Source organism: Dermacentor andersoni, chromosome 2, assembly GCF_023375885.2.
Source record: "Dermacentor andersoni chromosome 2, qqDerAnde1_hic_scaffold, whole genome shotgun sequence".
Taxonomy (NCBI): domain Eukaryota; kingdom Metazoa; phylum Arthropoda; class Arachnida; order Ixodida; family Ixodidae; genus Dermacentor; species Dermacentor andersoni.
In genome coordinates, this window is record NC_092815.1 from 188477501 (window position 1) to 188549589 (window position 72089).

At 47.9% G+C, this 72089-nt stretch overlaps 2 pseudogenes; both read right to left on the reverse strand.

Annotated features, from left to right (window-relative positions):
• Positions 1-8488: 8488 nt before the first annotated feature.
• LOC126540817 (deoxynucleoside triphosphate triphosphohydrolase SAMHD1-like) lies at positions 8489-58576 on the reverse strand (annotated as a pseudogene).
• LOC126541071 (U2 spliceosomal RNA) lies at positions 47413-47586 on the reverse strand (annotated as a pseudogene).
• Positions 58577-72089: the final 13513 nt, after the last annotated feature.

The window sequence follows — 72089 nt, forward strand, 5'->3', positions numbered from 1 at the left end:
CGGCAGCCACTGCTTTTGTGAAGATAATTTTCTTTGTCGAAACGTTCGCTTCAGCGACATTCCTTTGTTGGAGCACTCTACTCGCGGACAGCTTTCTGTGGCAATGAAGGGAAAGCTACGGGGGCGGAGCTTCGGCACACGTGCTACCGCGCGAAGTAGTCCGCCAGCGTTTGACAGTGCTTTTGGTTGCTCGGAACTGACGCGGAATCGCCGCGGCTTCCACGTTCGACGGTTTCGCGTTTGTGCAGACGCGGAAGGGAAGAGCAGCAAAATAAGCAAACTTTTACATTCAATGTTGTGTTTTATCTTATTTAAATGTTGCTAATAATAAGGTGTTTATGTTTTTCTCTTCCCCAACTTAAACTAACGAGGACGAAAACACGGGACTCTCTTCAGGAGCGCTCTTACTTGTGCGCGCTTTGCCTCCGTAGCTTTCCCTTCATTGCCACAGAAAGTTGTCCTCGGCTATAGTAACCACTTCTAGCCTCCATTTTCCTGTGAACTTCTGTCCTGTTTGAATTCTCTAACATGCGTCTCACAATCATTATAAAATAAGAAATATCCTGTAAATATGCAACTGGTCTCATAATGAAAACTAAGCAGTGTGGTAAAAGCTGAAAATATTTAACTGCAGGGCAAAACGAAAAAATGCGCACGTAGTGCTCGTGTGCGTCTCTGCCTTTCCTTTTTTTTTTAGTTTTCTCAGATTCCTTGCGCTGATGTTAAATATTGTTGAGGAGCGATCCATACATAGACGCTCGCGAGGCTTGGCAGAGCGATGACGACGACGATGAGGACGCTTGCACGTGGGCCGGATCATACATCTTCCCTTGCCCTAGCCTTCTTCGTAAATACTCTGTACATATATAATTCGCCTACATCTCGCCTTCGTCACAATATGGCCAGCACCTTTGTCTCAGTGACTGTAAGACAGAATTCGTACTTTAGAACCTTGGAGAAGAAAACGAATTTTTGTTTTATTTTACATGAAAAGGTCCTCTGACAGACAAACGTGAAAACAGGAATACTAATTCAACTGCTTATGGTGCCCTAGGTTCAGAAATCAAGCAACATCAGTTTTCCTCCGGTTGTTATAACAGCCTAAACGTTAATTTCAGGGGTTGTAGGTATGCTTCCGCTTGCCATGGATCGCACGTGTGCGTAAAGAAGGAAGGACAAAAAAGTACACGCTCTTGCAACGGAAGGTAAGCGAAGGGAATAAATACGGGCAGCTTTGTGTATAATAGGCACTGATAGCCAAGTTTCTATGGCTATCAGACAAGATTCTATGTGGACTCCTTGGTGCACGTAAAACGAGCCCTACCTGTGGTTGATGAAACACTCCATGCCCCTAAAATGTTTCAACTGAAATGTTTGAAACACTGAAACTTGACTCCGATATTTTGATTACAGCAATGATTTAAACTAAATTTGGGCTAGTTGGTTGATCGTCGACACCGTGAACAGAGCGCGAAGGCAACAGGTCTACAAACAGACTGCGCTATTTGTTCAGTATTCCGTTATATACCAATTGGAAAATTTGTCGTAGACATACCTGACGCCTATATAGAATCTGAAACACACCAGCTTGAAGAAATCCAGTGGTTCATCGTGGCAGGTGTAGCTCCGGCAAGAACAACATCACGTAGACAAATGCGTTTGATGCAGGGATCTCACAAGCAGGCATGTGAGGATGTATGACTTGGAAACACTCCATGCTCCATTCCACAGGACTTAGCGGTTGTCGTTCAGTGCACTTCGTGAAAGAGTGCTCTAAGCGTCTAAGATCCGGTATGTCTATATATCGTACCAAAGACGTCAAGTTCGCCAAATCCCCTTACCAGTAGGTCACCTCAATTTTTCTGTCACTATCCTTCGGGCAGACGTGCTCACCCACACTTTTCCCTCCTTTAATGCTAACTGGCATCTGGCGCTGCCTCTCTTCCCGTGACCTCAGTAGCTGCTTCTCAGCTGGTGGGAGATACAGCGAGCAAAAGGCAATGGGGGGGGGGGGGGGGGGGGGAGGGGGGGAGGGTTACCCCCCTCTTCGACTATGCACGGAAGGAATAATTCCACTATTATTTCTGACTGCGCGCCCATGGCCTTTCGCATATAAACCTTCCACCACAGATGAGAACAGACAACTCTGATGACAGAAACATTCATACACAAAAGCACTGGAACAACCTCAATATTTACTTCCAGCGGCACCAGGCCGCGACGGCGCTTACTGCGAATTATTCAGGCTGTGCATTTGGTCGCCATCCCGTTGGAGAGGAGCACCGGTCAACGGACGGAGGGAGATGAAAACGCGGGACAGAGAGCGAGTGGTGCGCGAGCCGCTTACGCCAGGCGGCGCGTTGCCTGGCGACCGGACGTCCCACAACAACTTTCGTCCGCTGCTTCGGCTGGCGGTGTCGAGGGGAAGCCTCAAAGGAGGAGGTCGGTCAGACAGGTGCCATTGCTTCGCCGGACCAGGCAGCGCGAGGAGCGAGCTGCGCTGCTGCCGGCATGGGCCGAGTGTGCGACCGTGCGCGCGTGCAGCCGCCGTTGACCGAGTTCTGCCAACTGCCGCTCTTGGCACGCACCGTCGTCGCCTCTGCTGCTGCGTTTCCTGGCCGCCGGTGACGAAATCGGCCGCAGCATCCCCGCCGAGATCGGCGATGAACTCCGCTCTCACCTACTCGTGAATGGTCACGTGAAAACGGATATCTCTATACTTTCGGTTCCACGCTGTGAAAGCAGGTGCTGTCATAGCAGCAGCGCCTTTTATTTTATTCTTCACCGTTTCTTTGTGTGTTGCTGGTGGATTGTCGGCGATCGCTTCCCCCCCGGATGACACAAGTGCGATTTAGTGAGTGGACGGCACCGCCAGCGCAGGATTTCACAGAAGTGATCTCCTAGTGTGCGCCGGCAATCTGGCGTGTGCGCGCGTGTGTGTACTCTTCTATACTAGCAAGTGGATATCGTGATTGGATAGCCGCGCCCTTCTGCCGCTCAACGCGAGGTTTAAGGACGAAGACTCCTAGGTAAGTACTTCGTCTTGCGAGTCAATCGTTCGCACTCCTTGGCCTAAGGAATAATCTTTTTCTACAATTTCGCCGCGATGGTTCGTCATGCATGCATTGATCGTGCTGCGAAAGCGGCAGCTTCGCATTCCTATAACGCCAAGTCAACTTTAAGAAGCGCAATAGAATGTTTTTAACGGTTCACTGAAAATGATATGTAAGGGATTGGAATAACACGGGCACTGAGCAGACACACTGACTCTGGAGCACTTGATATTCAAGAGCACGTCTCTGGTGGCGAAGCGAGTGCGCTGAGCTCCTGCCACAGGAAAGGAACATTGATACGCACGGCCAGGAGCGTGGGTGTGTAGGCAGATTATTTAGCCCTGTGCACGGGTAGTCAGTTTACGGGCGTCGGAGCTCTAGAGTTAGCGCCGACCTGCTCTTACGTGGTGGGCAGCGACCCACATCCTGCGCTTTACCCGAGCTGCCGATGCTTGATACCAGGTTGCACCTACAGATAGGAACTGTACGCGAACATGACCTCAGCTGAGAGCGCGGAATTTAGCGCGATCTTTTTCTTAATCTTGCAAATGTTCCTTTGTTAGGAGCAGCAAACATTCTCAGATCACTGTGCTCAATGTGGGTCTGATGTATTGGCGTGCCGACAAAGCGCCTAGTATCGGCTAGGATGGGCGATATGTGGTTGTCAAAAAATGAAATAAAGCTGGTCTTTATACAAACGGTACCACCTTTGTAGTCTAGATGGTGTGCGCAACAGCAGCTGCTTAGTGCAGAATATTTGGTTTTCGAGCTTCGGCACAATATAAGTGGGAACAACAGATTTGTGCATCATATCAACAGCAAAAAGGCGATGATCGAATAGCTTGGAAGGAGATGAAAAAATGAAGCATTGCAGAATGAGTTGGTCCGTCTCTGTAGTCAAGCATGGCAACGTTAGAAGTAAGTGAACGGTCTAAGTAAAAAAAAAAAAGAATGCCTTGTGTTGTATAAAAAATTGTCTCTGTATCTATTGCTAGTGGGGACAGAGGGGGAGGGCATTCGAAGAATGACTCGAGGTGGCTAAAAGATAGGTGATGCCGCAATGGTAGGGCACCTGCCGTTGCGGGACCAGGAGGTCCATAGTTGGGAACCCGTCCTCGGAGTCCGCGGTGCGGTGACTGCAGAGCATTTGCTTGCTGAAATTCATGGATGCGCTTCAGAAACACAATATTGAATAATTTAGTTTGAGTATTAGAAGTGACGTTGCCATCTCCAATACTCATGCGCAGCTCGTAGGAGGGTTCTTTATCAATGTGAATATCTATGTGGTTATGTTAACGTGGCAGACTTCAACGATCGTTTCTTCCTTCTTTTTTTTTTTTTGTCCAACTGCTGTTAATTCTACAAAGTGTATTATAAAATAATGTAGTCGGTTTAACAAAGCAGGTTGTTTGGCCAGTTGGTTCACTGTATATAGCAAAATTAAATGAGCTCAGTAAGACTGAACAATACGAGCGCGTGTGGTGCGCTCTTTTACTTGTACTAGGTAATATAGCCAGTTTTCATGTTTTCCCTTATGAGTACTCCGATTACGCGGGGAGGGAGAAAACGAAGGGAACCTTGGTAGGTGGCCAGTTATTTTCGCGAGAACCGAGACAATGGAGGAGACCGCCGCGCGATTTATATCCCGAGGAGGCCAACGCCACTGGGCGACGACAGGGCACTTTGAGGGTCAAGCTCGGTCTCGCATGTGCTCTTTCACGCGCACTCCTCGGCCAGTCAGTGCAACCTTAGTGTCCTCAACAATGTATATATACCTAAACGCGAAAACTCTTATACCAGTCGCCTATGCCCCCGTTTCTACGGCTTGATCGCCTAATTCGCGGTGCGGCAGCGCCCTGTGCCCGATTTGCGACACTCGCTTGGCCGGTCGCACGCGTGTCCACGAAAAACAGTCAACGCCACAATGTACGCCGCTCCCTCGTACGCCGGCCCGTGAGCACACAATCGGGACTAGGCTGCCGCCAACGGCACAGGCGTGCTGGCGCCCCCAGAACAAAGGGAGACGACGGGCTCTCCGGGCAAGGCTAACAATCAGTGCCCGACTGCTTCGCGGCTACGAAGGGCCGAGATCTGCGGCAAATGAGACGGACGACACGGTCCTCGCGGTCCGTTTTCTGGCGTCAGAAGGCCGCTGGGAACGACCGACCGTGCGACCTTTATAGAGAGGCGATCCTCGAACTTTCTCGACGTCCCGAAAGAAGAAGCCATGACTCGAGTGGCTGTACTTAACGTGTCGCGTGGACTACCTGTGAGCTTTCGACCGGGCCGAATTCTGGGATGGATGCGTCACGTGAATGATTGTCGCTCTCGTTTCCTTCGTTGTTGTGTTATAGTTGTCCTTGGATCCCTGTTGTACTAGAGATCACGCAATGTTTATTGTCTTGGCGCTTGTTCAGTTATATCACGCGCACTAGCAACCGACCAATAAAAATGAATTTTGACACTTGCGCAGGCGTTAGACTCAGAGTCTGCGTTTACTGGCAGATTTGTCATTACTCGCGCCTGCTTATAATATTCCACGTTAGAGTCCAAGCCAGCTGCTCGCAGTTAACAAAAAAAAAGAGTAAGAAATTCGGCTGCACGTTACACACCTGTGACACGTGAAGGCGAAAGCCTGCTGCACACTTGGTAAAACGCCGTCTCGCATCGTCGCGTTGCTGCTCTCGCAGTTCGCTTTCTTCGGCTCGTTTTCGACGCTTAGCTGCGGCTTCGCGCGCTCATATTGCGGGGCCAGCCTAGCGCGAACGACTTCCCCCTTCGACTTTACGTTGCATCCCCTCAGCAGGTGATTGAAACGTATGCTCTTGTGTGTGTTGTATGGGTGATTTCAATGAAACTATGCACTGTTCCCTTCACTTTGCTGAGCGCTTGTAGCCTCAGTCTTAGGGAGTATGAGCCATTGCATTGTGCGCTTGCTTATGGGGGTATGACTCATTGAGAAGGTCACGTGTTTCTTTAATGCGTAAGCATTCCTTACCGAGATCCCCAGCCCTGTCACACGATAAGTGTAGTGCCTTGCATCTGCACGAAAATAGGTAATTAGCAAATTTAAAACATTTAGTCGTTCGGATTGTGTAATTGTAGTTGATTAGTAGGTTTTAAGCGATGAGAAACACTTTAAAGCAAGAAATAAAATAAAATGGGAATACTCATAGAGATACATAGGGCTCCTTAGAAAATGCATGGAGAAGCTTATAATAGGGGCGGTCCAAATGAAACTTGGGGGTTGGTCAACAAAAGGTGGGTGTGGGCCAAAGTGAAATTTGCAAGTGGGCTAACTTGAAATTTGTGGGTGGGCCAGCTTAAAATGTGGGGGTGGGCCAACTTGAAGTTTGGACATGGGCCAAAAAAAATTTGGGGTTGGGCCAACCTAGAATTTCAACGTGAGCCAACTGAAACTTCAGGGTGGGTCAAGTTGAAATGTGAGTGTGGGCCAACTGAAACTTTAGAGTGGCCCAACTTAAATTTGGGATTGGGCCAACTTAAATTTGAGGGTGGGCCAACGTGAAATTTGGAGATGGGCCAAGTTGAAATCTGGGAGTGGGCCAACTTGAAATTTGGGTGTGGGGCAACTTGAGATTTTAGGGTGGCCCGATGTCCAGTCGAACGCTGCTGAGCGTCCTTCGAGTTATGAACACATATCACGGGCAAGCGAGAGCGTTGAGACGCTTGGAGCGTTTTCATGGGGCCTTACCGAGACGCAGTCAGAACGCAAGCGATGGCTTGCGTGAACAAGGAACGCACATATAACACATGCTTGCGAGAGCGACAACGAGGGTGACATGACATCAACGCGATGCGCTCACTTTTCACACGACGCATCACTGGCTACTGCGGCAGCTGAATAAGCAAAACTAAGCAAAAGCGAAGTCAAGCCGAGTCAAACGATGCTTACGGGTTAGGAGACAATTCTCAGAATTTCTGTGGATTTTTTTGTTCCACTCGACTAGACACTGCGATTTTGTACGTTGTATGCGGGATCCTAATGAATGTATGCACTGTATGCTTCACTTTGATGAGTGCTTGTAGCCTCTGCATTACGAGGGATGATCAATCGCATTTTTTATTGCTTCTTTCATGGCCATCGAGGGTATGAGCCGCTTAATGCTTCCGCCTTAATAAACAAGCTTTAAGGGAAATTTCCAGAATGTATAAATGCTTAAAAGAGGAAGTATGGGAGCGGTACATTTCCCACAAAAAATTAATAAAGCTCAGTCGGGCGGCATACCACGCAGAGTTCTTCAATCATACCATGCTCCTAAACGCGGCTCCGGGCATGAGCTTGGCACATTTCTGGAGCGCTTTATTGACTGACACGCTACCACTGAGTGACAAGCAGCTACAACATAAAAAAATGTCCAAAATTAAGGGCCAATTCTGTTGAAAAAAAAAATACCAGTGCTGATTAGAAATATTGCATGTTTTGTTTTCCTTATGCAGTACGTGCTTTGATCTCGTTTACTTGTGTTGTGGAAAGTGGCATAATATAGTTCGGTTGTTCTCCCCAGCTGACGCGATAGTCAGCAGACTTCCGTGCTTTCCACCAATCACTGTGTGCCGCTATCGAAACGCGGTGTCATAGCGAGCTAGCGAAATGTTGTCATTTAGCTTAATTTCCACGTGTTATTCCAGACACTGAAAGTCTATGCTCCTCAGCCTGCATTTTACGACACATATTGAAATTCCTCGCACCAACAGACTTCGTAGCTACAGACGAATCGATGAATCTGTCGAAGAATTATCTATTACTCACTTTATCTATAATTAACCAATAAGTCGATATCTCACCCTCTATGGAGCAGGAAACGCGGTTACAGTGAAACGAACATAGTTTCCATACGACAATATTCGCCATTCGCCCTGTTCAGCCTGCTGCATATCCTTATGGTTTTGCCGTTCTTCTCTTGCAGTGTAAAAGCGGCTCCTAAGTGGGATGGTCATATTCTACATGTGACATGTCCACAAAGAAGAATAAAAAGTAAAAATAGACAACAAGTCCTGTCTCAAAAGAAGCACGTTTCACTTTTATGCGTCAATGCTTAGGTTCTCGATGTGCTGCAGTGGGCGTAAACCACAAGCTCAACTAAATGGAAGCAATGCTATACCTACGACGACAGCAACGCTACTTACACCACTGCCGTGGCTCCTTCGAAGCAGGCATTGTTCTTCCTGTTCAGGATTAAGGAAGTATCCGGAGTGCAGTTTCCCGGGTGTCAAATACACAAGACCGGTATCGAGGGCTCCACTCAGGCTCGTTCCCTTCTCTACGCAGGGAGACAGGTGCGTGCGAAGATGGCAAGAAAAAGTAACAAAGGAACCCTTCTCGCGTTGCCGCTATACACAGCGCGAACGTCAACGATGGCGACGGGCACGCAGCATAAATCACCGCCTGCCCGACCCAGATACGTCGGTCGTCACAGCCGCGCCTCGGGGATGGGGGCACGAACAGGGGGCGCGAATTTCTCCAGCTTGAGAGCTGGGCGAAATGAGAGCATAACGCTAACAGATCAACGGGCGCGATCGGGCAAGACACGCGAACGAAGAGAAATATGTTACTCAGCACTGGCGTGCGAAATAGCGCGATCCTATGTAATTCGGATTGCATCACAGGCGACGCACATTGTTTACCCTCGCTCGCTCTGCGGCAGCGATACACGTGAAAAGTCTGAGGAAGCGCGTCGAATCAGCTTCCCTTGCACGTCGACCGGAGGTACACCATGGCATCGCGGAAGCAGAGGCAGCTCTTGACGAAGACGTTTCCGCCCCTGTCACTTTCTGAGGGAATGCGCCTGCATACGCTGTAGTGCGCGTGCTTCTATTGCGAGGTCTCCACGGACGTGCGGCTCGTGTCCATGCGGGCTGCGAGACCTGTTTCGGGCCGGGCGGGCCGCACGGCTCGGTGCCTCGTCACTTCCAAAGACGGGATGCGGCGCTCTGTAATCTACTCGGTCGCATCCACGCAGAGACAGCGGGGTAAGCTTCAAAAGCAAAGCCCTAAACAGAGAATGGTGCAGAGTATAACCTGCATCTTCGTTCCTTGGCACGTGGAAAGAAAAGGAGGAGGTCAGTGCAGACCACAAAACTCGAACAAACAAAACAGAGCCAATGACAAGCCCCTGAAAAAACGAGCGGCCTTTATGGCGGTACACTAAAAGCAGTCCACACCGCCTATGGACATGACAAGCCCGTAGCGAACGCGCGCGGCCGTAATTGCCGCTTGTTTCCAAGCGGGTCGTCGTTCCCTCGCGCCGCGACCTAGGCATTGGAGAATTTGTGCGCGCTACTGCGCATGGTTTAGAGAAGGGAGGACAGCAAAAGAAGCTGCGTGCTGGTCCGTCGCTCGGGCAGAGCGTTGTCGAAAGGCAAGCCTGACCGTTATGCGACGCCTCCTAGAGCTCAAGTGTAGTGCGCACGCCGAGTACGAAAAACGAATCGAGGACCAGGAAAAGAAAAAAAAAAAAAGAGGGAGAAAGACTTGAGTGTGCTGTCCGAAGAAGAAACAAGTTGACGGGGTTACACCTTGTACATGGTCCGCTTGGGCAGCGGTTTCTAGGGGACCGGTCGCGTGCCGCCGAGCGAAAGAAAGGTTCCCCTCAGCTCTTCTTTCGTTTTCTTTCTTTTTTCATGGTCTTGCTTTTTTTCTCGCGTTAGTGAATGACGGTACGTTTCCCAGCTCTGAGTCAGCTTCGTCCAACGGTCGCTTATTGCAGTTGTTCGTTCCGACGGGCGCAAAGGCCATTGTCAGGGAACGCTGCTAAACCGTTATTGAAACTGTTGTGATTGTTCTGACGGTTACGTTGGCGTCCTGAAACCCGGCGCGAGCTACTGAGCAATCACGAGGTCTTCGTTCAAGGTCGGCATGACACGGTTTGCCGAACGACGTCAGCGTACGTTTTTGTACGCGTTCCGACCGTCGTTGTACTCTCGCCAGTGTTTGTACACTGCATGACCACACGCGGCGGTGCCTGTATGGGCTGCGAGTTCCTTCTCCGCATTGCAAAAGGGTGCTCCCGAACAACAATGGCCGCTCGTGATGCTGCATCAACAAAAGAGAAAACTCATTCTCCCAGTTGAGTCGTGTTTTACACGGTCGTTTGCCTCTTCTGAACTGAGCTGCAGGCGGCCAGATTCAGCGTATTGCTGTTACAAACTTCCTCAACACTACTCGGGTGGTTGTAGCATCTTTTATTGCTTTGGCATTGCAAGCATTTTGCGGAAAGTGTCTTAGTGAATGGGGTCATAGAAAGGCGGTTAGTGCTGCCTCATCTGTTTCGTATTGTAAGAGAAAAAAAGAAAGCGAGTGAAGGCAGGCATTAGAAATAAAACGCTGTTTTCTTTTCAACTTTGTAGATTTCCTTATTCCTCGTTGTCTCCTTTCAAACCTCGAGGGACGCGTCGTTGACCTTCGCTCGGTATTTTCGTGCGTCGTTGCAACTTTCACAATTTCTGCAGGTAGTACATGACCTGCTAGCGTTATTTGTGGCGGTCTTTGCGGACAGCAAAATGGAACAATTAAAAACCTTAATGCGTTCGTCCCTGATGATGCATGACGGCCAACCTTGGCTTCCAGAACAGAGTTTCAGCAATTGTGCTGGAATACATGAACCCATATTATTCGCTGTGTTCTTATTTAAACAGAGGAGTGAAACAGATTTGTCCTACCTAAAAGTTTATATACTCAGAAGAGATTCCTACATGTCTTCCTCCTTTGCAGGAGAGTTCGGCTTTTACAGCGTCTTCATGAAGCTCATAGAAAGCTTCTTTATACATATATTTGTATACTTTCCCGAGGCCGTGATTGGAACCTTCGTTCGTTCCAGGTGAAATCAGCGCTAAGACTTTACGAGCGTTTGTATTAATGAATAGGAGGGAGTTCCTTGCTCGTGGGGGATATTACACGACGGATGTCTGAACCTTCTATTTCGGAACCGCGTCCTTATTCGCGCTAGTGATGTTTTCTCCGTTATGTTTCTCCGAAGAAACGATTCTTCTTTTTTCTTTTTTTGCCTTTGCTGCAGAAATATCCGAAGCTAAGTGGGCTGTGTTAAAATACAGTTGCTATTTGCCAAGTGAAGGCACATTGCGTAATACAAATTTGCAATGGGCCTGTAACATTTTCTCTACATACTTGGGAACCAGGCCACCTATTACGGCTATGCAGAGGTGTCTTCCCATAACTGAAGTTTCATTCCTTGAGCATTGGCGAATTTCTTTCTTCGGGCCGACGATCCACACATGTCTGCGATGATGCTAGCTCCTGCCGCGCATGCGGTGGGTCAACCAAGGAAACGCTCTTGCGCAAAATAAGTTTTCTGATTATGTAGGCCGCCTTTTGTTTCGCGTGTGTGTTCTCAACTTCTCAACTCGTGCTCGGCAACTTTGCAGCGTGAACTGAGAAGGCCCGTTCTCGAAGCACGAGTCACTGGGTCTCCATGCCACCCCTGCTGCGCGCCAGGCTTCATCGCGATGCCGCCTAGGCTGTGCAAGCCGCGTGCATGCAAGTGCGTAGGCACGCGTCAAACCACCCCTGCTGTGGTGCCGCATGGCTCGCGTGGAATGTGGTTCCTCCGAGTGGAGGCAGGAAAAGCGAGGGCCGCGGCCACCGCTCCTGGCAGCGAAATTTGCTGGTGGCGAGATTTATGGAGGGACGCTCGCTCTCCTCCTATGGCCGCCGTCAAGTGGCTTCTTGCTCCTCCGTCGGCCACCTGGCGTACTGCACCGTCGCCACTTCGAGCACTCCTCCGTGTATTTATTTCACACGGTTCGTGCCGCCTTGCTCCCCTCGCCTCGGTGGAGGGATGCACGGTGGAGCCTCGTATGCTGGCGGAAGAAGAAACCGACTTCATGCGTCTAATCGACGCTGCTTGCGGTTCCTTCCACGTGTTGGTCTAACGTCCAGAAGCAACACGTGCGCTATATGAGAGACACGTGTTTCCCGGTTAACTTGGATCATCTGGGGTTCCTTAACTGGCATAACTTTATGACGACCGTTTTGGCATTCCATTCCCGTCGTAATATAGCCTGCACGGCCAGTAATGGAATCCGAAACTTCGTGCTCGGTGGCAGAACGCCACTGAGCCACCATGCGGATTCCGTGGTACGGTTATTGCCTTCGGCGCTGGAGGGTTCGGTCGACAGCAATCCTGGACAATTAACGAGCCACGTCCGCAGACGGAGAGGAGATTGATTTACCGCAACGTACTGCCCGATTCCTATGGAAGCTCACCATGGCGTCAGGCTGCTACGGGTGCCTTAGGACTCATGTGCTACTTTTTCTGAGCGCCAGCGGAAAACTGTGCACACGTCACAGTTATACGCAATGTTGGATTTGTTTCGACCGATCCCTTGCAGAACATTGTACGTTGGTATGTTCATCGTGTGACGGTGATTCCAAATTCACGTGCCCTGGGTTGAGTGCCATTCAGCAAAGGCCTACGATACTTGAGGCGTTCGGTTTTCCCCTTTCGTGCTTCTGGACGAATTTGGAGCTAGCATGTCAGCTAGCATACAATTTTAAGGAGTGTTTGTTTGGGCTTGTTGGTATCCCATATTAATTTAATAGCGCACAAAATAAACACAACGGCAACACAAAAGATGCAGACAGAGGGCTTGTTTCGTCACTGCTTTAATATTATTTTTTTTTTCATTTGTAACCACATTCGCACGTATATTATATAAATCGGTCGATTCAAAGACATTGACCTGTCAAGGAAAGTTCAAGAAGTATTAAGGGACTCCAGTTTCAGCTTATTACAAGGCAGCATACCACATGCTGCAGGAAATGGGGATGGATTGGCGTGTCAACTACTGTATGGCTTATGAAGCCCCACACGGAGGACATCACAAAGGCAATACGTGATAGACATGCAAAGAGGTAACTGGTCGATCATTGCTTGACAAAAGGACGCGTGTTCAATTTTAATAAAACGCTGGCTTGGGAGCAGCGATGGGGCCCGTGAAAATTTGTGGAATTATGGTTTATTCCAACAATTCCAACCCTGGGCCCCTTCTGGATGTTTGCGGCTGCTTCATATATAAACAGGATGCATTCGCTCTGTTGGTCTGTTTGTGCACTGACAATGCCTCCAGCGTGTAGTGGGGCAATGTGTGTTTTGTTCTTGCTTTCTGACGTTGCTGCGTAAGGCTAGTGCAAGGAAGTTGACACGTATTAATTCCATTGGCTTGCTTTTGGAACATTTTTTCACGGTTGTTCTAGTAAAGTGGTGGCGGCCGGCTTCACCTTTAGGTCATTATCTCCACTCCAGAATATTATTTAATACCTCCTTTCTACAGACGGCCACGAAGGCTCAGCAACGCAGGTCCTCTACACTAAAATAAAGGTAGACTAACCAAAACGCGTAAGATTTCATCACTTCTAATTTGTTGTTCTCACTACAGCCTTTCACGGCACCTCACCCTTAAGAACCTCCGTGTACGACCAAGCAATCTGTCCGCATTTCGTTTATCGGATTCTGCAAAATTTAAAGCTAACATATATAGCTCAAACCGTACCAAAAGAATGCCTCTTCTAAGCGGCACCTTTTAACCTGTATTGCACACAGACAAAAGGTTGGGTTCTTCTGTAGTCATGAGACTTGGGCACGCAGGCACAGCTGGCGTGACGAAGGAGAGCGCAAACCATTTCTTAGCTCGCATTCTGGAAAGAAACACACAGAGACAGACGGACGGACGGACAGATATTCTTCATAATTACACTAGAAGTCTGTCTGTCTTTATGACGATTCATTACCGACGTCCTGGTCACACGTGCGCTCCGGGGCTCCCTCGGAGGCAGTGTTCGCGGACTAGGCCATCGACTTTCACCGCCGCAACTGTAGAAACTTCTAGCTGGCCCCCTACGTAGAGGTGGTAAAAGACGACATGAGAAGTAAGAGTTAAAGATTACTGTGTAAAAGAAAAGAAAAACAACCCAAGGATGATGTACATTCCAGTGAGGTAGACGCAGAGTAGCTTGCGTTTAAAATGAAAATCTTAGTGACGGCCGGCACACCGGCTGTTTTGCAGGCTTAGAGTAACGCGGCGTTTACTTTCATCGCCGGAGCCCTACAAATTGCTAGCTGACCTTCAGCATAGAGCTGGTATAATGCTACGTGAGAAAGAGAAAGAACGTCATTACTGATTAAAACAAACCGCGCATAAATGTGGTTCCCTGTTAGAATTGGATATACACAAGGTAATTTTTATATTACAATCACCTATTTGCACACTTGGAAGCAAATTTTGGGCACGGACAATGCGTAGCATTTAAATCTTAAATCCACCACGCCGTCGCACGGCGTCTCACGCCGGCCTGCACCGCTGCGCAGAAACCGTTGCGCCACTCTCCGCTGTAAATGCGACGTTAAAAAAAGTTGAGAAAGCAGAAGCGACACGCATACGTAATTATCACCCCAATACATGTCCACAAGAACCGTACTATAAGTGACCTTGAAATGGAAGTAGCATGGAATAGTGTAGGATGATGGCAGCGGCAGCACCTTGCAGAAGCAACAAAAGGACAGGACATGCGAATTAGAAACCATAAAAACAAACATTGTCGGTGCTTCCGCCGGCTGCCCTCGAGCTGTAATGGAGTCAGTGGGATGGAACACATCCGGTCACGCAAGCGGAGTCACGTAGGGACGGCCAAAAGCGCCTAAACACTTGGTGGGCATCTCATGTCGCGGGATGGACAATACTTCAAAGTAAAGAAAGGTAGATAATATTGTGTTGAAAGTGGTGTACCTGTGAAAAAACGCGAAGACAATTGTGCTACCTGAATTTCTCAGCAATTTGTACTCTGACGACACCGCTACATAACATGACCGTGCTATGGCGGCCATCTAATTTTTACCGTCAACTAAGCGGGAGGAATTCGCTCTGAGCAAAATGATCCCACTATACGCCGTGCATTTGCTCTGTAACTCTTGCGTCTACATGTTTCCATGTCTGACTCACTCATTCAGATGATAGCTCACGATGGATTTTCACAAAAAGATATCTCAAGAAGGTTATGAAAACAAAGAAAGAAAAGGCACAAGTGGCTGGTAACAACGATACAAAAGAACGGAATAAAAAAGTTGACTCGCCATCCCGGCGCTGCCAAACTGGATGTCCAAAGCCACCACTACAACAGCTGAGGGGGATATGCAAAGCTTTATTGATGGTTTGAATGCTTGTTTTTACTTGATGTTCTTTGAAACGTATGCTGTTCTGTGTGTTTTATGGGTGATGTCAATGAATGTACGTACTGTTCACTTCACTTTGCTTAGCGCATGTACCCTCTGCCTTACGGGGGATATTAGCCATTGCATTTTTGCTTGCTTACGGCCATTGCTGATGATGATAGATACTTGTTTTGAGCTTGTTCTCTATTGAAACGTACGCTGTTCTTTAGCTTGTATGCGTGATTCCAATGAGTGCACGCACTGTTCGCTTCAGCTTGCTGAGTGCTGGTACTCTCTGCGTCGCGAGGAGGACGAGCCAATGCACTTTTTCTTGCTTAGGGGGGAACGAGCCATTGCCGCTGATGATAAATTCTGCTCATGGACGGACACCAAGAATGCCGACCACTGAGAGGCTAACAACTTTGCTGTAAAACAACAGTGGAGAGGATTATTAGCCATGTCGATTCGCGCCACGAGCACGATCTGATCAGAATATTCATGTAGTGAAACTGCATGGCTTTTATCCTCTCGCAAGGAGGTGGTGATAGTGCGTGCATGCGACTACACCCAAGTAGAACACGATTGCATCATTCTTACCATTGTTTCTGTGTGTTGCTTCCCTAATATTCTCTTCGTTGTTATCTTCTGAACACAAGTTCACATTGTAACAAACAGACTGTTCCGACTGCAGTGTCTACTGATCAACGAGTAACAAACCTTCAGCTCCTGAGAGTAAACTGAAGCGCACGACATGATTGAAGATAAGACAAGTTTGCCGTTGAATGAATTTTGACGCGTTGTAGAGGGGACTCGTCTGCTGCACCGCTTTTATGTACGGCAAAGATCACCTTCATCTGCTTTGAAAATGCAGGGTAAGTGTGTAATGTTACGGTTAGACGACAAAAAATTTACAACACACGTCCTTCGTATACATCGTTTACGCTGTTAAGCTTCTTCAAGCAAAGCTTACTCGTGTCGGCGTCGGTGTTGGTGTTGCCGTACAGAAAAAAAACTCAAAATTCCGCGAAAATAAAATTGCTTGTCGGGCTGCGGATTTCCTCCACCGACCTCCAGGTTGCGCGGCCACCACATTTACATTTCAGCCACGGTCGGTTCATTTTACGCGCCCTTTAGATGGCGGCTTTATATGCATGAAAAAGTAGACACAGCGTAAGGCGCGAGCCAATCACAGGCGTCCCCTCCCTCCAGAGGAGGGAAAGGGTGTAAACACGTGTAGCTATAGCCTCGCGCCCGCTGTTTCCCGCGAGTTCAGGCCCGGCAGTCAGATGGGGTGGCTGCGTTTGGTTCGTTCTGCCGAAGAGCAGGCTGCGTTGAAGGAACGGCAGCGGGAGCAGCCCGCGCGTCGTGTGTTCAGCCAAAGAAGGGGCGGTGTTTCATGGACGCCGCTAGGAACTTGCTCGAGAAAGGGCTCGTCGTCAACGCGCCGACCTCGCCGTGAGGGAGCGCGAAGCCGAGGTGTTAAGACAACGAAGAGCCGCGGATCCCGAGCTTCGCTTGCACCCCTCTTCACAGTATATAATGGAAGGGCTGTCAGTTTTTTTTTTTGTTTGTTTGATAAAGCTCAATTGATTATTTCGTTTTATTGGCTCTACTTTCACGGTGACCTTGCTGCCTGGCAGGCGCTCGGCACTTGCGTTTGGATGGGTGCATAATACGGCGCATTAGAAAGATTATAATTCAATCCAATTTGTTCTTGCGCTTGAATACGATAGACGCATATAAAATGATTTGCAAGAAAAACGCACAGGACAATTTGCACCGTAGGCCTAATATCAAAACAGTTACAATTAAATGTGTCGCATGGTATCATTATGCTAATGGTCTCTCTTGGTTCTACGTATCATTTTAAGTGGGTGCTATGAAATACGTCTGAGCTATTCTTTTTCCTTAATGTGACTTTCAAGTGCACATGTCATTTTGCGTACTGTAGATATCTAGGTAGACGTATTGCTCATTTGGAATATCCGCAGCCAGTTCATCTTCCTACGTGTAGCTTATTTATGTACCTGACCTAGCGCCTGAACAGAAGCTGCTTTTCTCAAATAAGCAGTAGGTTATATACAAATCCATCATATACTGATGCTAATACTAGAAGTGATTGATAAGATGTTAGGTCCGATCGCTACACTTGCGGCTGTCGGAGGCACCGTTTTTTGCTATTTATGCTATTTATGTTCATTGTGCAAGTGATTGCTGGAGTGCTACGTCCATGAGCTAGACAATAACTTAGCGAGGCTTCACCGTGGAGCGTCGGGGATAAAGTTTGACCAGTTCGAATACTTGTACGTTCACCGAAACGTACAAATACCCGCGAGTGTTTGCGCTCGGCTCCCATCTCAAGAAGAATAGTACACTGGCCGAGTTGACACTCACTCGTGTTTCAAGGGTAAAGCTATAGATGACACGGAATGACAGACGGACGCACCATCTTGACGCGTCAGATTTGGCCGTGCATCGAGCCCGTGTAGATCCGCGCTCAATAGGAAAATGCCGTGGCCGCTGAATAAGCCACCACCAGTGGTACGCATGCGTGTCCAGTGACGCATATATATCTCTATAGATGTTCTCAAACGGGACGATCTGAGGAGCCGAATGAGGCGCGGTACCATTATTTAACGATTGATCTTTCTTGGCTGCACGTCGGGTCGAGCACTGCTGTCGGTTTATCTGATTTTACTAATGATAAATTCTTGCGTGGGCTCTAGGCTGGCGTTACCGTGCGCCCTAGTTAAGTTATTAGTACATCCCTCCTGCCCCCTTGCTTAAACAAAGAAAGAAAGAAGAAAAAAAAAAGGAAAAGCCGCTGCGGGCACGGTTGTAATTATACGCTGGAGAGGCCGGCGAACAAAATTCTCGGATCGCCGCTGGAGCTGCGACAGTGCTATCCGTCTGGTGACCGCTGGAGCGACGCGATCGCGTCCAGGCATCGCTGTACCAGTTCGCCTGCACCTTGACCTCGTTTCATCCGGGCGAGAATCACTTTTCTCGCAGAAAGTCTTGGCGAGTTAGAGAGAGAGAGAGAGACCCACCAGCCTCGAACAATCACTCATTCTCGATCGCATCTTCCTCGGAGGCAGAAGAGCATTCCCCAGAGAAACGCCCAGTTCTCTTTGACGCCGAGATCGCGAAAGGGGTACGGACACGAAGAAAATGAACGCAGAAGAAATGAACCCAAGTGGGCGCTATACATGCGCGTTCTACCGCGTTGCGCAGAGAAAATAAATATGATTGCTTCTCGGCATACACTGCGGTTTCGCGGCGAGAGGCGCCGCCTGTGGATATGCGCTCGCGTTGTTTGCTAAAAAGAAAGGACGCTGCTCTCTCTCTTTCTGTTTAAGCCGTGCCTAATTGAGCTCGTCATGCACTGGCTCCCGTGAGCGGGCTCCGTGCTGCGTAGACATCTGCGCGCACGCGGTTCGAAGAAAATGGGTCGTGGTGAAGAAAGCGTATATGCCTCCTTAACGCAGTCCGAAGCGATATTACACTATAAATCTGTATTGACGACAAGAGAGCGGCAGCGGCTACTAGTTTAGGTATGGGGTTAACCTGGCTGTACGAGACCGAGGAAAGTTCGGCGCACATTTTGGCCTCACCGTTTCTAGCCCATCTTTTTTTTTTTTCCGTACACGGTTCTAGTGACGACCCGCTCGGCCAAGTGAAACACGCCAGGGTGCGGCCTAGGTAAAGGCGCGGTCCTCGTAGCCTGCGGTGTTAAAGACCGGTCCAATGGAGACACTCATTTACCCATTGGATTTGCACGCAGGGAGCAGCAGCACAAAAAAAAAAAAAATTGAATGAAGAAGCAAACAAACAGACGAGCGGACATGCACACAAAACGAGCAGTCAAGTTTAGGAACTATGTTCTGCTCATCGGTCGTCCCACGAAAAACGCCCCATTTGAACTCGTTCTTCCTCAGCGCCACCTGCTATTCACGCACGTTGCTTTTACACTTGTGTGTTTGCTTTGCGTTGGTACAAAGGGCGAATTTCGTTAAACGTTATAACGACTGGCAGCAGTGCGTACTTGCAGGTATCGCTTCGCACGAGTAAGTTCCGTACACCTAGATAGGATTTGTCATTCATGCATTTTTTTTTCTCGTTTGTCACCGGATCTGTGACAGAATAGGGCACAAGGAGAGGCATCCTTGAACATTCAAATGGCCGATTTCTTTACAATTTCTTTCACCCTAAATTTTTAGCTGTTATTGAGTCTACAGAGAACATTCGTTGTCGTCTTCTCCTTTGTCAGCGTACTTTCGTCTAGATAACTTTATCAAGATATCTTCACTTAGCGACTCAGTTTATGGAAATGGTACTGCTTTGCTTCAGCTGAACAGTACGTTTATGCAGAGTATTTTTTCGAAGCTTCAGATGTCACTGCGCTGAAGACGGAGTTACTGTCATACATTGAGGTGTGGCTTCTGTAGTAAGTCTGTACTGCTATGGAGCCTAAGCGGCCGCAAATCGTCCTTTCAAACTATGATCCCTATGGAAGCTAAGCTAGCATTGCGTAGCTAGGTTTTCATTGCGATGCAATATAAGATGCGCTGAACAGCCTGAAGCAGCATCATTTAATCTTGAGAAGTTGTCAAAGAAGATATGCGGTACATTAATTCACCTCAAAACAAGAAACGGAAGGCTGACTTCGTTCAAATGAGCCTGTTTTTTTTCCCAGTCTGAGACAAAGCGCCATCGTCATGGTGCTGCCCAGAGACCCACCAGATGCTCTCGCGCGATAAGCAAGTCACGTCACAACAGCTGACGAGACGCTACACCACATGCGGGAAGGCGAGACATAGGCGCTCGTGAAACGCCCGCAAGCTTGGGGAACGAGGGTAAAGCTGAAGACGTCAGATTGCAGGCGCACATGGGATAACGACTCCGTGACCCTGCCGTCACGGTTAATTGCGACGACCTTTCACCGGCTCCACCAACGGACTCCAAGAGGCCGAGAGCTGAAGCCGACACGTCGTCGGCCCCGTCAATGCGGCTGCCTTTGCCCACGAGACCGCTGCCTCCACGCGTCACAATAATAGCGATGACGTGGGTGCGTCGTTCATCACTCATCACCGCGAGCATGTCGCGTGTACCCCGCCCCGCTGCTTGGGCGCACCTGTCCGGTAAACCGGAGTTGACCTCACGAAGATAAGAAGAAATAAAGGAAGGCGGCGCACCGCACGAAGAAAACATGCAGGTTGGGGTAAACGATAACTGAACTCCCTAAACTGCGAGTTCTCTGAACTCTTGAGAAGGCGTGCGTGGTGATGGTCTTCGTGATATGGCGCACTAGTTGTGGCGTGAGGTGCGATAGCTCGAACTAGATAACAGTAAATCGGAGGGGCTACTGCGAAAAGATCCTAAGCCTGAAGCCAAGCGAAAGAAAGAAAAAAAAATGTAAGAAAGGCAAAGGACCTAACGAGAGGTAGTTGTGGTTGTCTGCCCTGCACAGGGGAAGTGGGTAAAGGGACAAAGAGAAAAAGCGAGAAAAATCAAATTTTACGTTGTAGGTACTCGGAGAGAAAAAGAGATGCAAGATTTTATTATATGCCGCGCGCGGCAGTTGGAGAAGAGAACGAAGCAGCATTAAGAAAACAATTTTGCTTCATGACGTGGTATACTTAAATGCTAAATAAAGAGGAATAATAAAAGAGCGTATATTACTGTAATCATCTTTAATTAGTCTTCCTTAATTTCTCTGGCGGGAACGGACCGCCCTTTAGCGGAGTCAATGGAGGACAATCTTCGCTTTTTGAATTTCTCAGTTACTGAAGTGCGGACGGTCTCGTTACAAAGTAAGAGTTTTTGATTTAAGCACACCCGTGCAGAAAAGCGCACACAAGCTCCCATGTTTAAGTTTCGCTTATTTACAAGTGCAATATGATTCTTCTTTATTATTCAATAATTAATCAGCGTCATCCAGAGGTTGACTAAATCTGGCATGTTAATTTTGTGCAGGCGTTTTTTGTTGCGTTTTTACATAAAATTTGCTCATCAATTTGACAGTATTAGAATGGCTTGTTCAGAACTGCATGCTGAAGTACAATCTGTCAATATAGCTCGAAAACTTGTTTCTCTTTCAGTTTCAGCTTAAGTTGTACTCCCGCCCACCTAACGAAAAGATGGCCGAATTGATAAAAGGAGCCGAAGAAAAGATTTGCCGGCCACTTTCAGATTATCTCACTGAAAAATTCAACGATCGCTCTTAAGCAGAGCGGTGGATGCAGGCATATGAACGGTTACTATATGATTGGATGAATTTTATATTACTGCATGATTGCGTATGATCGCTCTAATGATCTGTGCAGGCACTAAAGTATTTATTATCGCGGCACTTTCTCCATATCATCATATTATCGCAGCGTTTCATTCTTGTGAAGGACCCGACCAAATTTACCTTCAGCGATCTGCCTGCGGCAGTTGGCTGGTTTAGGAAAAGAAAAAAGAAATCGGTGCACACCCCGTTGAAGGAGCTGGCACTTTGACACTTTATGAATGTTCCTAAAGTTTGCGACTATACGTAGGTAGGTAGGTTAGGCTTAACCGGTGTTGAACTGAATAAGTTGAAGCAACAAGCTTCCGACAATTTAATTTCACTCACTGGAAAAACAGCAATTTTGTGTAAATTATAATGAAGAAAAAATAAGCTATAATGGGCCCGTTAGCTCACGCAATCGTTATATACACTCGAAAAAGAAAATAAGACGGAACAACAACAAGAAACACGAATCATGGTAGAAGGGAACATCCCTCATACTTTGAACACAAGTCTATTATCATTAATTTTATCACTGCAATGAAAAACCGCCCTTTCAAAACTCGTAATAGGCAATGGTCTAATTGATTTCCCTAGTGGGAAGGGCGGGTGCCCAGCGCCCTCACTTGATAGCCTGATCGCCTTAGCTGTGCTTAAAGGCGACAATATATACAGCAAAACGTTTACTACGTCAGCAAGGGTGATATTTGAGTAAGTTTGTACGGTTCCACGGTGAAATGAGCATAGCGCGACAAATGTCTTCTGTTCGCTGCACTACGCACACATGACGCTTGCCTTGCACGACGAATTTAAGAAAAGACAATCATTCGGTATATCCATGCTAAGCCGAAAACGTATTCCCCCAGGATTCGTTTCGTTCGTTTACCTGACTGGATTGTACGGAAGAAGTCATGCGCCTTAAGTAGAAATTGCAAGCCCAGCAGCCATTTCGAGGTCACCAAAATTTGCCATAAAATGTGTTCACGTTCTGCTTTTTATTCTTATAGAAATCCTCTCTCTATGACTTCCCAAAGAAAACTAAACGCATTGTCAATGTGGCAATGTCGCTATTTTTCTGAACGATGTGACTAATATGATGCTGGCGACAGGACACACGCTCAGCCTGTAAGGCTCAGCTTTGCGCGGCTTCAATTCGGAATTCAAGCCGGATTTCGTCAGTAAGATTACTTGTCAAAATTTGATGATCAGCTATTTGCCCATTGTGATTCGTCACGAGGGAAACGTTCACCCCTCCAAGTAATTGACGTGAGAACGAGGAACTCTTTTATGTGCAACGCGCGCTTTTTGGAAAAAGAAAAGTTATATTGTTACAAAAATATGTTAATATACACCTAGTACAGGCCGCGCCACGCCGACCAACACTATTTCTTCCGAGCTAAACGCAGGAGATCTCCATTTGGGCCTGGAAAAGGTGAATAGTGGTGACTTCGTTATGCGTGGCATGATAAATTTTTTCTCTCGTCTGCAGTTCCAACTGCCCCGACACACACACACACACACACACACACACACACACACACACACACACACACACACACACACACACACACACACACACACACACACACATATATATATATATATATATATATATATATATATATATATATATATATATATATATATATATATATATATATATATATATATATATATATATATATATACATATATATATATTATACAGCGTTTCTGGGATCGCGGGTGACAGACATGTATACTTAGCTACAAAGTGACGTGCTCTAAATCCGTTCCGTCTGCTTCCTGGCCAGCCACCCTCTCATTGACCGCGGGCTCCGCAGTAAATTGCCCGGCCTCGCAACTGCCGGCACAGAGTGGATTAGAAGGCTTTGCACGTCGTGACTGTGTTTGTCAGTGTGGTCTGTTTGAGCAGAGACGTTCAGCGCCGCAGTCCGCGTGGCAATCACGATTTCGACACCGGTGGGCGTGTTCAGTGGCACTGCAGTTTCTTTGTCGAGCTTTGTTTTTCATGCGCCATAGTTGGTCTGAATGCGCCCATTCGCATCGTTACGCGTCTGGAAGGACAGATGGCGCGATTTGCGCTTCAGGGACGTGTAATAGCCCATCCTCTGCCATTTTCTTTTATTTGTGCGCAGATGTACACATGGCGATTTCTTAGAGTGCTAATCAGGATCGGTTGGCACGTTTCAACGTTCTGGGATCTTGGACGTTGTTTCATGATTGCGCGCTCACTTTTACGCGTCAAATTGGGCGAATGTGTGCAATGGGTACGTTAGGACAATATGCTCGATTTGTGTTGCGTCTAGGATTACAAATCTCAGAGAGCAAAATCACAGGAGCAACACGAAAAACGGAATCGATGAGCAAACAAATGCAGAACACATGCCTGTCACTGCAAAGTAGGCTGCAAATTAAAAACGGCGCACACAGCTCAGATGCCAGTGTGCTGAGGAAGCACCCGGGCGTTCTGTTTGGAGCCGCACGACGAAGCACATCAAACGTGAGCACGCTGCTTGAACGCATGAATGCAGATGTGAAAGTATAAAAGCCGTCGGAAACGTAATCGCAAACAAGAAGGCCGGAAATCAGAAAAGTTTGCTGCTTGGCCGGATATTTTACGCCCTTTTACCGCTATATTTGTGGCATTTAAGTAATTACAGAACAACTCGGTTCGTGAAAACAATGCCAAATATGCCTCGGCCAGCGAATGGCATACGTTATCGGAAGAAAGGCTCATTTGCCGCTGGAACTACACGCACAAATGGTACAAAATACTGACGAAGACGCACGCCCCCTTCGTCGTGATTGTTTCTATGTGTTGTGTGTGTGCTTCTTGCGGCATGCACCTCTTTCCGCAGACTAGTTCAAGAAGGTTGTCTGAAGTCTGGAGATCAGTCAAATCTAAAGCTCAATGATGCTCACTGGTGCGTTTTGCTAGAGGCGCCAGAAAAATCTGAACACAGTAACTGTCGCAGTACACCACACAGAAGCTTTGTCCGGCCCCGTTGGAGCTCAAACGAAAAGTTGTCGGCCTCTTCAATCGGATTCAGGTCACATTCAGCAGTTATTGCTTTACGTTCTAAGAATATATTCTGGAGGAAACTCCACCTTGAAGGTATTGCAAACGTAAGATATGTTTTTATCTGATTCTTTACTCCAGGTAATAGATCAATGTGTTACCTCGCGTCACCATGTCGAGCAGGTCGTCGAGTGCGATCGAAAGAATTTACGAAGGAAAGAGAAAAGCACCGTCGTTAGAGTTAATTACTGGACAGGGAGAAAATTACGAGGCGCAGCAGGGACCCTGCGGACAACGAACATCAGCCGATGCTCGGTAGCGCACCGAAACACCTCCACGGTAATTGGCCCTCCAAGCGGGTGCGTTACGTCGAGGTCCATGGAACAGCGTACAACGGACCACCAGGCAGCAAACGGAATAGCTCGGAGCGAGGCAAGTTGGTGTACGTGAGTACGGGCATTGCCAGCGGGAAGTGATCGTGAAGGAAAAGTAAGCTCGGCGTGGTAGGCGGGAGGATGGAATAGCCAATTACGCGCTCATATCGGAGCGCCTGGCCAACAGCCCAGCCGGCGGCATTTGCTAAGACGCCGCCAGGGGGGCGGGGGGGGGGGTATAAAAAAAGCGCGCACGGTCATTCCCGTACGCCGGTGTCTCCTTTATGCCCCGAGGTATCCCGGCAGAGATTTGCCGCGGGCCTTAGGTGCAGTTTGGGCCACCGAAAGCGTGGTTTAGGGCGGGCGATCACGACTGGAGTGGACCCATATAGCGGGCGGACCTTTAGGAGGCGATAGCCCCAGGTTCGATTTGTCACTGTGGTGTTATTGGTAGCTCGAAACACACCCGTAAATTACGCAAAAAAAAAAAAAAAACATTTGCCGCACACACAGTGAGTGAACAATATGCGCACCGTGAACGAAACTATAAACACATATACATTTAGAGATAGTTAAAAAACAGTACACAACATCGTGCGCTACAGAAGCAGAAAAGGAAGAAGTCATACTTCAACGTCCAACATTGCTTTGAATGCACATATTGCGACATCAGCAGAATCTCACAGAGGACACCGCCGCCTTCCCAAGAACTCATTCGCGATGCACCTCGACTTCGTCCTCTCCGCAACAGTACTGCCCTCACTCATGCGCATGCGCCGTGCACGCATACGCTACCGTTTGCACAGTCTTCCCCTGCAACATATCAAAGGCTGCGGCAAGATATTCAGCACTCGGGGCCTGCCCCCGTACGGCAGTCGAGGGCCTACGGCATTCCGTAGCGATGAACGCCATCGCGGTCTTGATTCTCACCTGATAATGTTTATCCTAATATAGCAGCAAGTTCCATTTGAGTGCTACGCTCAAACTTCTTTCTGCATATAAGTGCTGGCTTTCGAGGACTAATAAATCTAAAAAAACTAGGTTGCGCCAAGTATACGGACAAACCGAAAACTCTCGCCCAGCTGCGACCGCAGCGGTGTCTTTACGCAGGAGTTCGCACGGGCACGCAGGCGCCAGTCTCGATTGAACCCGGTGGGCACCGCCCGGTCAACGAACGCGGGACATCTGGCCACCCGGTGGCTTTGGTGCGTAAAGATCGCCATCGTGCCAGGAAGGCCTGAGGCCGTCTACCACGAGTTCCTGAATAGGACGGCTAACCGGCAGGAAAAATGCATGCGGAAAGTGACGATGCCTTTACAAAGCTAATTATCGTCATTAGCGTGTTAATGAACATATTTAATAAGCATGGCCAACAATGTTTTCTCGTTGCTCTGACCTGTCACTTTCCGAAAACATATACAGAAGAAGTCCGGGGGAGCATACTACAGCGTAGGAGGATGATCGCGATGATCTTAGTGATAAATTTTGATTGATTTTGCCTTAAAGAGATCCTAATGAGAAAAAGTAATATCGGAGGGGTTTTTTAGTGAATTGCATTTTTTACAATACCACACACACACACGCACGCACACACACACACACAAACACACACACACAACACACACACACACACACACACACACACACACACACACACACACACACACACACACACACACACACACACACACACACACACACACACACACACACACACACACACACACACACACACACACACACACACACACACGCGCGCGCGCGCGCACCAGCGTAGTGGCCATGGCGTTTCGCTGCTGAGCTCGAGGTCGTCGGTTGGATACCGACCGCGGCGGCCTCATTCTGAGCTGGTCAACATCAATCCGGAGTCCCCAAGTACGGCGTGCCATCATAATCGGATCCTGGTTTGGACAAGTGAAATTAATTTATTTGATTAAATTTAATAAATGGCAGGCTTACTGTGAGAAAAAGTCCCAAAAACGAAATGCGGGTGGCGACGCCACCTTGCAGTCGCCGTACCAGCTCGCCCTAAAGTCATCGATTTGGACGGCGTGCGCTCTGGCCTAGTTAACTTACTAAATAATAATAATAAATAGAGAAAAACCGAACTGGCCCTGCGGGTTTCGGTGCGAAGTAAAAAAAAAATTGGAAGGTGACCTTTATTTCATTTTCTAGTAATTAACCTATTGCTACGAAATTAACGAACATCGAATGATGCGAGAATGTTTAATCCGTCTGAACTGATTTAATGTTTTTCTCCATTGATCTCCTTTATAGAGACGCTAAATAGAAGCAGTAAATTGTTCCGTGTTCTGATAATGTCGCTCTGAAGATATTATTTTCGTTAATTTTGCTGTAAGATGTTGAATACTAGAGGAGAAATTCAAGGCCAAGCTTGTTGCTTTATTATTGAGCCGAAAGTGAGCGCCAGTCGTCGATGTTATGTGAACGATATTGAAGCAAATCGACACCTTTAGGTCGTTGTCGCGCAATAAAGTTATCGAAACTTGCTAAATACGGCTGGTAGCTAATTCATAATAGAACCTAATCAGTTTTTAATAGGTAAAATGTTGATTAGGTGCTAGAAGGTGTCGTCAAACTTAATGGCGAGTTTGTGCTGCAACTTCAAGGCAGCTTCACGACTGCTAATTATTTCCTAATTTCCTGGCTTACCAAGCCTCTGATCACAGTACGATAAGACTGCCTTTGTTGGTATGACCTTAATCTATTAATACATGTCGACTTACTTACCTCTTTATGTCTCTTTAATGCGAATTTTAAGAAATGGTACGCATCATTGCATATTCTTGTTACCAGTTTGAGTAGGCCGGCCACCGCCCTAGAAAGAGAGAGAGAGAGAGACAGAGAGAAACTTTATTGATGCTATCAAGGGGTTTAGCGGTGAGCCGTCTTGCGCTTGCTGCCTGGCTCTTCAGCACGGGTGTGCCCCTATTCCAGGGCTCCACTGAGCCTGGCGACTTCGCACGCGTGCTGCACCATTGCCCTTTGGGCGGTGAGCTCGCTGCTGGTGAGCAGGCCCTCCCATTGCTCCGCACTCGGGTTTTTATGTTTATGGAATGTGTAGTTATGCTTACATTCCCATGTTATGTGGTAAAGAGTTGGTATTTCTCCGCACCATGGGCAGGAGTTTCTGTATTGCGTCGGGTACATTTTACTTAGTATGTGTAGATTATAGAAAGTTCCGGTTTGTAGCCTTCTCCAGTCGGCTGCTTCCTGTTGTGTAAGTAGTGTGTGTGGCGGAGGATATTTGATTCTCTGCCCTCTATAGTAGTTTAATATTTCCGCACACGTCGGCTCCACCGTTGTAGGGTTCTCGAGAGGCTCTATCTGTCCAGCTCAGTATGTGATCTCGCGAACTAGACTGTCTGCTCTCACGTTCCCTTCTATCCCGGTATGGGCCGGTATCCAGAAAAGTTTGTGTTTCACTTTATTTCCGAGGGTTCCTGCTCCGAGGAGGATTCGCAGGGCCTCTTTACAGACTCTCCCCTGCATGTAATGCCTGCATGCAGCTTTGGAGTCTGTTAATATGGTTAGTGATCTGTTACTTCGGTAGCCTTCGGTCGCTGCAAGCGCTATGGCGACCTCTTCCCCCTCCGCTACCGTGCAATTCCTTATGGTTGCGCAGCTGATTGTCTCTCCCATGTAGTCTACTACAGCCGTAGCTACTCTGTGTGTTCTAGTGTGCTTGTCCCACGGGTATAGCCCTGCATCCGTGTACACCGCGTTTTCCTGTGTTGCCAGGTGGCCTTCCACGTAATCTGCCCTTGCGTGCCTTCTGGCTGCGTGTAGGTTCGCATCCATGTTGCGTGGAATTGGACTTATTCTGAGGGTTTGTCTGACGTTGTCTGGGATGTCTGCCTGTCGATCAATTGCCCCTTTCGTATCGTATCCTAGTCTCTTTAGAAGCATTCTTCCTGTAGCCGACTGCCAAAGTCTCGCTATTTGTGTGTTTAGTTGCGCTTCTGCCAGCTCGCTGAACGTCTTTTGTATTCCTAGCTGCAGTAGCTTGTCGTTTGAAGTATTCCTCGGTAGGTGTAGTGCCGTTTTGTACGCCTTCCTTAGTATGGTTTCTGCTTGTTCTCTTTCTAGCTTGTTCATCAAGTGGTAAGGTAGCGAGTATGTGACTCTGCTGAGCACTAAACTTTTAACCAACTTGATCGTGTCCGCCTATTTCATGCCATGTCTTCTATTTGAAACTCTCGTAATCATCCTGCTTACTTGATCTGTCGATTTTTGGAGTAAGCTAATTGTGTGACTGCATTTTCCGCTGCTTTGCAGCCACATTCCTAGAATTCTTATCATGTTCTTTTCCGCTATAAGCTGGCCCTCTAAGCTTATTTCGATTTCGGCCTTGGTGGGGTTCTTTCCAATTCTGAGTATTTCCGATTTCTCTGTGGAGCAAGCCAGGCCTCTTGCCTTAACATAGTTTTCTACGCGGTTTGCTGCCTCTTGCAGTTTCTCTTGCTTTTGTCCTAGCGTTCCTTGGTTGGCCCATATTGTGATATCGTCCACATACATTGCATGTCGTATGCCCTCGATTTCGCCTAGTTCCCTGGCCAGGCCAAGCATCACAATGTTAAACAGTATGGGTGAAATGACTGAGCCCTGTGGCGTACCTTTGCTTGGGGTGACAAAGGTTTCGCTTCTTATATCCCCTAGAATATTCTTGACCCTTCCATTGAGGGTTAGATTACAATGGAAAGATAGCATGCCTATCCAATTACTGAAGCACTTTCATGGGCACCACCACAATGCAGACTAAATTCCTAAACATTTGCTTTGCACATCCACGTGCACTTCTAGTGACGCCTGAAGTGGCTCGCCTATTCAAACCATTGCTTGTAAAGCTCGTCAAAGGTAATTATTTTTGTTTTCATCTCGTCACGATGTTGACTTCCGTCGCTCATGTAAACACAAAGGTGCCGCGTGGTTACGTACGCGCCCTTGTGCCGCAAAACCAGCGCTCCTAAAGAAACGGTTTCAAAGAATTAAGCTCGCTAATTGCTTGACTCATCAACTGTCTGCCATTGCATAGGCTTCGATCGTCATGTTGAGCACGTAGCTCGTGACCAGCGCCAGCCAACACCGACAGATCGCGACTTCCAGGCGGAAGCCGAGTTAGGCGCTGTGTCGAGGTGAGTTAGTTCGTTCGAATGACGGGCGCGAAATCACGCGGCACTTTTAGTACTCCGCGCGCTAGGAGTTTAGCGCGGAATTAACATAAGTGGCGTTAGAGAAGGCGCACTCAAACTGACTGAATGGTATGTTTTAGCACGCAAGAACAGGTTTTACTTCATTGATTGATAAACAAGTCTTCATTTTAAAATTAAGGACTTGTTTAGCTAATTTTTCTCAACTCAGCCAAGTAGATGCCAAATTATTTTTCTCTTTATGTCTCTCCAATGCGAATATTAAGAAATGGTAGAGCTATCCTGATGGCTGAAGAGAACTCATGACTGAACGCAATAGTAAACCTATATCGCACCATTTTTCTTTGCTACCTTGTGTATAAGGCGCAGGTATTCCTCTATTGTGACTGACAATAAATTCTAGAGGTATTCATGCATTTTAGATTTTGAAAAGTATAATTATAAAACGACAAGACTTCAAAGTCTCTAAAAGAGGAAGACGCGATTTGGCATCAAGGCGTTACGCTAACCGAAAGTGGGAAGAGCCCAAGCAATAGAAAGTAAACAGGCTTGCGCTAACCTACGACGCGAAGAGACGCCCAACAAAAACACAGCTGTTCTTTCAAGTTGAAGAGCTGTGATAGCGGCGCAGGAAGCACGTTGAATGCAAACGACGCATCGGGGAAGAGAAAGAAGACGAAGGGCTCCTAACAACAAAAACAACAACAACAACAAAAATGTCTAACTGTTGGCTGCGCCCAGGATTTCGGAAGGAAAAAAGAAAGGCGAACAGAAGGTAGATCCTTCTCATTTGCTTTTTGTTTCTTATTTGCTGTAGCGAAGGCACAACGACATGGACATAGAAGGCATATGAGACAACTCACAGCACTAACTTCCTCGAATTGGCACAGGACAAGGGTTCTGCAGATCTGTACGTTCGAATGGAGGCAGGCGGCACACGAGGCAGATGGCGAGCGGTCACGCAGGCACACCCCAGGTGAAAGAACCGTGATGCAACAGGGGAACGTGAGAGAGAGCAGAGCTGGGAGTGTTAACCCACTGCGGTCCCGCTTCAGAAACCGGGCAGGTGTTGCTCCCCCCCTCCCCCCCCCCCCCCACCTCCGCACCACGTTCCTGCCTGGCCCCCTCCGCTATTCTATAGCCTGCGTTGTCCGCAGATTTGGTTTGTTAGGTTCGGGGACCGGCGGCGTTGGAAAGTTGAAGAGGGACACGGAGTGAAGGAGAAGGAGACTCTTGCGAAAAGGAGAGGCTTCGGTGGGAATGGAAGGCGTCCGGAGTACCGCGTTATCCGCCGCGTACCTGTAATGTTTTGACCTGCGCCAGAATTCTGGCTCGTGATTCTGTTTGTCTCCAAAGTTTCTTCACTCAGTAAATTATTGCATGAGCAACGCCGATAGCGTAAGTGTTCGTGGACGCTCCTCCTGTATAACGCGGGTGCTCTATCTATCTATCTATCTATCTATCTATCTATCTATCTATCTATCTATCTATCTATCTATCTATCTATCTATCTATCTATCTATCTATCTATCTATCTATCTATCTATCTATCTATCTATCTGTCTGTCTGTCTGTCTGTCTGTCTGTGTCTGTCTGTCTGTCTGTCTGTCTGTCTGTCTCTCAGTCCGTCTGTCTGTCTGTCTGTCCGTCCGTCCGTCCATCTGTCTGTCTGTCTGTCTGTCTGTCTGTCTGTCTGTCTGTCTGTCTGTCTGTCTGTCTGTATGCCTGTCTGTCCATCCGTCCGTCCGTCCGTCCGTCTGTCTGTCTGTCTGTCTGTCTGTCTGTCTGTCTGTCTGTCTGTCCGTCCGTCCGTCCATCTGTCTGTCTGTCTGTCTGTCTGTCTGTCTGTCTGTCTGTCTGTCTGTCTGTCTGTCTGTCTGTATGCCTGTCTGTCCATCCGTCCGTCCGTCTGTCTGTCTGTCTGTCTGTCTGTCTGTCTGTCCGTCCGTCCGTCCGTCCGTCCGTCCGTCCGTCCGTCCGTCCGTCCGTCCGTCTGTCTGTCTGTCTGTCTGTCTGTCTGTCCGTCTGTCCGTCCGTCCGTCCGTCCGTCCGTCCGTCCGTCCGTCTGTCCGTCTGTCCGTCTGTCCGTCTGTCTGTCTGTCTGTCTGTCTGTCTGTCTGTCTGTCTGTCTGTCTGTCTGTCTGTATGCCTGTCTGTCCATCCGTCTGTCTGTCTGTCTGTCTGTCTGTCTAACGTTTTTGCAAATAGTCGCTGCGGTATCCCGGTGGCTATGGCGTCGCGCTGATGAGCTAGAGGTCGTTGTTTCGATCCCGGTGGCGGTGGCCGCATCACGATGGGGGCAGAATGCAAAATGCTCGTGTACCGTGCATTGGGTGCACGTTAACTAACCCCATGCTGTCAAAATTAATCCGAAGCCCCTCCACTACGACGTGCCTCATAATCAGATCATGGTTTTGTCACGTAAAACTCCGTATTTTTTCTAAGCTCTCAGCTGTTTTCCTAATGATTCTAAGGTTTTTGCAAGTATTGAGCAGCCTATCGCGATAACATTCACCCCCGACTGTGCGCAACAGTAGCTCAAGAAAGAAGGGAGGAAGGAAAGGCAGGGAGGTTAGCCAGATTGAGTACAGTTTTAAGAATTATGGGGTTTTACGTGCCAAAACCACTTTCTGATTATGAGGCACGCGGTAGTGGAGCACTCCGAAAATTTCGACCACCTGGGGTTCTTTAACGTGCAGTTAAATCTAAGTACACGGGTGTTTTCGCATTTCGCCCCCATCGAAATGCGGCCGCCGTGGCTGGGAGTCCAGTTTGGTACCCTACACGTGGGGTGAGGGTAATCTATGGGTAACTTATATAAGCAGTATACTAAGCAGTATAAGTAGGATAAGTATAATAAGTAATATTATATAAGTTGTGTAAGGTATATAAGTAGTATATGTAATGCGGCGATAAAATAGTAGCCTTCCCGACACAAATTCTCGAGAACCTTGTCTGTGAGGCTCGTCGCTGTAGCTGAAATCCCATCACATGGCAACTACCATTACCCACACACGCGTCCTGCATTTGTGCATCCGCAAACTTTCAGTGCAGGCAAATTTTCGTTCTCGCTTCCTGCCACGGTAGACTGCTCTTGGCGCGGGGGACAATTTGCTTTCCGACAGGCCGTTTCAGCGGCGCGCGCTGCCATTCTGTCGGTTCTTGCCCTGCTGACGCACTTCACTCTGACGCATACGATACGCGCGGGACATAGAGTGGCAGTATGTGCGCGCAGTGGCGCCAATCTCCGACGAAAAAGCCGCTAGCTGTTAACCCAATTCTCAGCGTCCAGCGAGCGCGTACGAATGCGCTAATGCAGTCGTCGCTAACGGCCCCTTACAACCAACACGTCAAGTGTCCACGGCAGCGCCAACGTGCTACGAAAATTGTCCGGCATCCAGGAACCGCCCTAAGGAAAAACGGGGCTGACGAAGGTTTTTTTTCACGACCCTATATATGCTATACTGTCGAAGAGCTGAGAAGAAAAAAATGAATGTTGGAGTTCGAAAGCGGAAGAGCGCTCGTGAATGGCCAAAAGCGAACTGCAGTGCCGTTCGGAAAAAAAGAAAAATTCGTTTTCGGCGCGACACGCTTCGTCCACCGCCGATTCGATTGCGATAAACGCCGCCGTTCGGTTACTTAACGACACGGCCGTTTTAGCGTCTGCACACGGCAACGCTTCCTCCTGTCCACGGACCTTCTCTTCCTCATGGCTGTCTGGGAAGCCGTGCCCGAATCTGGTGGTCAGGACCGTATGTGCAGCCGAACGTAAGAGCAGGCTTAGCTTCCGAACGTCGAACGCCGTCGTTGCGTTGCTTGCGGGTAGTACCCGCATTGCGTGGGGAGGCACGCTTTCGTGTTACGCTGGAAAGTGCACAACTCATTTGTGAGTTTGTGTCCATCGAAGGAAACGATGTATAGTGCTGTGTGCGCGTGGATGAAAGTGATCAGAGCGTAGCTTCCGCTTTACAAGATGCCCAGTGCCATTGTACCCTGCGCCTCCCGCCTCCGTCCGCCTTTTAGTTTGACTCACTGCTTACGCCGAGTTGCAACGCTCAGACAGTGCAGTTCCTGGAAACTAACTTACGAAGGTGCTGCTATATTGAGAACGTCAATAAGAGCAGACATCCCAGTAGCACATCCATCTTCAGATGGCGTAGAATCGTTATGGGAGAAGCGATCTGCGAAGGTGCTCTTCGACGGTGCCAAAAGAGGGCGCAGACTAGAGCATTTTTGTATCCTCGTTCCTTTACCGATGTCCGTTGTCCGAATGCAAGGCATTCGTGCGCTGAAGCGCCATTGCGGGCAAACAAACAGGTGGCCCGACGTGGCGGGCTTCGCAGTCGGCACAAATAGACGCGCGTCCGATAAAATGTTGTCGGCAGCTTCCAGTGCATCTGCCGCCCGCGGGGTCATGTGGCGGTGCGGAGGCCGCGACGTAAGAAAGAGGTGTGTGAATGCGGTTAGATTCTGAAGTGGAGGAATGGTCTGCGCAGGGTAGTGAAAGGAAGTGCTAGTTTTACCAGTGAATTCTCCTAAAGATAATATATTACAAGGAACTCATTGTTGTAGAGTCATCCCCCCCCCCCCCCCTCCCCCAGTGCTCTCTCTTCTAAGAAAAAAAACAACGTGGAAAAGGATACGAAACTACGTGTATAACTTTACAACCAGTTCAAGAGACAGGCATTATAGCCGGCGCCATATTTAAGCGCCAGCATCTCCTTCTATCGTGTCGATAAAAAGAGAGAGAGAGGTGGCAGGATTCGACCTTGTATCTAAGGGTCGCCGATGATGCGTACGCGTGGCCGCGCCCATTCGGCGTAGCGGTGCACGAACATCACGCAGAAAGGCGATTACGTAAGCGTGCTCGCAGAAGCGAGTGCAGCTCTAAACATCCAAAGCGCCCGCGAGGAGGAAGAAGGCCACAGTGGGGATACGAGAGAACGAGCATTCGCGCACTCTGATGGTTTTGAGTCTCTTTGTGTGTGTACATACGCTATATCTTTCTGGATGCGGCGGCTCGTGGATTGCGAAACGTCGTGCGAACACGCGAGAAATTCCTCCCGCAGCGCACGTATCGCGGACGGCAGCGCGTGCGCTATTAAGTTCACCGAAGGATTACGTCATGCTTATGTAGCCGCGTGAAGAATGTGGCCACGCGTTGGTCGGTGGTCGCCCGACATACCGAACAAAACTGCGCGGCGAGTCAGGACTGACGATTTTCTCACTTGTAACTTCTTTCCAGTAAGAAAAAAAACACAGAAAGGCTGGGAGATCGCTGAGCTACCTGACGATCTCTCGCGGTGCACAATAAGGCACGCGTGCGCGGACGGGAACGTTCTCGCGGCAGACACCCAGATCTTTCCTGATCAAGGTCAGCACCGACATTGCGGTTCAGTGAACGTGGGCGGGTGCGCTTTTCACGTGGTATCTTATGCGCACGCAACGAGATTCACCGTTGGCAGCTAGCCGTCATTGACGCCGGAGAGTCTTGCACGCGCCCTTGGTGAGTATACATGCTAAGCGCTTCACGGTGCGATCTGTTTTGCTAAAGGGGTCTTGCTCTCATTAGCTCGGTCCGGCTATCGTACCTTCCCGGTAAACGTGTCAGACGAGAAGTCGCGCAAATACTAAGTTTATTGTGGAACGAGGACGCTCGGGCGAAATGTTTGCGTCGCATATTCTTCTCTGTCACGGTGCTCTGCGTCGTGTGAGGGACTTTTGATAATGCGAAGTCGGGCGCGTCTTTGTCGGCTGTGTTATGAGTGGCGTTGCCAAGTTTCTCGCCTCGGTGAGCAATAGCGGCTGTGTCGGAGCGACCCAGTTCTATTTTTGGGCGATATATTACGCTCTTCAGGACTCGCTTACTTGGGGCCTCTTCTGTGCGAAACTGTCGCACCGCGGGTGTGTCGGCAATGGAGGGCTCCCTACCAGCCGACGCGAAAGCGCGCGTAATTAACTCGCGGAAAGCAAAGTCTGGAGGCTATTTGGCCAGCTTAAGTTCAATCTGTAATTTCATCTGCGTGGCCTTGGCTGGTCCTTAGAAACAGCTTTCTCATTCATCATTGGAATGGCAGACACACCCACGTACGACTCGTGCATGCAGCTGTCAAGAGACAGCCTAACAAGTGCTGCGCCTCTTCATTTTTACGATGTCCAGCGCTACTTCATTCGGCTGTGATAAACAGGCTCGATTCCAGGCCATTTTGACATAAGAATGCTACGACCGAGGCCTCATGTGGTCGCAAGCTCAGCAAAAAACGCTGGCGTTTCTACGATTTACGAAATCGATCGGCCTTAGTGACGTTCTTTAAGCGTGATGACGTATACGCAAGACCCATGTGTGCGCACACCTAATGTTTCTTCTATCTCTACAGCGGAAAGATCGAACAGGGGGATAGGAATGATAAGGAAGCAAAGCCTGGGCATCTCCACTTCGTCACCTGGAGGTGCCCCCTCCAAAATACGATGGCTGCTAGTACTTCTCGAAAGTTGTGCTTGAGCGCAATCACCGGTGTTTAATCCAACCGACACGAGACAGAACAGCTGCAAGACTTACTACGCATAACATCGCGTCGGCTATCGTGCCAGGCCCAAGTCTTCTCTATTGTATGGAAGAGGGAGAAGCTTGTGATTGAAAACCAGATATAATTTGGATTGTGTATCTAACCGCTGACGTACTACTCTGCATATAGGGAGGGGAAGGGGACGAAGAAATTTCAGAGGAGGGCAGAGAGAGTAGCGAGGATTGATGAACATGCAAGTAAACCTGATGGTGCTTACCGGCTGGACGATGGCGAAAATTTTACGCCTTTCTTAAGCGTGAAGGGAGTTTTGGCTAACGCTTTCCGAGCGGTTCGTTATTTTCTCGCTGTGTGTGTGTGATGAATTACGCGATTGCTCAAACGCTGTTATCTATGCAACTACTTGTGTAGTCGGGAATTATTGCTCCTGCATGTTCTTGTCCACAGACAGCTCGGGTTTCATTAAACGACATACTAGTTTTCGTGCACACATACAAATGTTCCTTCCTGGTTTATTCTTTGTCTCTTCATGTATGTGCGCCCCGCCCTCTCCCCAATCATGTGTCTTCAATTTGCGGCCTCTGTATTGTAGAAATTCTTTTTTTCGATGACTTTATTTTGCGTACTTGTGCTTCCAATTACGCCGTACTTACTTGCCAGTTTTCTTCACCCCTTCCTCCATACCGTGTTCGTGCTTTTAATGTACAGATATTTGTGCACTGGGCTGTCCATTTCTTACACACTTGTCCATTCAAGCCAGCTTACGACAGTAGGGGTCGCAAAATATTTTCTTATGTTTAGGCCTTGTTTTTGTTCACAAAAGTGTTCATGCAAAAATGCTAAATACATTGCAAAAAAAAAAAAGAACAGATAAATTCTCGAACTTACAATTGATGCATGTTAAAGAAGCCCAGGTGGTTGAAAAGTCCCTCAGTACAGCGTGCCTAATAATTGGATCTTCGTTTTGACGCAGAAAACCCTAGAATTTAATTTTTGAATGTACTTGAACGGACTTTCCATATCATTAGAATGCAATGGAATCATTTTATATTGATAAACTATTAACTAGTCCTGAGGAGACGCTCTACAAACTATGACATCACGAGCGGGTTGTACAGAAATGTTCGTGTTATGTTCTTGCGCACTTCTTGGCGTACCAAGACTTAGTTCACGGTATCATTAGTATTTCTCTCATTCCATGTGTGTCCTTTCACAATAAGGCTTAAATTTTCAATTTAGAGTCCCTTTAAAGACGCGCGCTTTGCTTCCAAAAGCAGATATAAATACGTCCAAGTCATGAATTTCTTGTGCGAGAAGTTACTGAAAACCTCAGCTTAATTCAAGTCTAGTTTTGGATTAAGGCGACTGTGTGCCTGGTGGCTCAGTTTTTACACGCCTGCGGTCAGTTGTTTCTACGCTGCGCATGGAATTATTTCGCCGGTTGTTCAGACCCAGTGATCTAAGTTACTCCTTGTCGTAAGTCAAGAAAGTTCTGAAGTTTGAATGAACAGCATGAGAATATCTGTGTGAGCCCAGCCACACTGACTTATCAAGTCGCTGCATAGTCACGCACAATGTCGGTGTCACATATACAGACATACATCAGACAGTGTGCTGCGCCACACAACAACTAGTTGTCACAAAATCATGTCGGTTCTAAAACGCAGTGGTGTCTTCATAGTCGCTCGCGCAATGTTCGTGTAGGCCAGTGAAGCAAACTGGAGAGATTCTATGGTGAACCTCCTTCCATTCCTTTGGTTTTATCAGTCGCTTTGAAATGGTGTTAGTAGCATATTGGTGAGGGCTAGTTGGCTCGTCTGTTTCATCGATTTGATGTTCTAGGTAGTCAAGTTGCACCACATTATGACGGGGGGAGAAGACTGAACCACAAACCCAGCATTTTACCGCTTCTTTGTTTCACCCCATACTGGTGAGTGCTGAGAAAATTTCAGCGCCATATGCCTGATATAGGTGCATCGGAAAGCGTAATTTCTACTAAGATTCCGTTATTTTCTAATATTATGGTGAAAACTAAAATGTGCGCATGCAACTCTGATTGCGGCAGATGAGCTTTTAAGGAAATCATCATGTCGACATAACTTCAGCCGGAGACTTGACAACATTTAACTGGTAAGTACACATGCTCAGTGTCGCACTTGCGTCACCATGGTTTTATGCAAGTGCTGTTCAATAGTGCATTCTCAAATGTTCTATATAAGGGAAGAGATCATAACTGAAGTTTAGTCGAACGATTTTTCGCTCGCTGTACGGGTCTTTATCGTCGTCACCGGCGAACTGTGCACCATAACTGAACAGGTAAATAAACAAGAAAAGTAAGAAATAAGAAGGCTCTCTTTGCTCATATGCATTTTGGACATCTAGGTTAAGTAACTTCTAATAGTAGTTTGCTACACATTGGATTTTTATCGCAGTCGTAAACAGCCTTCACTCCATCCATAAATCTCGAAATATACGTAGAGTATGTTTCTGCATTGTCAGCGACGAATTTAAATTAAAACACTGGGTCATGACGCATGGGAAACGCGTGATATGACACGTCAATGAAATATAGTATCATTTAGGGTCACCAAATTGTGCCGTTCTTTTGCCAAGTCCGTTGCTCGGCTCACACAATGGGACAATACCGCGTGCTCTCATCGGCACTTGGCAGCGCGAAGGTGAGAGCGCTTACCTCTTCCAGGACTCTTCATAACACGCGGCAGAGAGCGATCACTTTAAGTCCGTATCGCCGCTTCAGCGCGCTGTGGGACAGCAACAAGCAGTCGCGTCCACTGCCCTACACCTACGGGATCAAGACCGCGTGAACGGGAAGAGCGGGCCAGTGGATGACAGTGACCCAGACCGGAGTCGATCAGCTCGGATGGTCCCTCGCGACAACAACACACGCCAGTTCGACACAGAGGCGTGACGTGGCACTCTTCACCTATTTCGTGCCGGGCCGAGGACAATGGCTCGCGTCTTGTGATGCGCCCAGCGTACGGGCGAGCCATATACACACGGTCGTACGGAACCGCCCTAATGAACGCGGCCGCCATACTGAGCAGACCTCGTGCGTCAGCGAACTTGACATCTCACCTGAGCCGGACAACAACGGGGCATGACCTCACCTCTGCTCCTCGCCGCTGTCTTTCTATCGTCGCTGCACGAAACTTCCGCGTCGATCGATAATTGGACAGCGCACCTCACTGACCTCGTTGAATGTCGGGGCCATGCGCTCTGGAGCTATATCTCGTTCGTGTATCGGCAGGGTGCCATCGGCTTCGTCCTGCATATTTAGCGAGTGTTGTGGCGATGATAACCACTGTTGGACTCGGCGTTCGCAAAAAGCTCCCGTAGATTACACCTGCACGTAAGTGTACTCCACCGGTACACTGACTGAACTCGCGCCCTTCGTGACAAATTCACACTCACAACTGTTGAATGAATGCGACGAGTGCACTCGTGAGTATGCCGTTCTATGCACCTATATAGGTGGCTTCGTCGCTCCTTTCGACCAAATGCGCCAGAACCTACTCTGTCGAAATGTTTGTGTGAAAAAAAGAGAAAAAGTATGGTAATTGTAAGATTTATTTTCTTGTCTATTGTGATTTCTGTTAGCTTGTTTTGTCGTGATTTCACCAAAATATACGTTTTTGTATTTTTCTGTAACTGTAGAGATTGCAATTGAATAGATTTATTCCATTAAGGTAGTACCGGCTTTACTGGAGCTCTCACGCAGTGCGAATTATTTCAGGCTCAAGTTCTTTCACTCTCGGAAAAACGCCTTTATGTAGTACGTACTGAGCAACAGAAAGCTCTATCGGGAATCGTTCATGTCGCTCAAGTCGTGCATCGGAGGCTCCTTATCGGCTCAACCTTGTGTGCACGTGACCCCCTAGGCAGAGGCACTTCTGTGACGTGGACAAGGAGAAAAAGTCCCAAGAAGGAGCTCGTGAGAGGTTAGCCATTGTAAACGCGTATATTAAGATAATATATCAGGATACATAACTGCCTGGCACGTCGACCACATAACAAGTAAAAAGTGGACGGAGTGTCTGTTTATTTCCTCTTCATTCATAATTTCTAAGCAAATTTCTATTTTGTTTATAGTTGAAATAGAGTAGCCGGAAACTCCAGTTGGGTCACAGCTGACCCAATGACTACCAGGATAGATGTCGTCAGTAACATTTGACGCTTCTGTTCTAACTGTATGTATATTCTAATTACTCCTGTGCACGGCAAGCGCCTTGTTCGGAACGGCAAATATCACATGCCTCTTCCGCAAAGGCAAAACTAAGCTAACCGCATGCAGCGTATGAGCGACACGCTCCATTATCGGCTTTTGTACCCGTCACACTGTACACGCCATCTCTACACTCAATAACACAGTGATGATTTCTGAATGTATTCAGGCGCTTGTCCACCTGGTACGACGGGCCAGGTATGCGTTGACTTTTCAAGGTGAAGGCGTTTCACGACTCTCCTCGAATTTCGAGGACAGAACCGCGGAGTTAACCGCGAAAAATGGAATGCCGTAACTTGGATTTCTCGCTCTTTCCGCCAGGGTAGCCGCACTTATCCTCTAACAGCCTTTAGGTAAACGCTTTTGTTTATGTGCGAGATGACGGAAACGACAGTTTACGTCATTATGCATATAGCTCCCATGAGTAAATATTTGGACACGCAGGCTCTACAAACAGTAGAATCTAACCATGAAAGAGCGGTAACAATACCGAATATCGCCACGAAAGAAAGAGAAAAGAAAAATTCGCAGATCCAACGCACATATTACAATCTGCGTGAAGGCTAGCTCTAGTTAAGCAGTGTGTATTAAATCCTATACAACCAACGGCAATGCTTGCAATTATGTTTACTTTCAGCCTTTGCGCCGTGCAGGAAATGGAAATGTAAAAGAACCAGAAGTGACACGCGCGTACACACAACAGCGTTCACCGGACGTTCAAAAGCTGTCTCAGAGCGGGATAAAACAGATGCGGACAAAGAGACCCAGAGAGAATAAGCTCTAACGCCGTGGTTGTTGTATGCATACGTGTGCAGAATGATGCCGGTGAGTATCACGCGACCGGCTCTGGTGCGCGGGCTGGATGTTTTCACACAAGCATTTTGCACCGGCTGGTTTATAATGCGGGCACACGTAAGCGACATAACGCATAACGTGTTTGTTATCTCCACCAAATGTAACTTCGGTTTAATGTAGTAGAGTTCCATGTCATCATCATCATCATCAGCCTGGTTATGCTCACTGCAGGGCAAAGGCCTCTCCCATACTTCTCCAACTACCCCGGTCATGTACTAATTGTGGCCATGTTGTCCCTGCAGACTTCTTAATCTCATCCGCCCACCTAACTTTCTGCCGCCCTCTGCTACGCTTTCCTTCCCTCGGAATCCATTCCGTAACTCTTAATGACCATCGGTTATCTTCCCTCCTCATTACGTGTCCTGCCCATGCCCATTTCTTTTTCTTGATTTCAAGTAAGATATAATTAACTAGCGTTTGTTCCCTCACCCAATCTGCTCTTTTCTTATCCCTTAACGTTATACCAATCATTCTCCTTTCCATAGCTCGTTGCGTCGTCCTCAATTTAAGTAGAACCCTTTTCGTAAGCCTCCAGGTTTCTGCCCCGTACGTGAGTACTGGTAAGACACAACTGTTATAAACTTTTCTCTTGAGGGATAATGGCAACCTGCTGTTCATGATCTGAGAATGCCTGCCAAACGCGCCCCAGCCCATTGTTATTCTTCTGATTATTTCAGTCTCATGATGCGGATCCGCGGTCACTACCTGCCCTAAGTAGATCTATTCCCTTACCACTTCCAGTGCCTCGCTGCCTATCGTAAACCGCTGTTCTCTTCCCGGGACTGTTAAACATTACTTTAGTTTTCTGCAGAATAATTTTCAGACCCACCCTTCTGCTTTGCCTCTCCAGGTCAGTGATCATGCATTGCAATTGGTCCCCTGAGTTACTAAGCAAGGCAATATCATCAGCGAATCGCAAGTTACTAAGGTATTCTCCATTAACTCTTATCGCCAATTCTTCCCAATCCAGGTCTCTGAATACCTCCTGTAAACACGCTGTGAATAGCATCGGAGAGATCGTATCTCCCTGCCTGACGCCTTTCTTTATTGGGATTTTGTTGCTTTCTTTAGGGAGGACTACGGTGGCTGTGGAGCCGCTATAGATATCTTTCAGTATTTTTACATACGGCTCGTCTACACCCTGATTACGCAATGCCTCCATGACTGCTGAGGTTTCGACTGCATCAAACGCTTTCTCGTAATCAATGAAAGCTATATATAAAGGTTGGTTATATTCCGCACATCTTTCTATCACCTGATTGATAGTGTGAATATGGTCTATTGTTGAGTAGCCTTTACGGAATCCTGCCTGGTCCTTTGGTTGAGTTCCATGTGGACACTGGGAAACATAGCTTAAAATAGTCATGAAGAGCTTTCGAGCACATGGCAAATGAATTTTTCACAAAGGCTCTGTTTCATCCACGCACATTTAACTTCGCGCAAAATATGCCACAGCGTTCTCTCATTTTCGCTCATATTGATCAAGGCGGCATTTGTAGTTATGCTAGGACACACTCCCAAGGTTCCGGAGCCCTTGCATACGTAATTTATTGCATAGGCCGCAACTGACCCGCATTCTTAGAACTTCGCCTATGTGTTATCCATAATGTGCCTTTTATTTTCGCCAAATATAATCAAGGTATCCTGTTTATAGGGCACCGGAGAAACCAACTGCGAACGTCGTATAACATATGAAAGTATAAAAAAGCGAGTATCCGGAAATTATTTGCCAGGCTTTTACTCAAGCACAGAACGTGAAAATTTCGCCACAGATTATTTTTAGCACGCAACACATTACCACCGAATTTGAACTTGACGTTTTGGTTTAATATTCTGGGAAACATTGCCGGGAGTCTGGCAGGACGGGAGTGTCACATTCTAGAACACTTCAACAAGTAATTTTATACAAAGGCTATATTTAACAAACACAGTTTAAAATTTATCGTACGCCAATCACAACACGATTTCTACTTCAACGAAATATAAACAACATACGTAGTATGCCTTCTCGAAGAGACCAGTAAAACCAACTACACACCTCGTGTTACTTATAAACATTTGGAGAAAACAAGTATTCGGTAATCTAAAAAAAGAAAAAATTCTGGGGTTTTATGTGCCAAAACTACAATCTCATGATGAGGCACACCGTGCCTTGGATCACCTCGACGACGAAGAGAAGCGGGGAAACTTAGTAAACGTTTGCTGTAACGCCACGGACCAGGCCAATAACGAGAATTTCGTAATATTTATTTAACATCGAATTGGCGCTCGAAGATCAAAATTTGTACTTTGTCATCCCTAAGATTTCCCAGGCTTTCTCAAGACAAACTTTGTGAGTGATCGAATTTCTTCAGAAAACCGTGAAAACGGGCATGTAACATTGTTGAGCTCCTCTAGTCTCACTAACGATTTCATTGCAAATGCAAGTTTATCGTAGAAACAAATACGTTCAATACCGGTATGCGACGAAGCCGAAGTGATTCATGGCTACGATTAGAGGCTAACGAGCAGAAAGACACGAGTCTCGTTTGCTTTACCAAGCTGTAGTGGCCCGTGTTTTTCTTTAGATCTGCTCTCATGCACTTCCCTGGCCACAATACGGCTCTATAGACTATCTGCTTTACTTAAACACAACGTAAAGCGACAACAACCGCCCCTATTCTGGCGACCCGATAAAAACAATGAAGCGAATGCATTCATATTTGATAAGGACTGCCGGAACGGGTATAGCTGGCCATATTGCGGAGCCAACGATACCGTCCAGTTCACTGCGCCGCGGCAATCGGCCATAGAGCGTGTCGTTGCTCTTAGCTTCGAGTAACGGCTGAAACGTGACACCCAAGGATCCCGTTGCCTGTCAGTGCGAGACAGCTTTCTCGCGGCGACGTGGGCGGCGTCAGTCATGCGACGGTCAAGCGTACGCCAGCGCTGTCTTCCCCTGGACCATTACGATCGAAACGCCGACAGAAAGGAAGGCATGCACCGTTGCATTTTGCTCTTTCGCCGCTACGGTAGTCGCTGCGCGAAGCCTACCGACCCGGAAGCTTACTGTACGCGTATAGAACTGTTTTCTCGACAGGGGAAGTTAACAATGTGACGTGTTTAAACACGTGATGGCCACGTAGCACGATCCGTGAGTCAGCGGGGAAAGAGAAGCGCACGTATCTCCCATTCTGTTAGACCTGGCCGGTGCATTTTGTTGCCGGTCAAGAGAGAACAGCAAAGAAAGATGCAAGGAGAAGGCTTTGTGCTAGTTATTGAATCAGGAGGGAAACGCAGTACATTTTCGAATTGGTCGATCCTGACGGACCGGTTATGCCTGTTGCGCTGCGGCTGTTTCGTTGTCTAGAGTCCATGCCGGCGCCAAGCATGAGACAGAGCACGGTTGACCGAGGCCATACTCACTGAGCCTGTTACGATGCCGGGTGAATAATGCTGCGGGCAATGTAGATTATCACTGCGCAACACGTAAATATTGGAAGCCGGACTGTCGTTTCGCGATGTGTTTTGGCCAGGTATGGCAGCAATTTAGTCTGAGATAATTTATCTTTTCGGCTCCTCGTATATTACGCTAACCCACATCTGCTCTGGCCCACCTACTGGCAGGGAAATCTCCCAATAAAAGTTTTTTATCTCTGTCTCCCGTTGCAGCAAGGGGTGTCACTGACATTTCCAATCGAGACGGCTTTACCGTGTTCAAGATGAACGGTGTAATATTTTGCTACTGAACGCGTGGTGAGGGACGTTTCATTACTCCTTATATCGACAACACCGTTCAGGAAAACGGAATTTCAAACAAGCAGCACTTTGAATCTTCAATGGTATTGTGATAGGCATGTTAAATAAATGTACTAAAAAGTATTGGTATTGGGACTGCATCACATGAATGAAAACCCCTTGTCCGTTTGGCAGTCCAAGAAATATGTTTTTTTTTCTTTTATGGAGGTAGCACTTTTCAGAAGTGTGGTGATGCAGGTGACCTTCTCTTATGAAAATAATTGTTATCCTGCTTCTCGGTAGCTTTCCTGCTCAATTAAACATACTTTTACGCCATGTGGTTAAAATGAAATATAAAAGTGGGAGCACGAGTGTGTTACTCTGCCCCTTGACATGCGCAGTATTACGCCGAATCAAAGAACTTGAATTCATACGTTGCCTTAGAGACCATAGTACGAAGCATAACCATAAAATCCTATAGAAAGAAAGTCGCATATGTAAAAACAAAAATAGCTTTGCCATCATGCTCATTGGACTCTACCTAACGTGATTTAGGGCGCCCGGACTTACGATAAGATTGCAAAGACCACTCAGGGCTCCTTGCAGCCTAGCAAACCCAACGAGCAAGGATATTTGTGACTGAGGCGTCTTACACGGCTTTCTAGAGCCCAATGACTATGCATTTGGGTACAATGAACTGCGAGATTGGATCTTTAGAGCCTATTCACTGCTATTTTCGTTGATTGCCCCATCTATAGTCATCTCTTCCACGTACACTGAAAAACAAGGAAACGTGACAACTATGGGAAGTGCATTTCGGATGCACGAAGGGCCAAGAGGGGCTGACGGTTACTTGCGGAGATGGCTTTTACCTCAACAACCTGAGCAGTCATTCCACTTCCCGACAAAAACGGGTCCAACGTTATTTTGTTGCTTTCTTGCTTTCACTAAAGAAGAAAGCATAAAGCAAGTTTACTAGAAGTACAAGTGAGGACATAAATAAGAGAGAAAAGAGGCGCTATCTTTCGCTCTTTACATCCCGGGGAAGTTCCGGCCAGTGGCTAAAAACATGCGTGTGCCGAAGGCACTAAACTTGAAAAACAAGAAGAAAATACAGAAACAGGGAAAAGAAACCGCTTCACTTCGCGACGCAGTGGTAGTGTGGAAAAAAAAAAAGCGAGAGCGCTCGTAAAGTAAGCCTAAACGCGCATTTATATTTAGCACGTCACCGTCTCTCTTTGCCCGAGCGATTGGAGACACGCTCGTATGTCCGCACAGCGGCGCGTGTGCTGCGAGACGCAGACACCCCTAGCTTGCGGTCGCTCTCCATTTTTATACGTCGTGTGCTTCCTTATGTCCGCGACTGTGCGCTGCCACTTCATTTTAATGGATAATTGGATGTATACGTGACAATGGCGCGTCTGTACCAGCTTCTCGCCATCCATAATTGCTCAAAAACTCGATCGCACTCCTGTTTTACAGCGAAGCCGCATATAGGGGCATTTCCGTCGTCCGCGAACAACCCGCGAAAGCGCTCGTGCCACTGCTCATGCGTTCGTCGTCGTCGTCTCCTTCCACAGCTGGCTCCGTTGCCGCTCATTGCTTAAGGGGGTATGAGCCATTCGTTGGCAAAAGCAAACTATCATAATCATAACAATAATCGTCAGCATCATCATCAATAACAACGACTATCATCATCAGAAATGGCTCGAGCATCGTCGTCTTACACCTGGCTCCGTTGCCGCTCATCATTCCAGTGTAGAATTTCATTTCTCTTCTGCTGAAGTATGGGGAGGCCACGTTTTTCTTTCTATCTTCTTTTTTTTTTTTTTTTTACAGCGAAGCCGTATATGGCTAGGTTCTGGAAAAACAACTGCGTCCGTCTATCGAGCCGTGTAGATCGAGAATTTTCCCATACGTGGGCCTATCCCGAAGATATTGCAAAACCTGGCCGATCCACGAGGAGGTGAAGTAGGTTTGAAGCACTCCCCCACACGTGGGCTGATTCCAAAGATAGTGCAATACTGGGCCGACCCTCGGTGGAGGTGAAGCCGGCTTTGAGCACTCCGCCAACTTGCGAAAACTTGTTGAATATGTTAGGTCCAAACACAACCCGCACCAAATATTAAGCTGATAAGAACAGATACTACACTTTGATCCGCGTCGGCCGCACCGCCCCGCCCTCTCTTTGTCGGCGTTCCAAGCGCTTGCGTATCTGCTCTCCTTCCGCTCTCCCGAGGTGGCGGTCACGTGAGCGTGCTGCCCGCGAGGACCGCGAGGCGGAAAGAAATGCGAACCGTCCATGTGGCCCCGATCCCGCAAACTTGAAACGTTTCACAGGAGCAACGCCCAGGTTTCAGAGGGGGTTTGTAGTCAACCACTTTTGTGTGACCTTTGCTCTGTGTGACCGCTTGTGGCTTTCGAGTGACCTCACAACCGTTACTGCACTACAGGACGTCGACCAACGCACGGTCGTCTTGGCTACAGTGAAGCAGTGTGCGCGCTTGGAATACGCTGAAGTGCGTGTCTGTTCCACGTGCAGTGATTTGTTAAGTAAAAGGTGTCGTGTGGCGTTTTGCAACAATACATTGGTATGTATACCTGCCGGTGCCTCAGCGACTAGTCGCACCTCGCCTCCAATTTATGTGCATACGATGCTTGACGCCCGGCAATCGACAGTTCGCATTAAGGAGTCTACACACACAGCTTCGCTGGTCATCTTTCTTCACAGAGTGGAAAGGCACTGAATTTTTTTTATTTACGGTGGTATGAACCTTTGCTTAAGGGAGTATGAGCCATTCATTGTCTTACGTTACGGACGCAGTTAATAACAGAATGTGTGTGCGTACTTATCGTCACAATCACCGCCGATCAGGACAATAATTATGTTCGTACCTTTGTTCAAAATTCTATGTCACCTCAACGACGTGTGTTAAAGAGCTTCGCTGGTCTACCACATTCACAGAGTGGAGTGGCTCGCGACTTTTTTTGTTTCACCTTTTACGTTCTCTTCCGCCCGTGCCTTGCGCTAAGCGACTCTGGTGGAAGTAATCAGAAAGAATGGAGACGATACGTGTATTTGGAGAAGACGGCTGGAGGTGTGGTTTGTTTCGGTGGCGTGGGCCGATAGAATACGACTTGTAGCACGATGAGTTTTCACGTCAAGTGGTCACGTAATTGGAGAAATTCATGTAACGTTTTACCTGAACATATTTATTTTTTTAGTATGCGGCATCTTATTGGACGTTGTGAGTAGAACCTAATTTAGCCAACGCAATTATCTATCTATCTATCTATCTATCTATCTATCTATCTATCTATCTATCTATCTATCTATCTATCTATCTATCTATCTATCTATCTATCTATCTATCTATCTATCTATCTATCTATCTATCTATCTATCTATCTATCTATCTATCTATCTATCTATCTATTAGCACTGTTTGCCTTCTCCAGGCGTTTTGAGCCTATCTGTCTAACTACTTACGCCTACCCAGTGGCCCAAGTAGTCTACCAGCTTGGGTTACCGGCATGTGCTCATGGTCGTGATGCCGCCCTGGTCGTTCTATCGTCGTCATTTCAGCTTTGCTATCTGACTGCTAATGCCGCCGTCTACTCGCCATCGTCGTCATACAGTCGTCATGCATTTGTTGTAATACCACCGTCATGGTCGTTCGGTCGTTTTCACTCCACCTCCGTCATGCAACACTCGTAATGCCATCGTCTTCACACCATCGTCGTCATGCAGGCTTTGTGATACAGTCGTCATAACGCCATTGCCATCATTCACTCATTTTCATCCCATTGATCTCATACCTTTGTCGTGTCATTGCTGTCATTGCGTCGTCGTCATGCAGCCGTCACTCTAACTTCCTCATCTGACTCTCGTCATGCGGTCTTCGTCACGCAATCGTCGTCACACAGCCGTCGTCATACCATATTAGTCACGCTGTCATTATACCATCGTCATCACTTCAGTAACATCATCCTATTGTCCTTATGCTGTCGTCGTCATACTGCCTTCGTCGTTCCATCGGCGTCAATCCTTCTTCGTCAATCCTTCTTCGTCATTCGATCGTAGTCATGCTGTCGTCGTTCGATCGTGATTATGGCGCTGCTGTCATGCCACCACCACCATCGCGTCGTAGCCAGTCGTTATCTTACATTCGTTGTTATACCGTCGTCTTCGCACTGCCGCCCTCACGCCAGCTTCGTCATCCGACTCTCGTCATGTCGCCATCGTCACGCCGTTGTCGTCATACAGGCTTCGTGAACAGTTGTCGTCACGTCATTTCATCGTACACCGGTCGTCATCCCGTCGTCCCCATACCATTGCCATGCCATCGTTGTCATTTCGTCGTCGTTGTCGCACTGTCGTCTTTATGCCAACGCGGTTGTTTCATCCTCATCATTTTGACTTCGCCATCCGGCTCTCGTCACGCCATCGTCTCGCATAGTTGTCATCCGATTTTCCTCATATCGCCTTTGTCGATTCATCGATGTCATATCTTCTTCGTAATTATATTGTAATCATGCTGTCGCCCTGGTTCCTAATTATATGCAGTCCTGGTTAACCTCACTGTCTTTCATTTACCCTGTTTATGTCTCTTTTCACTCCATAACGAACGAACGAACGAACGAACGAACGAACGAACGAACGAACGAACGAACGAACGAACGAACGAACGAACGAACGAACGAACGAACGAACGAACGAACGAACGAACGAACGAACGAACGAACGAACGAACGAACGAACGAACGAACGAACGAACGAACGAACGAACGAACGAACGAACGAACGAACGAACGAACGAACGAACGAACGAACGAACGAACGAACGAACGAACGAACGAACGAACGAACGAACGAACGAACGAACGAACGAACGAACGAACGAACGAACGAACGAACGAACGAACGAACGAACGAACGAACGAACGAACGAACGAACGAACGAACGAACGAACGAACGAACGAACGAACGAACGAACGAACGAACGAACGAACGAACGAACGAACGAACGAACGAACGAACGAACGAACGAACGAACGAACGAACGAACGAACGAACGAACGAACGAACGAACGAACGAACGAACGAACGAACGAACGAACGAACGAACGAACGAACGAACGAACGAACGAACGAACGAACGAACGAACGAACGAACGAACGAACGAACGAACGAACGAACGAACGAACGAACGAACGAACGAACGAACGAACGAACGAACGAACGAACGAACGAACGAACGAACGAACGAACGAACGAACGAACGAACGAACGAACGAACGAACGAACGAACGAACGAACGAACGAACGAACGAACGAACGAACGAACGAACGAACGAACGAACGAACGAACGAACGAACGAACGAACGAACGAACGAACGAACGAACGAACGAACGAACGAACGAACGAACGAACGAACGAACGAACGAACGAACGAACGAACGAACGAACGAACGAACGAACGAACGAACGAACGAACGAACGAACGAACGAACGAACGAACGAACGAACGAACGAACGAACGAACGAACGAACGAACGAACGAACGAACGAACGAACGAACGAACGAACGAACGAACGAACGAACGAACGAACGAACGAACGAACGAACGAACGAACGAACGAACGAACGAACGAACGAACGAACGAACGAACGAACGAACGAACGAACGAACGAACGAACGAACGAACGAACGAACGAACGAACGAACGAACGAACGAACGAACGAACGAACGAACGAACGAACGAACGAACGAACGAACGAACGAACGAACGAACGAACGAACGAACGAACGAACGAACGAACGAACGAACGAACGAACGAACGAACGAACGAACGAACGAACGAACGAACGAACGAACGAACGAACGAACGAACGAACGAACGAACGAACGAACGAACGAACGAACGAACGAACGAACGAACGAACGAACGAACGAACGAACGAACGAACGAACGAACGAACGAACGAACGAACGAACGAACGAACGAACGAACGAACGAACGAACGAACGAACGAACGAACGAACGAACGAACGAACGAACGAACGAACGAACGAACGAACGAACGAACGAACGAACGAACGAACGAACGAACGAACGAACGAACGAACGAACGAACGAACGAACGAACGAACGAACGAACGAACGAACGAACGAACGAACGAACGAACGAACGAACGAACGAACGAACGAACGAACGAACGAACGAACGAACGAACGAACGAACGAACGAACGAACGAACGAACGAACGAACGAACGAACGAACGAACGAACGAACGAACGAACGAACGAACGAACGAACGAACGAACGAACGAACGAACGAACGAACGAACGAACGAACGAACGAACGAACGAACGAACGAACGAACGAACGAACGAACGAACGAACGAACGAACGAACGAACGAACGAACGAACGAACGAACGAACGAACGAACGAACGAACGAACGAATCTAAGTAACAGTGTATAAGAACGGTAATTAAGCGGCTGCAATTGTGTTTGGCAACAGAGAAAATGTCTTTCATAAGTGTGCCCTGCATTGTAGACGTGTTGTAGTGCTGGGGCTGTGGATTACATAATACACAGGATCTTCGAGTCCATCTTTGACCTGATCGAAATCAGGCCATTCCGAGATTGGCGGCTAGAAGGGCGGACCTGCACGGATGTTATACGTGTTGCTGCACACCGCACGTTGCCACGAGATCTTGAAAGGACGTTGGCTCTAGAAATACGAGGAGACAGCAGCCACAAGTGGAACAACACAAATAAAAAAGAAATAAGAAAAGTGCTGACGCACATGCAAAAGTCAAAGGCAGGTTTGAGAAGGCACCGCTTCCAAACACACATTTTCAGCTCCGCGCTCACGGAACGAGAATCGGTTTCCGAGTACAATGCGCCAAACAGCGTCGCGAGGATTCCTGCGCACAATCACACACACACACACACACACACACAAAATAAATAAAAAACACTGTCACGCTCGTCAAAATACTGACCGTGCACCTTGCTCACTCCGGAACCAGTGCGCCGCTTTTCGGAGCACGCTCGATTGAGGCACGAAAAAAGACCGACCTCGCGTGTGTACTAAAGTGTGTGACCCGCGGTGAGGGTAAGCAAAGAAAAATACGCGAAGTATACAGGCGACCGCAGGAAAAGGTCCCTTTGGCCACGCAAGCAGCACCAACATACCAACACAGCGAGCTTGATGAGGTTGCAAGAAAGCCGCGTTCCAGAAGAAACTCTTTTTCATAGCTGGATCCAAGGCGAAGTAGCTTGCGGTTCTTCCGAAAGTACAAAGCACCATTTTAACAAACCGGAACAGGGATGCGACACTTGGAAGGTTTATGCGTGCGTTGCTGAGCCATACGAACTTTTCGTGCATTAGACGCGGATCGAAAGGGGTGCAACAGCACATCCACTTGCCACGCATAAAATTTTCCTATGAAAGAAACATTATAAACTTTTGGAAGGAAGGCGATTGAAGCCGATTCTTGTGAAAGAAGTCACAGTATTACAGGCTTTAGACTTGAGAGCTGGAGATTCTTCATGGCCAACCGTTGCATCGTGTTTGCATGCGCGAGGCTCTATTTTCATTAGGGTATATTGAAACGGAGTTTGCTGTTTATTGCGCAAGATTTCGCGGTCCCGTTATCGATCCTGATATGAAAGACAGGTATAGAAGTCAAACGTATAGCGTCAGGACGCTCAGTATGCTTGAACCATCATGGGTAGGATTATGTCTCACAAGCGCATCAATGCACGACCGACTTCTGCCTTGGAAGCACACACGACCTGGCAGCGAGCAACCGCACTGTAATGCTACCGAGAGAGAGAGAGAGAGAATCTCTTTAACATAATGTTCATATCTTTACCCGCACGCATTCATATGAGCTGACAACCTACTGCGCGTAGAGGGGATTAAAGCAGCTACAGAAGACCACACAAGTGACCTATGCGTTCAGTTCAGGTTTACTATGGAGGCTAGTCGCGAAACAATGGAACACTGAGGTTTATTGTAGTTAACCACATTAAACATCAATTGGAAGCTTCACTCATCTTTGTGTCTTCATCTGTTGTTATACTTTTTCGCGCTACCAGTTCCTACAGAAAGCATGACGTACCAGCTAGACCGATCCGCTACTCTTTCAGTTCGAGCTATTGAGCAAGGCCTCCGAGATAGCAAGTGGACCTCGGGCCTTCTGAAGATCTCGGAGGCACTCGGGAAGAGCCCGTGGCCGGGCGCCGAGGCCACGTCCGCGTTCACACGCCGCGCCCAGTCGGATGTGCTCCCGTTCACGGCCGGCTCTGCGCCTACGCCGGTCCGGAGACGACCGCGTGAGAGATTCTTATCGGGCGCACGACTCGCTTACAAAATGAACGAGGCGAATCGGCGGCCGCGGTATAGAAGCAAGAAGACAAACAGGGCCCCTCAGCGCAGCCGCTGTGCTCGCGTTCCTTGGAGCAGATGGAGTGTGCGCGAGCGTCGCGGGCAATTTCGCTCCGGGGAGGGAAGTACTTCCGCGTCGGCTGCAGATGCGATGCGGCCGTATGCGTTTACAGTATCAGGTTCGCGTCGGTGCGGGCATCCCACGAAATTGGAGATGGTGAAAATCGTCTCGCTCATTCGTTGGCACGATTAAGGCGATAACTGAAGCGACGCCGAGTCTGCTCTCATTCACGCAATTGACGGCTACCTGTTGCGGACACGTGAGGCACGCTGAGCTCCCGCCAATTATTACTCGATGCTGGAGCAACGGCTGACTTCTGATACGAGTTGCGCGAATAGTGTTGTTCCAAATGAGACGGAGGGGTGAATCATTTCAAACATTTTCCGATCGAGTGAAGTTCCTAAACCAGAATGTTTGTATTGTTGGGGATTACTTTACGCTACGCAATGATACATATTTATTGAAGCAATCCATGACTGGATTTGTCTAAGCAAGAAAATAAAAAGAGTGCTTGAGTACTCCTGGTCTGTATTTTTGCATAAAAACCGGTAAACCCACTTGGCGACGGGACAAGCATGGTGCAGCTTACAATACAATAATGTTGGCATTGAAAGGCGCTCTAGAAAATTGTAATGTGACGAAAAAAACAAGAGTTAAACCCTTTCAAGAAGTTGAAATTTGTATTTTTTCTTGAGTTTGCTGAAATTAGCAAACACCTAACAGTCATACACACAAAAGAAATGCTGTAAGAGTACTGGCTGAGGTAGTTCTCCATTTCATTTTTTTTTAGAACTTTCAAGCACGATTCGAAGTTACAGATATTTTCTAATTATTCGGCCTTGCTTTTGACGCCGGTGTCATTAACGAACAGAAAGTTTTCTACACAGCAAACGCACGTCTCAAGCTGCAGTGTGATATATGGAAAAGAATATTATCCGAATTTTTACGCGATCCAAACAAGTTGGAATCTGCGGAGTGGTCATTCAACAAAATAGCAACACTAGTAAAAAATACCATCGCCATTAACTCTATGGAAGAGTCAAGTTGGATAGGCGTTCACCACAGGAGAAAGCCGCTACTACAATAAAGAAATAAACGATTCCCATCGAAATGTATTGAAACTGAGAATGAGCAATTCGCTTAATTTGAATATCTAAGCAGGAAAATTTGCTCGAAGTAGCCGAGGACTAGAACTGTTTCTCTTTCAAGCAGAAAGCGTGCGGAATTACACAAACCTGTTTCAAGTAGTTGACGTTTTGCCTTTGAAAGACAGCGGCGCAGGTGTATGGGCAAGATTAGCCAACAACAACGAATGGTGCAGTATGAGTAAAAAAATTCTTGTCAAAATTTCATTCCAGCAAAACATTTTTTCTGCAAGCGTGACATTTCTAGTTCAAATCACGTTCGACAAAAGTTTGCACACCGTACGCCTTAAGGAACGTCAGGTGGTCAAAACTGACCCGTAGTCCTCCCACCAGAGTGTGCATCATAATCACATTTTGGGTATGGCAGCTGAAACCCCAGAATTTAGTTCAATTTGCTAATTTAATAGCGTATCTGTATTGTAATTTTGTGTTTTCTGGCATCCGATTTTCAAACAGCAAGAAAATCAGCACTAACACCGACACTGCCTGAGCGCGGTCAGTCTGATGGGTTACAAGCGCATTATAAGCGCACGCCAAACACGAAGGCAGACGGAGTGGCAAACAGTTATTCTCGTCTCTACCGGCGTCCGTTCTGAAACAGAAAGAAAGCGCCGAGACAAAGGTAAAGAAGAAACAAACAACAGCGAAGGGCGAGACACCCGGGCGGATTCACAAAGAGGCCTTCGGCAACGACTTGCCTTCCTTGTCCTGATTACATAGCAAAGCGGCTGTTCAACAAAAGACATTGCGGAAGCCTTGCTTCATCCGGTGCGCCCCTTCTCTATCGCCCGGCTGTGTACGTAAATACGGCAGTGCGAGGGATACACGGATGGCCGCGTGCAGAGGCGGTGGTTGCAGCGCGGGTGTGCCTTGTCGAATGCGTCTCCTTTGCTGTTTCGCTTCCAGCCTGATGTGCGGTGCCATTGTGTGGCGGCGCTTTGCGTCTAGCCTCATCTGGAACGGGCACCGATTACGCGGGCACTCGACGCATGCGGCTTGTGGTATTACAGTATGTCTTGCCAAACGATACGGCTGCAGGAGGAGAGGGACGTCTGCGAAGCTGGTCGGTGTGTACGTTTCGAGCGGCAATCGGACGTCGTTATCATGCTCGAAGGAATCGTTGAAAGTTGGTGCGAATGAATACGTAACTATACAAGAGTTTGCTTACTGCGCATTCCACTGGCAGAACAGGAGCGGAGGCAAAGAGCGGAGAGGAGCAGAGCAGCAGCGCAGCGAGAGTGGGACTGCTTGCTCCCCCATGCGCTCCGAGAGCAGGTGCCAGGGCAGAGGTGTATCATGTGACCAGTTTGTTTACCTTCACGCGGTAAATATCTCGCTAACTTCGCTTCTCAGTCGCCATTCCTGCCGCACAATCAACGAAAACGGCGGAAACACAAGTAAAATAAAGCGATATGACGTGTTAGCGTCAAGTGACTTCCTTCGCACTCCGCTTTCCGCGTGGTATCAGCTCAAACTGCTCGGGAGTGCTCTCGATGGGGCCAAACTGCTCCTGTTCTGCCATTAGATCATAGCACCAGTGTTCCTGTCCGTCCACTGGAAGGCAGCTACTCTTGAAAGAGCACTTTGGGGAGGCTTTTGAGTGCTCCTGTTCGCCCAATGAAATGCCCCATTAGTACAAATATGGTCCAGCTTCTTCCGACGGGCAACACCCGCAGATTATTTTGTTTTCTTTTTTTATTTCATGAGATGTAGTCTGCGAGGAGACCGAGACAAAAGACGAACAATGCTTACGAAGGCTCGGCTCCTTGAACACAAATACACAACAATGTAGCACTTAACCCTTGGGGTAGACAGGCTACGCACGCTGGAAAAGAAGGAAACTAAGAACATTACTTGACAAAATTGACAACTGCTCCGTTTTAACTCTGAAGTATTAACAAAAAATGTGAGAGCAAGATTAAGAATATCGAAATTACACTTGACACATATTACGGAACTAAAACATAATAATAATAAACACAAAGAGGTAAATTGAATTCCTGTGTATTCGTACATACATATTTGTTGCAATACACTCAGTAGTACACAAGCGAAATCGGTGTACATAAATAGGAGCACGCTATTATGCGGGAAGCACTGGACTGGTCACGAGTACGGCAATATGATTGTGACATTCGAATGTAGAGAAAAAGCGCGTATGATGGCGTAAAAATATTTTTGTCTAGCTATGATCGCACACAACACAGCGAACTGATAAATTACCCGCGAACAGTCGTTAATGTGGATTCCGAATTTTGTCTATGCTCACATTACCGGTCCATGCTTGTGTTGCTCGTGTAATCCTGCATGTTGTTTCACATTCGTGATCCACAGACTTGCTCTGTTAAGATTTCGTCATTATGTCGTAGACTTCAGACAGTGTTGTGACTTTTATTATGTTTTTTGTAGTTGTTTGTGTTGTTGTTGTTCCTGCATATATGATGTTCCACCGTTCCACCGAATGGCCTGTGTGGGCGAGAAAATCTTCAATCAAAGATTTTCTGGCACCTGGAAGGGGCACGTCGTGCATTGTTTGCCAGAAACGTATCGGGCGATCTCCGCAGTTGAAGATATTGTGCTCTTTTTCGTCGGTCAACTGAAGTGCTTCGCATATCATGGCCTCGATGAAGCCAGCGAAGTGGGGGTGGTAGACGCTTTTGTGCAGTCGGCTGCGGGTGCGAAACATCTCTTACACGTTTTCCACCTCCTTGTCGCGGAAGGCGGTGTGTGCCGCGCCGTCTTCGGCAAACACGACCCGAGCGCTGCTTACGAGCCGCTCGCACAGAAAGCCGCACGCCACGCCGACAGCGTGGCAGTCCTGTAAGTAGCAGTCCCATTTGTCCACGTCAAGACCGGAGTCGGGGACGTTGACTACATAAAAGAAGAACCCGCGGGAAGGGCATGATTGATCGATGTTACCCAAGATGAGATGCTGGACTAATTTCAGGTGACGGTTGTTCAGCCCCTGCCCGTAGTGGAGTTCCCACGCATGGAAGAGTTCTGCGAGACTATTGGCCGAGACGCAGTGCTCGAGGAGTTTAAATGACATGGTCTCGTGGCTCCAAGCCGGCACCAGATCTCTGCTCAAAGCTCCTTTGCGGTTTAGCCGCTCCTAGTCGTACGAAAACAGCCCGCGACCCAGGTCGTTACAGAGGGCCGCTATTTCCAAGCACAGGAATTCTTTGTCGGTGACATTCGGCTCGGGTTGGCGTTCTCGTGTTCGGGAGCCCAGAAGCGTCGCCAGATGCGCCGTTCGAAGGCTGTGGTCGAAGCGGGTGGGCGATGCGTCTGGGTACACGTAGCTAACTCTTCCCAGCTGTCGAATGTGGCAGTGTCGTTGGAACTCGGGGGTGTCCAAGATGGTGACTGAGACCGGCTGAAGAGAGATCTCTCCGTGCACAGGGTCCCAGAAGAGCTCGCGAAATGGCAGAGCCTGCAGAAGCTGCTTTCGTGCACAGATGTCTTCGGCAAGCAAAGCCTTCGTTGTGGCGACGACTCTCAGGTTCCTCCGTGCTCTCACCTCTCTGCCCATGACGGCTCCGTCAGGCTACCATCGGCCAGCCGAAGTGGCTTTAAGGACAGAGCCTAGAAGAATGTTATCTGTCGATACGAAAGGGTGTCATGTTCCGGCTGTCGTTCTGTTGCGGCCTTCGCGTGGCTCCTTGACATTGTAAAAGTACAGGTGGCATATTCTCCTCACGTTTGAGCGGCTGTCCAGAGAAATTTTCTTTAGCTTTTGTGTTGGTGCTGTCGTTATGATGACATGCGGCTCTGTCTCGGTTTTTCTAATCACCGCGGAGTGTTTTGGAAAATAAAGCGCACAGAGAGTGGCTGCGAGCCTGGATTGACGCAAGCTATACGGCATCGAACGCGAGCTGCTTCCGCTCCGAAACTCCAATGCTCCGAAACTTTGAAATCGAAACATTGCAGTACCACGGAGCAACTCCGCACGACGGAATAGTCGGGGCTGTGAACTTTCGTCGCTGTGAAGCCCCTTCTCTACACCGAGAGACTGCTTGTAGACTATTTTGTGGTCGCCTCAAGTTTAGGCCAATGTACGAAGTGCCACTTATAAATGGTCACTTATTTACTTCTGTAAAGTTCTAAATTCTTCTAAGCCGAGGCTGCAAACGCGTCTTGTCATTTTGGGAAACTTACGCGAAACGTATATTTACTGGCTAACGTTTTGGCTGTGCCACGGCCAAAATAATCAGCAAGTAAATATAAATTTTCGTTAACAGATTCGTTGCAAACTTGATGCGATAGACACGGCAGTATTCTTTTCTGATTAATTTTTTTTGAAAAGCGGAATTGTAAATTTCCTTACAAAAGTTGTTTTTTTTCTTTTCATTCACGTCAACTAACCACGGTGGAAAGATGAAAAGCGAGGTCCAGTCGTTTGTCGATACTTGCCACGAAAAATTCATTCAATGCCAGTATCATGCGGTCAAGACAACCACTCGCAAAGAACTGGCACTGAGACATATTGTGACCTACGAAGGCATCGTTTACCGCAGGGCCGCGTGCCTTGCTCACTTGTCAGTGTTGGAGTGCTCAGATCTTAAACGGCACCCATGAAATGGAGCGTGCCGGGCGCTTTGTATATTTGTGTTCGTCATGTCATTTTTATGCGCTTTTCTTTGCTAGTCACAAATAACGAGGCACACAAATTTAAGCTCTCGTGAAGAACATGCAATCGAAGTCAAAATTACAGTTAACGTTTTGGTGGGCACAGCTGTTGCTTCACATTTTTATTTACATATTTATTTATTTATTTATTTACTAGTGTGTGTGTGGGGGGGGGGGGTGGGTGGAAGGTGCGGGCGGGCGGGCGGGCAGGTGGGCGTTAACCATGCTAATCGGAGATGAAGCAAACGACATTCCCCAGCCCTGACACTTGCCACTCGGTAGTATAGTACTGAATCACTCATGTCTTGACGCGTTACTTTTTCTTTCCGCACTACATACCGCAGTGAATTTTTTTAGCTGCCTATCTTTGTACTTGTGGTACACGTGTCTCCGGAACAGGCAGGTGAGAGTCCTGCAGTCGGATACAACTTTAGAAAAAAGGGGGCGTTTACTCCTCCGACGCGGATGCACACGAGCATCCACCAATGGGCGCGCACTCTGGACTGACGTCATGAGCCGGACGGCCGGTGACCCCGCCGACGAAGAAGATGGCCGCCCGCGCTTCGAACTGGGCCAATTCGCGTCAGCTGTGTGCTTCAGCGATGAATGCATTGTTTTATATAAGTACTTTTTCAAAAGCAACTGATTCATTTTAAACTTGGAAAACGAGCAGTAGATACGCCATGTACACGCGAACAAGCGCAGAAGCCATGCAGAGCTGCTCTATCTACTTTGGTCACTTGTAATGAAGCTAAGGAGCAGACGAGGGGCAGCGTTCTAGAAGGCACGGGGTTATTTTTCTGTCGCTATCCGGCATGTGCTGTAGCACATGAGAGCTCTACTAAACCAGTCATCAAAATACAAAATTCTTTATTTATACCGAGACTTGCGCGTTTCAGGAGCACGATTTTTCGAGCGGGACTATTTCAGTCGCGGAGGCAATCGGCTGTCGCGCTTCGTTCATCTGGGCGGGGCCTCCCCTTTTTTCTAAAATTGTATCGGACTATAGAATATAAGTAGGTGGAGTAAGTAAAAAATTTGGCCGAATGAATTTCATTTCCTTCTCTCCACTGCCGGACCAAAATTGTATTTTCGAGCCGATTCTTAAACATTTAACTCTTGTCGTCTAGAGATGTGCCTTTCTTGGCACTCATAAGGAGAGTGAGCAATAGATAGAGATGAAGCCTCGGGACGGCGTTCAGAATCAGAGGAGTCTAGTATTTCAAGCGTGAAAGCTTTGTTTTTAGGCTGCCCTCAAGTTTCATTACGTTGACTGACGCAAAATTACTTTTTCCTCACAATTCTTACTTTTTTTCTATTTAGAGCAATATCTGTACTATACCACAGTATATTATCCTGCGAACGGCTAAAAGCTTTACGTGTACGTAGCTGCGCTTGTTTCTTTTGTTGTTACTTTGACATTGCGAATTATTATGGCGCTTAGCATTTGCTCATTACATGGATGCCCGGACTTCGGGGCCTTAATATTTCTTAGTCCATGTACTGAGCACTGTTCCACGGCACCAACATAGTTCGGTAATGGGGAAATGTATAAGAGCAATATCTTTGAGTGTCATACTGAGGAAACGGATAGCTACATGTATTCTAATCAAACTGCTGCGGACATTTCAATCTTACTGAACATGATCGCGAGAAAATTGGAATTGCTTGCGTTTTCTCAACGCCGGATTTGGGTCAACGAGGAGCGCAACGACAAAGAAGACAAGAGAATAAAAGATGACGGTGCCGTCAACGTCTTTCCAACGAACTCGCTTTTCAAAACAAAATTTCCAATTATCAATAACAGTCGCTACTAAGGGAACAATTAAATTTACACCGCGGTGGCAGATTGCGCGTCTTTCAAGCGGCTGTCCGATGCCAAAGAACTGTAAGCGTAGTGTGCGCTTACCTCACCTTTCTTGTTGACTTTGTCTGAGTCTCTTTGTCAGTAAGTTGCATGTTCACTATGCAACTTTTATATCTACGAAGCAGCCACAAGGCTGATGTCAGGCCCTGTACTGCAAGACCTGAGTACTATTGCAAGCCTACTATTACAAGCAGAAGGTGTGCAAATAAGGCACGCCTACGTCGACACACTTGCGCAGACGTTCACACAACTGAAGCGAGAGCAGCACGATCCGTCTCGTGCTCATCACGACGGGGCACTGTACTCTCACGCGCTCACTACTTGAACGAAAGCCGGCATCTGCTCGCATTCAAAGCACCCGCAGCACGGCAGTGGCGCCCCACTTTTTTTTCGAAAGGCGTCGCGGCATCGAGTTCATCTAAAGTACAAAGCGATCTAAAGCACACAAGGGAAAGGGTGGAGGGCGCGCGCCGCGGAAGCAAGCCGCGTGGGCTTTGGCACGTGATGCCAAGTGCGGCAAAATGCATTACGGATGGTGTCGTGGAGGCCAGCATCACGTCCTTTCAAAGAAAGGGCGTACTTCTGCAGACTAGGGACGGCAAGCAACATCTCGCCTGTAGAGGATGAAAGACTAAAAGGGCGCGTCTCTCTGCGTGTTCTTGAGCTACATGTCTTTCTGCAGTTCACTTGTTGAGTAGATGGTAGGATGGCTGGAAGCGGGAATGGGCCACTTCTTTTCTGCATCTTCTTGCAGCTCGAGCGGACATCGGGGAATGCACAAATGCGCGTACCTCTTCACTTGTTTGCGTACGGGTCTGTATATCTACATGTATGTGCTTGTGTGCCGGTCTGTGTGCTGCCTACATACATAAGCATGCATAGCGGCGTTATTAACGTACGTAGATTGTCGACATACGCTCCCCGTGATGTAATAGCTATTGAGCAGGACCTGGACAGGCACACTGCCGCAGGGACAGAGAGACGTCAGTTCATGCCTTCGACGCAGAATACACACTGCCTTATTAGCCAAAGAAACTGTGCGCACGAAAGTTCTCAGGCGTTGTACTTTCGACTATACGACACCAAGCACTACCTTTATTCTTCCGCGCAACGGTGTGACAGTTTTGCGACCCCGCAAGACGAGAGGAATGTAGCGACGAAAGTTTTCACGTTGTTACAGAGGGTGCTTCTCTGCCAGCCAAACAAAGTCAACTATGCGTATACGATCTACTATGACAGCGTGCCGCGTATTGTAGGTCATAGCAGGGTACTGACCACGTCAAAGATTGGCAAAAGAGGGATATAGATGGGGTGGGAAGGGCAGGGACGTTAATCGGAGAAGATTGCTGCCGTACACTGGGGGAAGGGTGACGGGAAATGAAAGACGGAATGAATAGCGCACAGAAAAGGCGAAGTCGCGAACAATAAATATAGGAGGTTGGGAACGTCCATGCGTCCATCATCTAGTAGGCCGCTCAAACGCAAAAAAAAAGAAGAGAGAAAGAAAGAAAATCAAGAGTGCCTTGACTGTATTGTGGTAAGATGTCAAATATTTCTACATAAAACATTGGGACAGCATTTACAGCGAATGTCTCCACTAAAAGGTGCTAGTGTCACACATCGTTTCAATGTGGTACTTGGGCGCGCGTGGGTGCGATTCAAACTCTGTGGGCTGCCTCTTTCCTGTGTGCGCCGATTTATGTTGTTGCTTATTCTCTCTCTCTCTCTCTTTATTTCCGTTTTCTTCACCACATATATACCCCTCCCCTTCTTTCACCCTTAGGCAATCTACTTGGTTATCGCTCTATTTTTCGCTTAAACTCGAAAGCGTGCACAACCTGAAGTTTAGTGCGCTCGCCACACCTGTCATCTTCAGGACTTTAAACTCAACGTAAAGACTAGAGACAGGGGAACGACAGGACGAGGCGCTTACTGGCAATTGAGTAATTTATTCAACAAGCTTCACCTCACAACATTTGGAACTGATCACGCATGCAGAACAAAGCAGGGGTAACAAAGGGAAACGGTATGCCAATAAGTTAGTTGTCAAAAAACCTTAAGTATAAATCCGAATGGTGCACGTGTGATAACAGTCTAGAACTTTCAGTCCTCTTTATGATTAACTATCGGCATAACGTTTTGATTTTGTACCATTGGCTTTGTTCTGTAGGCGCGACTACATTTATGTGTTTAAACCGCTTGCCGCACGTAACGTTATAGCCAAGCTCTTAACACACACACACACACACACACACATACACACACACACACACACACACACACACACACACACACACACACACACACACACACACACGCGCGCGCGCGCGCGCGCACGCGCTGGGACATGCTTAATAAAATCATAACTTGCGAGTGAGCGTATTGTCCTGCCGTTATATTGTATTTCGTTTTTTCGTTACGCTTTGAAAAGTTTTGATAATGAACGTCTACCATCTAGCCCGTTCTTCCATCGTGCTGCACCTTGTCGCTCATGCCCGAGTTTTTAAGCTCAAACGCATCAGTGCTTGGTGCCCGTTTGTGACACAAGGACGCTTTCTGTTTGTTGCTGTGGCTTTGCGCATACTCCTTATTTTTATTGCTGCTCCGGCGCATTTTCTTTTTGAGTGTACATAATACATCCTCATTTCGATGCCAACATTTCCCATTTTCTCTCTCTCTTTTTTTCCTAGTTAGCGCTGAAGACTCTTTTATTTGTCTCTTGTCTTATACTTTTCTCTTACACCTGATGCATTCAAGGATGTCATAGAAACAGTCTGGCCAGGCAAAACCACCGTATCAATGCCGCCAGTGCCACTGTCGCGATCGTAATCAAAATATTAGGAATTAAAAAGAACACAAGAAATACGAGCAAGCCGTTTCTTTATATCTCTACAAACACTTTCGTCTTTCGTCACCCTCAAATATTTATGCCTCCGCGTCTCCACAATTTCTGCCAGTCTGTTGAAAGAAAATTTCTGCCGCAATTTATTAAATCGGCTTATAGTATTTCTCGGGGATCAAGCCTCATATTTACAAGTACCTGGAAAGTTCTCGACTTGTTTTGTGTTTTGATTAAAGAGTTAGACTCACAAAATAAATTAAGAAGAATAACAAAGGTCAGTTTCCTGTGACCAGGAGACGCAAAAGTAGTTGTTGCTAGACAAGTTGGTGTGGTTTAATGGGCATTCTAACGGCGGCAATAGCAGACAGCACGCAAGAGAACACTGTTATGTGCGTCTTGCTCTCTGTGTGTCGTGCAAGCGCTGAGTTCCGGCCCTGTTGGCACAGCTTTTCTACTTCAGCAAACGTTTAAAAAAACTCAAACTGCAGACGACGCAGTCACTAGCGCTACTTTCAACAATTCTTTATTAGAAGCCGGATCATGAGTTCAGTTATCCAAGACAATTTCAGATTAAAAAGAGGAAGTCGGACGCTCTGCGTGCCTTCTGCTTTTCCCGCTGTTTGAATGTTTAATAACTGGCTCTCCTGTATATACGTTCTCAAGTTCACTCACACTAGCGGACAGCCGCTCAAGTTATTTCTGACAAACACTTGAACTCACCTTGTCTGAATTTAGTTCCTGCTCACGTTACTCGCACTCACCCCTGATAATACTCGCGACCTCTCAAACTAGCCGGCACTCACTTCCGTTCGTACTCACCTCAGCTCCACTCGCATAATCGCTGACTGCCTGCCTCCCGTCAGTGAAAAGAATTTGGAGCGAGTATTAGTCAGTGTTCCCGCTGGTGAGTATGCCCACCTATGTAATCGAATGTTTTGTTTCCGTAAGTTCTCTTCAGAAAGAAAAGTATGTCGAAGTGACTTGCGCTTTCACATTGCGCCGGTGTCTTATGCGAAGCGTCGCGCCTGTATGATGTCCCGAATCACAAAGCCAATTCATGTTTCATTTCCTTTTTCTTTTCGTAATGCTCAGGGGGGATGGAGGTTGCACAGAGGGGCGATACTAAGGCGCGGCCGTTTTCAAAGAGAATGGCGGCCTCCTTTCTCCTTGCATGCGGTGTGTGAATACGAATGGCGCGAGGATAACAAGGCGTCCGCTGCAGGTGCGTGCGAACAGATCGGCCGCGACCTTACCGGAACGAGCGTGACGGCGACGGCGATCGTTCGGTTCCGGGTTTGTGCCGACCGGTCAGCGCACATGCATGAGGCGCCCACGTGATCACAAAGGAAACATCCGGTGTGTGCCTCGCACGAGCCGACAGTAGAGCAGCGACCGGCCTTGCATGCATGTAGCACACTCGACAGTCCATCGACGCGTAGCGGGTGCGGCGGTTACGCGGAGACGCAACCTGCGGCGAGAGTGGTTACGTGATTTCAAAGAAGCAGAAGTTCGTTCTCGACGCCATCTCCAAACTCGACCTCGGCTCGTCCTTCCATGCCTTCGTCAGATCTTTCTTGAGCAAACGATGCGCCATCCTCAAGGCTGGAGATTTGGAATCGGAGAAAATGGAGCTGAGCAGAAGAGGCACCCCTCAGGGGTCAGTCATCTCACCGCTCCTCTTTAACATCGCAATGGTCGACCTCTCAAGGTACCTAGGCAAGGTCCAGGGCATCGGTCACACGATCTACGCAGACGACATCACTGTCTGGTGCGCGGGTGGCAGTGACGGACAAGTCGAAGCCGCTCTCCAGGAAGCTGTCGACACTACAGAGCGCTTTCTAACCGACACGGGACTCCGGTGCTCCCCAAAGAAATCGGAGCTCCTTCTCTACAGCCCAACTAGAAAGGGCCGCAAGCCACATAGCTGGAAACCCCCCACTGAAATCGACATTAATCTCTACACCAAGTGCGGAGATCCCATTCCCAAAGTCGCGTCCATTCGAATCTTGTGAATGACACTCGAAGGGGCCGGCACGAATAGCATCACCATTCACAAACTAGCAAAGAAGACGGATAGCGTCATCGGTCTAATCAGGCGGGTGGCTAACAGGAGGAGAGGCCTGAGCGAAGAAAATCTGATAAGGCTAGTTCACGCTTTCCTGTTATGCCATTTCACGTACGTAGCGGCCATGCACGTCTGGAAGAGGGCCGAGCGAGACAAGCTAAATGCCATGATAAGGAAGGGGATCAAGAGCGCGCTCGGACTACCAAACTACACACGCACCGACCGACTCCTGCAGTTGGGTATTCATAACACCCTGGAAGAAATTGCAGAAGCACAAGAAAGGGCACAGATTCTCAGGCTCTCCGGCACCAGGGCAGGCAGACGACTCCTAACAGAGATGGGCGTCCCCCCGGCCACTGTCGAAGACGCCTATCAGGGCCTTCCGAAAGAGCAGAAAGATAGCATCCTCATATCGCCTGCCCCGCGCAATATGCATCCCCAGCGCAACGTAGAAAGAAGGAAGGCCAGGGCGGTGGCGCTCCTACGCCGCGCGACAGAACTCCCTGGCGGTAGCTGCTTCGTTGACGCGGCTCAGTATGGCAACAGCAACAATTTCATGGTAGTGTCGATCAACCACAGGGGTTCGACCGTTAACGCCGCTTCGGTACGAAGCACGCCGTCGCTTGCGGCCGAGCAAGTGGCCATTGCCTTGGCCCTCTTGGACGACAAACATGCCCATATCTTCAGCGACTCCAGGGCAGCCATCCGCGCCTTCAGCGTTGGCGCTGTGTGTAAGGAAGCCTGTCGCATCCTCGACGGCAAAAGCATCGCTACCCACACCCTCACGTGGTTCCCCGCTCACATGGGATCCATCATGGGAGGCCCCACAAACCTCAACGAGCTGGCCCACTCCAAGGCGCGAGGTCTCGCTTTCCGCGATCATGGAGAACTCCAACGCCGGCCCGCAGTGGTGGAGAACAGCGATCAACCGACCACATACAATGAAATTGCGCAGCACTTTTATCTCGGCAGGAGAGACTTTCCCCTTCCACACAAGAAGTTAAATAGAGCGCAGGCATTGACCCTCAGATTATTGCAAACAGACTCGTATCCCAGCCCAGCTTTATTCCACAAGCTTTATCCCGACACCTATGCCACTGATTCTTGCAGGCACTGCAATGCCATCGCTAGCCTAGACCATATGCTCTGGCGTTGCCCCTCGTTACGAGGCACAGAACAAATCAATGAGGACAAGTGGCTCTCCGCTATCAAGAGCCCCGATGCCGGGGCGCAACTATGGGCTGTCCAGAGGGCCCACGATGCGGCGGTCGGGCATGGCCTGACTGTCCCAACGTGGGAGCGGCCCGCAGCGCGCTGATTCGCGTACCTCTGGACCTTCATTAAAGTTTTGTGTCCATCCATCCATCCATCGCTTATAACACTGTATTGACGAATTGCGGCGGAGCCACGCGTGCAGGTGGCTTCCAGCGAGAACGAATGGTAAGGTGCCCATAGGCGCGGACGAATTGCACAGGCGATATATATCTTGCGTGGATAAGTGAAGTCGTCGGACGTAGGAGCCCGTTCCTGTATACACCTTGTTCTGTCGACGCTGTTCTAGCTTTAACTTTTAAGAGTGAAGCCCATTGTGAGGCTTCCTATGTTTTAACGACGTGCGTGCAGCAGTTCCCTTGCCGTAACATTGCGAGAAGGATGTAGCGGCATCTTCTATTGCTGCTTGCGATCCCGTGACTTAGTACTCGCGGGTGTCTGAATGGTGAATATCGGGGCTGTATATAAACATACTGTAAGGCCTCTCGGGAAATTGCGTGCACAGGTTGGTAATGTCAGTGCGAATGTTTTTTTTTCTTTTCTTGTGTTTGTAAACCTCGAGAAACAATGAAAGACGGTTTTTTTCTCAACATCGGTTGCCTTGCTTTGCACACTCGTAGATGCACAAGAGATTTCTTTGTTTATTTTTCTTGTAGACTCAGGGTTTTCTTTCATTGTGAATGTATTTCGAATAATTGACGCCGATATATATATATATATATATATATATATATATATATATATATATATATATATATATTGGTACAATTAATTTTGCTAATGTTGTGCTCGCTGTCTTTCTTCGCTTGTTATGATATGATTAATAAAAATAGGGCCCCTCAGTTCTCTTTCTTGTCCTTCACACACACAGACACGCGGATATATGTATAAAGTAGAATTGTCTTTGAACATTGTTGAAGAGCTGGACGAAGGCTATTACATGCTTCCTCAATGGCGCAAGGCTTCAATTTTTGCGGCCATTTGAGGTTCTTCAAGCTGCGCAGACACTGGACCCCATGCTAGGCCGTAGGTCTAGATGTACTGCTTTTTGATTCGAAAATGAGGCGCAAGCATTGCCCTTATGTCCCTAATTGCAATAATAAATCAATTTACTTACAGGGCAGCTTTAAGTAATGGACGAAACAAAAATTCGACGCGGAACCAGTAACAAGGTAACGTTCCCGCTTGTCGAGCACGTGATCATTGGCAGTCTGGGGCGCGTGTGCTGAAGATTGATTTCTGGTTCTTGCCGCCACGGCCGGCACAAACTTCTTTCTTCCTGTCTTCTTGGGCAGCACACCACGTTATTCTTCCTCACCAGCATAGCTGCACGGCGCCTTCCGGTCTTTCGCGGCGGTTAATCGCCACACGCATGCCAGGGAGGTCATCGCGTGATTGCATACGTTGCCAGGGGTTGAAGGATATAAGCTGACGCATTTATCATCGCTCCTTACAGCGCTTTCATTTAAGCTTTACGGAAGGAAGGAAGCAAGTGAGGAAGGAAGCAAGCACGAGAGGAAGCCGGCTTAAAAACAAAGAAGCGCCAAGTACGCTGTCGCCCGCTGGGAACGGTGGCGGCTTCTGCGTGTACCGCACAAAGTGTGTCAGTCGTGACGGGTAGGCGGGCTGATGTCGTGGCGTACGCACTGTGCCTGCTACGCTCTACACGAGCTGCTCGCTACTTGCACGAGTGTGTCGCAATACTTACTGCGTTGTCGTGGCCGTGGGCCTTACGCAGAGCGCGAAAAGCAAAACAAAGAGAAGAAATACAAAGAAAGATACACAGGAAACACGACGAAAGCTCAGAAAGTGTGGACGTTATTCATAAAGTGCAGACAGCCCGCAGTTCGCTTTGCTCTAGAGAACACGCGGGACTCGCGATGGTGGTGGTGCGTAGCGCGCCCGTTGACAGCGCGGCGATTAGCTCGATGCTTATAAACCACGCCTCCATTCTTCTGTTGGCCCGGTCGGGGTTTTCGGTTGCCCGTATACGCGACGTAAGTACTTCTCCGGGAAGAGCATTAAGCTCGTGTGGTGGGCGCATATGCTGTTGTTTTATCGAGTTTCCTCTCCACACACACCAGTGATTCGAACTTCTGTATTGCGTGTTTTTTCGAATTGTCTTATGTTTACCGGCACTTCCAAGGTTTGTTGCATTTCTTTTTCGTTCATTAGATGGCGTTGTTCATTTCACCACGGGAACAAATTTAGCTTCTTTTCCTTCTGTTTGCACATGCTGCCAACCTCCAGGGTCGCTATCTCGTGCACGTTCGAAAAGCCGACGTTCGGTTTCACCTCACGCGATTGTCGAGGCCGCGCCGATATCGCGGCCTAGGTCAATCTAGGCCAATCGCGTTAGGCGACACCGAACGTCGGCTTTTCGAACGCCTACGAGATAGCGACCTCAGTTTTGGGCTACATGCGTAGCAGGAGGAGAACCTACACACAAAAAGGAAAAAAAAAGAGCAAATTGTAGCGATTGCACAGGCCTGAAATAAGCACACAAAATGACGTGCATACAAAGCGCTTCAGAAATAGGGGAATAAATATAGCTGATCCTGTCTAAAAGGAAGTTCAGCGCTAAGGAACGCGTGTCAGCTGGTAATAGACTCCATTGATAACTTATAACAAGGAATGAGTAGTCAGTCTGGTGAGTTGCGCACAGGAACGACTGCATACAACAGGAAGGGCTGCGTGAATGCTTGCCCGTCTGACGAGGCTGGAGTTAGTGACTGCAAGAAAACGACAATATCGTGTAAAGCTTAAGAGGAAATTGTTCAAAATTACTTCGAAATGACGTTGCGACAAACGCGAATTTTTGTTGCCATAGTGAGACGTATATTTGACAATCTGCGTTCGATAAGGAATATTTTGGTTTACTTCAAATAAAGTGTTCCGCTTACTGTTAGCTCTGGTTCGTATAGCTTATTCTTGTCTCAAGGGCCTTTTTGTGTCATATATGCCTGCGAAGTGCCTGACCACACAGCAGTTCCCATTGCAATAAAAGTTGTACTTTCTGTTTGCACTGGCTGTTTGCACTTGCCTGAGGGGCGCCCGCCGTGGTGACGTAGTGGCTTCGCCGTTGCGCTGCTAAATCCCGAGGGCGTGACATCAAATGCCGGCCGCTGCCACCGGATTGCAAGAAACGCTCGTGTTGGGTTCACGTTAAAGAACTCCAGGTGGTAAAAATTAATCCGGAGTACGCTACTACGATGTGCCTCATGATATTATCGTTGTTTTTTAGAAATATCTAGTGACTCGAAAACGGCTATTAGAGCTTTCAATAGGGGAAAGATTGCCCCACACACAGGCTGGGAAAATAATTAACAAAAGGCAAACAAGTGTTACACGTTACATTTATTGGTTCCCGGCGCATCTTGGTTCACTTGATGACATTCATGTCAATACGAATGAATCGGCCAACAACGTCGCCCGCGACCTTACAGACCGGGCCGCTTTTACATATGGTTTTGATTCTGCTGGATGGGAGAACCTACACAGAGAGTTACGCTCATTACATACAATGAAATTACAAAACATTACTACATGGGGAAGAGGGAGTTTCCACCCCCTCACTATAGACTAAACAGAGCCCAATTAGTTACACATAGGCAATTACAAACGCTTTCTTATTATTCACCTGCACAAGTAAAGGAAAGGTATGACATTGCAGACATGAACATTATACGTAAAGCATGCAAAAAGGAGATATGCACACTTGAACATCTGCTCCGGGACTGTAGGTCGCTCGGCCCTGGCATTTCCCGGAATCGGTTTTTAGGAATGATCAGATCTCCAGATCATATCCCTCAAGTCCTGGCTGTCCAGTACGCCTGTGATAAGGCTAGGACGCTTGACCTCCCGGTCCCAACATGGGACTAGCCAGACAGGTGGAAACACCTTGTACAGGACCAGAATAACGTTTTTTCCTCCTCCTCCTCCTCTTCCTCCTCCTCAGTCGTTGTTCTGGCACGTAAAACCTGAATATCTATCTATCTATCTATCTATCTATCTATCTATCTATCTATCTATCTATCTATCTATCTATCTATCTATCTATCTATCTATCTATCTATCTATCTATCTATCTATCTATCTATCTATCTATCTATCTATCTATCTATCTATCTATCTATCTATCTATCTATCTATCTATCTATCTATCTATCTATCTATCTATCTATCTATCTATCTATCTTGTATTAGATCCTCTTTTATGACACACAGCTAAACACCGAGATAAAAGGCGGAAAGTTATGTACAGGTGTGTACCGATATCTCGATGGTGAGGGCCTTCATTCTTCGAGTGCATGCTAAATGGCGCCACAATGCCGAGCCTCAGCAACAATTCAGGCTTTATAACGGCATTG